General features: G+C 41.1%; 1 protein-coding gene across 1 annotated transcript; it reads right to left on the reverse strand.

Annotated features, from left to right (window-relative positions):
- Positions 1 to 812: 812 nt before the first annotated feature.
- On the reverse strand, positions 813 to 47,691 carry CLINT1 (clathrin interactor 1). The gene is made up of 12 exons (XM_036391614.2): positions 47,539 to 47,691; positions 22,090 to 22,194; positions 21,311 to 21,407; positions 19,762 to 19,870; positions 18,756 to 18,920; positions 16,076 to 16,250; positions 10,956 to 11,199; positions 10,382 to 10,463; positions 6,972 to 7,049; positions 4,068 to 4,363; positions 3,230 to 3,434; positions 813 to 2,503 (listed from the first exon to the last, which is right to left on the reverse strand). The coding sequence occupies exons 1-12, from the start codon at positions 47,577 to 47,579 to the stop codon at positions 2,163 to 2,165; spliced, it is 1,938 nt and encodes a 645-aa protein (XP_036247507.1). The 5' UTR covers positions 47,580 to 47,691; the 3' UTR covers positions 813 to 2,162.
- Positions 47,692 to 72,089: the final 24,398 nt, after the last annotated feature.

A 72,089-nucleotide genomic window follows, 5' to 3' on the forward strand; every position in this document is an offset into this window, starting at 1 on the left:
TTAGAAGCAAAACCAAGGGTTCATCTGAAGAGTTGTGAACAACCTGAACAGGAACATGGGTCCTTCAATTCAGAGCTATTTCACTGGCCAAACCCACCTCAGAAGGACAACATGAGGAACAGACTCATCCTATTCATGCCAAAACCTTCCAAGGAGGATTGAGAGGCACTGTACCCTCCAGCATGACAGGATAACAACACTGACTCCAGGTTTAGCTTTCCCCAGTCCCATCTCCCAGCCCTGGAAGGAGCTTCCCTCCCACCACAATTCTGCATACATTGAACCAGTCTGAGCCTTCCCATCTGTTCCAACGAGAGGGTTTGAAGATGATTATTCCAAATAAGTGTAAAGGTTTCAGAACAGGAACCAGAGCCATCTCTCCTACTCAGCCGTTGAAGGCTGCCTTGATTACTTTGATGTAACAACACTTGAAAGCTCCTATTCTTTGAAACTAATTTAAACACATTGAATTGTTGAAAGATTAAAAACCGCAGTCAGCTAATTACACTCACTCTCATCTCTTATTCAGCAAATGAATCACTTTTCATTACCACTTAGCTGAAGTACATGAATTTCTGCCTAATTAGAAATGTTGTAGATGGAGCATTAGCAAGGCTGGAGCGGGTCAGGATATCTTGCCTGCTTCATTTTTAATTCCTAACGGTAGAGCCAGATAGGAAAGGCTTCAGATAAGAAGTCATTAAACAATTTTAAATTATTTATAAAAATTACTTTGCCCAAATTATAATTATTTTTTTTTCCCAAATGCTCTCATAAACGTCAAATGGAATGAAAGGAAAAGCAGTCCAACATTGATTTTAATGAACATTTTAATGTTATGTATAACAGAACATTATGAATACAATGGAAACAAAGTTTTATCAATTTAATAATAAAAAAGAAATCCAACATAAGAAAAGGGAGGCAATAAATTTCATACCTATAGTATAGTGCTTATTCTTAACAATATTCCCAGCTTGTGAATATAACAATGTCTTTGTGTTCCATATTCTAAAATCTTGATTCATGTGAACTTAAATGCAGAATTACAGAAGGAAAAACAAAACCCCCCAAAACCTTAATTCACTCTTTTGCTTTCAGTAAATCAGTAAAATCTTTGACTGCTACAGGTCTCCTTTATTAATATATATATTTTTTTTACTCCTCTATTGGATTCCACAGCTGCTAATGCCATATTTACACAAAAGAATCACCAAGTGTTGTATAAAAGTCAGGATCCAATGCCATTGGATTAAGTTAGGTTCTAAATTTACATCACTGAAGTGTGATTCACCTGCTGCTGATGCCCTAAACCAGTGGCTCCTCAGGGACATTGGTGCTACAAAGGATGCCAAGTGCCACTGGAAAAGAACTCCAAGAGTGCATTTTCTGGAGTTTTCTGAAAGGAAACCTTCCAGCTGTCTTGGATAAAGCTTCTCCCAGACTTGCATGGGATATCGGTTGTAACATTAGAAGCAGGTTAAGACCCCAAAAATCTGTTGATCACCAAATTGCTGAGAGAGAATTTTTACAATAAAAATTTGGGTAATACAGCAGTGTGGCTGGAACATTAGCAAAAGTATATATACATTCCAGGTCCCTTTGAACTAGCCATAGTCACATATGTAAGCCATTTTTGGACAAAAATATATATTCTTATAAAAAACTGATCATAGTACTTGAGTGACTTCACAATTGTGGACTCAGTGGTAGTAAAAGGAATGATCCAATTATGACAAAGTGATCAGGGAGAGGGGGAAAAGAAAGTCAAAGCTCTTCAAGAAAAAGAAAAGTATAAAATTAGATTCAAACATTTTTACCCAGTCCCCAATCCAGTCTTCCATCAAGTCTCAAAGTTAAAATTGGTTCTTCTACGTAGGAAAGGTTTTTTGATGGTCTTAATACAAATTATTTTGCAAAATCATCCAACACATTCCTTAGAAGAATCTCTGACCTCTCCAGAATTTGAACACTAGTTATTTCAACACTTAGAAAATAGCTTTTGGTTCTTTATGTAGACACTTTAACTGATAAAGAAAAAAAAAAAATTGATCAGTGTTTCCCATCCCTTCCCCAGCTATATTTGTGCAGCTAAAAATCCTTCATTCGGTCTGCCCATTTATTTTATTTTAATCTCATTTTATTTATTTATTTTACAATCTTTATTTGCTAAAATTGGCAAAATTTGCAAAGGCATCTTGCTTGGGTTGTACAGTCCCAGGAGTCAGAGAGGCCATACCCATGTTGGGTACCCCCATTCCTATTGTGCCCATTCCTGTGGCTGGCACTCCCATGTTCATGCCCATCATTCCCTGGTTCATCAAGGGCGCAGGGGCCATGGAGGCCATGCCCATGGTGCCTGACATCACCCCAGGCACTGCCAGCCCCACGGGCCCTCCCAGCAGGGCACTGCTCTGCGCCCTCACAGGCATCATGCTGGGCTGGGGGCTGAGGTTCACAGCTGCAAAGTTCTGCGTTATCACATTCATCGGTTGTTGCATATCTGCAGCAAAGAGAAAGAGCACAAAAATCACTGAGTGGAACCTGCTCATAGCAAAGGAGCTCTTGTGATTTAAGGAACTCATGTGGTCACTTCTGTGAACATGGATACGATGGCCAGGCCTGCAGCTATTTCCTGATTTGGACACCAGGAGGAATTTCTTTAATGAATGGTGGTCAGGCACGGGAAGCGGCTGCCCAGGGATGTCTGGAGTCCCCATCCCTGGAGGTGTCCCAGGAAGGCCACTGGACGTGGCACTCAGGGCTCTGGGCTGGGTGACAAGGCGGGGATGGGTCACCAGGTTGGACTCAGCAAACCCTGAGGCCTTTTCTAACCTTAATGATTTTATGATTCTTCTCTAACCTTAATGATTTTATGATTCTGTTGCACTTGTTTCCCTATTTTCTGCATGAAGACTCAGAAAGCTTCTACAGAAGGTACGGAAGTCATTGTATACCGATAAATGTTCTAGAGACGTTCTCAAGATTAGGAAGCCCAAAGTCAAGATAAAGCCATGGTGCAAGCTCTACAGCAGAACCTGCACAGACACAGCCTCCTGACACACCAATCTCCATTTAAAGAACACTTGTGTCACAATGTCACTGTGGTTTATGAAACAAGTGTGACTAAAGGAAGGTAAACAGCAATGGACAGAAGACTTGGATCTCAGGGACAGCCTATGGAACACAGACAGGGCTCAGTGTGCACAACAGTGCGATGATCACTTACTCTGTTGCTGCATCATGGTATTAAGCGATGGCTGTTGGGGTTTGGAAGGCTGCATCCCAGGTACTAAATTGTCCAAACTGATATTTACACTGGGATCTGACCAAGTTGAGGGTAGAGTTTTGCTTGCATTTTTCTGGACCATCTCTGTCCTTGCATTATAAAGTGAGTTAGGCTTCGGCATCATCGGGTTCACGCTTTGCAGAGGCTAAAAAAGAAAAGTTTGTTGGGATTCACTTGAAACAATCTATTGGTAGGAAATAGGACTGAAAAACAAGTATTTAGTTTTCCACAGAAGAAGATAAAACCCACGAAGCCATGAACTTTATCTCTTCCAAAGCAGGGCTGCCAGGTGCTGATCCACAGTTAGATTAGAAGAGTATTTGTAAGCAGAGGTTAAGTCCCACATCAATGTGGAGTGACAGTGACCAGCAGCAGCCAAGTTTTGAACTCAAAGATGCTGATTCTTTCCTCCTAATACCAAGCTGATCCCTTACAGTTTCCAAACCACTCCCCACTGCAGCAGGCACTTCTGTATTTTGGAGAACAGACCAGTCCTCACCTCCACCTACTTGAGGCTGGAAACCTGTAACATTCTGTGGAGAATGGCCTTACACTACCAAACTCAACTGCTCCAAAAAAGCAGCTACACTTCCTAGAGGAATGAAGCCCATCTTCAAGAAGAGACTTTTCTCTTTAGGATGCAATTGAAACATTTTTGACAAAATGCTGATCCCATCTGAGTGACCAGGCCTAATGCAGTCCAGGGGAGGAATGCATTCACTTTTAAAGCTGTGATTAAGGAGAAGGTCATTAGCAAACTGTAGCAATAGCAGCATACCTGTGACCTGGACATGGGTAAACTGACACCCATGGAATTGGAACTCATCATGGAGAAATTCATGCTTTGTGAGGAAGTCATGGTTGTCTGAGAGGGTCCCATCAAATCAAACAGATCCATAGAATTGGAAGCAGCTGAAGGCTGGCCCGGAGCTGGCTGTGAGCCACTGAAGAGCTCTAGAGCTGGCTGCTGTGCTGTGCTGCTGAAGAACTCTCCAGATGAAGCACTGGCACAAGGAGAAGCTTGGTTGAAGGCACTCCAGTCACCAAAGTCTCCATTTCCACTTGTTGCTGTACCTGAAGAAAAGGCAACAGTGTGGGAGGAAGGAAGACAGAGAAGAAAGACAAGACTTAGAGAAAGGCACTGAGCAAATGCCATATTCCATGAACTGAAACAAATGAGAGCTGATCTGTGTCCGTCCAGATTAACATCTGCAGGTAGAACCTCCATCTGGACATCACTCCCTCTCATGAATATTCCAACAATTTTAACAAGGTATGAAAGGAAACATGAGACACTCGTACACAGAAAGTAGAAGATGTTAGGCAAGATGTCACCTCTGGATGCCAGGCAAGCAGGGGCAGGTTTGTTTCAGTTGAAGTACAACTGGAAGATAACTTGGGGTAGACTAGAGACTACGGTCAGAACAACACTGAGAACTTGGATAATATTGATCAACCTTTTATCTTGGCATTCTGGTATTTGCAAAGAGAGCAGTTGTAAGGAACAAGCTACTGGATAAAGCAAATTCCATCATAATAAAGACAACTACATCCAAATTTGGTTGTATATAACTGTATCTTTTTGTATAAAACTACACTGAGGGGAATAAAACTCAGAACTTTGAGAGCAGGTTGCCAGGAAAATCTTATTTGAGGTGATAAGGAATAAGCTTTTCCCATCCATGGAGTGCTCATATAAAACACATTAGGTTTTTAAAATTTGATTCCTGAACTAAATGCCTTGATTTGAAGCAGAAATTCAATCTTGGATCAATCATTTCTCTCAGCAGCAGCTTTGCTGCACTCTTGTAGTTCATCACTTAAACACTGTTCCATTTCAATAGTTCGAGTTTTTGGAGACAAGTGTTTAAATCAGAACACAGAACTCTGAGCTCTCTCTCTGTATTTCTCTGTGAAGGCAGAGCCAACAGCACGAGCTGTTTGTAGACACCTGCAAGGGCACCTCAGCATCATCACAGATGTTGTGACACAAACCAGTGAACTGAGAGCGTGTCAAACCTTGGAGTCAAACAGGAGGAGATGTTCCTCCCTCAAAACACGTGTTTCCCCATTAACAAGGAAACTGTTGATTCACAGCACTGACGGGGGCAGAAAAGCTTAAAACAGCATTTGGAGAAGATGCTGAATATAAAGCAACACCATTTAAACAGCTCACAGGCTACACAGTGAATCACACTCTGAGCTTGGGCCACTGGCCAGATCAGCTTTTTGATTCTCCCAAATCACTTTTGGTACTTCAGCTACATCACAAGCAACAGCACTGCCATAGGAAATGAGCTTTGAGTGCTGGTGAACATTTAAATAATCTCTTGGATTTCTTTAGCTGACTGAACAAAGACTCAAACACATAGAGCTGGGGCAGATGAATCCAGTGCCAGTTTCTATTTCCTGCCCTGTGCAATGGCTGCTTCTGTAATGTATTCCACCCACTCATGGGTAACTGCAGCAGTCTTTAACACTTCCTGTAAATATTTATCAACATACACCTTCAACCTTTAGTCATGTTTCTTTACCAACACATTACAATTTAAAGAAAAGCAGAAGAGTAAATTGTTCACAAAATCCAAGTATTGCCAACAACTTCAGTGCATGAAGTGGGCTAATATTCATTAGCTCAGGGCCTTACTAGAACATTTGCTTTGATCTTCCTCACAAAGAGGCACTATATTAGAATGTTTCAATTAGTATTACATATTAAAAATTAAAACCTACTTTAAATATTCCTGATAGATAAGTAAATGCTGAGTGTGCTCCTTCTGTGTTCAGACCTGTGCATTGAGCACCAATAATGGAAGAGGGGGTAAAAGGGAGGAGGTTTTGCCCCTTCAGTATGACTTCAAAGATGATTAATCAAGAAGGCAAAGATTTCTAGAGGGGCTTACACTGTTCAGGAATGATTAATAATTTCACAGGACTCCTTGTCCCTTGCATAATGGTGATTGGAATAGATTAATCATGTTAATGCAGATAAAGGATTATATCAATTTAGACTGTATTAACACAGGAGTTATTTGCATAGTGGGCAGCTTTGTGTTTGCAAAACATCTTGGGTTTGACTGTGAAAGCTCGTAAAAAACCAGAGCAGTTCTTTCCTACCAAGTACACTGAAGGTCTATTAACTAACCCAGGACCAGCAGAGCCTTCCCAACACAGCAAAATAAAGGAGGAGTTGGAAACATGCTGACTAAAAGCTCCCTCCAGGTCGATTTGCTGTTCTTTTCTCATTTTGTCCCTGATCCTGCACCCTGGCTGAGAACCCCTCATCACAAACATCACTACTGCTCAAATTAACTTCACAAAGGACAGCCAGCTCTGCCCACTCCAGGGTTTTCTGCGACCCTGTAGATCCCACAAAGATTCCACCAAAGGAAAATGGATCACTTTAGGAGGTTTCCAAGCATATTTTATTGATTTCCAGTCCAATTTTAAGGGAAACCTTTTCAGATGGTGGCCATGTCTCCTGATAAGCTTGTCTGCCTGCAGGTAAAATGTCTGCACATGCACTGAGCCAGGCTGCATCTTCCTTCCTCCCAGAGCACTTGTGGTCCAGCTACACACACACTTTACCCTGGAAAGGGAAGGGACTTTCAATAATGCCACATGGCATCTCTTGCCCTCCTTCCACCCTTCAGCAGCACTGCAATCCCTACATCAATCCTACCTTGTGATGATGGGAAACTCGCTGAAGCAGCAGGTGAACTAAAATCAGCAAATCCTCCAAATGGGTCACTTGATCCACCTAGGAACAGAGAGAAGCCAAAAGCTGTTACAGGACTGTGCAAAGATCCATTGCAACAATTGCATGTGGGATTTATGAAGAAAAGCTGTTCTGCACTTGACATGATGCATTTATTGATTCTGCTCCCCAAGTCAGCTCTGTTTTCCTGTTCATCCCCACACTGTGTTTATACAAGTCTGAGCAACAATAAACTGGATTATTTCCAACTGCCTTGCAGAGCTTGCAGTTTTGTTTTCCATGGGAAGAACTAAAACATTCAAGTTTTTGTCACCTCTAAAAATAAATTCAGAGATATTAAAAAGATTAACAAGTTTTTAACTGGGGAGTGATGCTACCAGCTTGGCACTTTGTAAAATTAAAAATCTGGAAGCATAATATAAAAAGGCCAACTATTTCTATTGTATAAAAGTTAATTTATTATGCTTCCTTATGAAAAATTACATGTCACCTTATATTTAGTTTTTGTGTTACTTAAAGCATGAATGATTCTGCAATGATCTTGAATTAGGATTTCAGGGACAGAGCTTCCACGTGTGTTCATTTTTTATAAGTTTGCTTCCTTTCTACAGCAAGAACATTAAGTTTTCCAACCAGACATTTGTATACAGCATATAAATTATTGACTTCTGAATATAGCATAGTAACAAATTTTCACTAAAAAGATTCGGCCAAGGTATAAAAGCAGAAGACTTAAGAACCATATTGAAAAGCTGATTCTTAAAATAAACTCAGAAAAGTTATAAAAATCACTAGTTATGGTTGGTACTGTTTTCAAGCAGGTATTCCACTGACCAGAGGAAGCCAAGAAGTCGACCTTATTTGTTTGTCCTTAAAGATTTCACCTCCAAGCAGTCTCACCCTCAGAAGAAGCTGCAGCAGTTCAATTATTTTGCTTTTAGTGTTCTGCGTACATTATATAGGTTACATCACAGCTGCTTAGCCTGCAGTGCTTAGGAGGCAGCCAGGTGGGACTGGAACATCTGTGCTGCACTCAAACACCACCAGGGACAGCTTCCAACATCTGGTGCCATTTCGGAATTGTCTTATCGCTGCAAGACATTCTGCCCCATCTGCTGCTCTCAACTGGGTTAATTAAACCAGAACCATCTCCTTTTTAATAAATGGCCAGCAGTAATAAAAGGAACCATTCACTTCCTAATACATGTGTACTTGTATTTCTTTTTAATGTTATTTTACTGTAGACATTGCCAGGAAGGCGACAGTTCTTCCAAGGGGAAATGTCTTCTTGCTGAGCCTGTAGTGCAGGATATAAAACATGAGCAGAGAATGCAAGGATGCTCTCTGAATTTTCAGATACAGCACTACAGAAACTCTTTCAACACCTTTTCAAGAGGGAAACAACTTCACACAAAGTTAAGGAATTTCTTCAAATTCCTTAGCACAAATTCTGAAGTGACCTAATAAACATCTCCTGTGTGTTTATACACGTTTTATTCTAACACCCAAGAATGAAAAAGGAACAGTGAAATATCAAACTAAAAACCTGATCTGATCCTATTTATCCTGTCTCCTGCAATGAACACTTTCAAGTGTTTTTTTCCCCACATATGTGCCTGCAGAGTTCAGAACAGGTTAATGGTTTGAGAGTTTATATGCTGAATGAGAAACACAGATGACACACTCCTGACCACTTGCTTGAAGGAAAAAATAAAAATCAATGCTCCCTGCTACACCCATTATCCTTGGGCTGCCTGACAGTGCCTAGGGATTAATTTAATTTTAAAAACAGAACTGAGTTCAAACCCAAAATAACCCCTTAACATCTTCGGTCAAATTTAACTTTTCTTCCCCATCTCTTGCCTGTTTGCAAGTGAAACTGAGTTTCAGAGAGAGGTGACAGAGATTAAGCTGGATGCAGCAATTCTCTAAAGAAAGGTTAAAGAACCTCAGCTCAGTAACACCAAAAAAATCCTCCCAGCAGGTCTAACCAGGGATTTTACATCTCTTTTATGGCAAACAAGCACCCCCTCACATACAAACTGTGTTGCTCCAATAAAGAGTAACACTGAGCCCAATCAACCCTTTCACATCTCTGCACCTGAAAATACACAGATAAGCAAACCCCAAGTTCCCTGAATTGACATCACTTCCCTGCCAGTTCCTTCACAGGACACATCAAAGGCTGCATTTGACCCTTTCCCTCTGCCTTGCCTGACACTGGGAATGTTCCCACAGGCTGTGCTGCAAGGAGCAGTGGTCAGAACAAGTGACCTGCATGTGAAGGACAGTGCTAATCCTCTCAACATGAGCAAGCCTCAAAGATTCCCATACGAGATCTGTCACTACAAATGAACCCTTTCCATCTGCCTGCTCAGGTCAGCAGAGGTTATTTAGCAGGACAGCTGGTAATGTGTCTCTTCTCAGCACCATTTCTAAATGCTGCTTTGGAAAAAGGAGAAAAAAGAGTAATAAAAAAACAAGAAAAAAGGCTGACTACAACAATGAGCCAAACTGATGAAAGTTTAAATACACTGTAATACAGAAGCTGCCATAGTTCTGTTTGAAATATGGGCAGGTTCATTTTGAAGCAGAAACATCTATTCTCAACGAGATCTTATTTTTATAAAAATAAAAACATACACACTGTATATAAAACAAAAAGGTTCCAAACCTTTCAGCCATAAGAATTAGGTAGAAAAAAATCAGTATTGACTTGGGATAGTGGTTCTGATCCAGGATCTTAACTTTCATGGAACTGTGGTAACTCTGCTGTAAAAAAATTCTTTGTACTCTTACCAATCCCATAGGAAAGCACTGAAATTTGACACACTCCTAAAAAGCATCTGCATTTTGGGAGCAGAAGGGTAAGGCCATTGAAGACTAACAGGTTTGTTACACATTTAGAGAGTGAAGGATGTGTTTTAAATGAGTAATTTCATTTTTAGATAGCCATTTCTTTTTGGTTCTAGGGTTTGGATCAACCAAGTGCCAAGAGAAAATAAGACAAAGAAACAAGTTTGCCATATACCTCAGATGAAAGCTTCCATGAAGATTATCCATCTCCACCTGCCCAGCCTTTGAACTGTGCTATGAGAAATGCTTGAATATGAATGGATTGCACTTGCTTTTAGAGTTAATTATAAATAACTGCATTACATACACAGTTTCTGACAGACTGATCTAGCAGTTAATCTTTGTGTTCTTAACATTTATTAGTCCCATGCAATAGCACACACAGTACCTTGCTACAAAGGGTTCTTTCTAGGCAGTTTTACATTTTTTCAAGTATTCATTTCTCTATTTATCCACTTTAGTTTTATTCCAGCAACAAACAAATTTCTCCTCAGAACTGGAACAGACCCCAAACCTACCTGTGGAAGCTGGCTGGCTGGCTCCATCAAACAACAGGTCCACCAGGTCGTTAGAGGACTTGCTGCCAGAGGGGACAGCAGCCTGGAAAAGAAATGACACCAGATCTCAACTCATGATGCTGTTAATCCATCAAATGACACTAAGAAGTTTTCTGGGGTTTCAAAGGATTTTGTTTGCTTTTGCTTTGAAGATTTGGCTTTAAAGCCAACAACCATGTGGCTAAAATGTGAAATCAAATACTGAAAAACTAAAGCTCATAGGTTTTTTATAACTGAAGAATTTGGTAAGTTTTCAGTAAATGTGCAGCTTCATAGAATCTTTAACACATCATGCCAAAATTCTCTTTGCTGTCCTGAAGAGAGCAAAACATGCTAATGACTATATTTAAAAAATTCTACGCCTTAAAGCAATCACAATTGATTACAGTTATACTGTTCCACAGTGATAAACTAAACATTTCTGATAAAACAGCTCCCTTGAAGGCTGCATCACAAAACCTACCCTAAATCAGAAATTGTCTTAGAGGCTAGAAGAAAACAGCTTCCCAAATGATGTGCTGTCCTGCTGTCTCACCTTTGTCGTAGGCTGTGCAGGATGAGCAGCAGAGTTCTGCTCTGGACTTGCTTTGTCTCCTGTGTAATGAGCTGCTGCTCCCAAGTCAATGGTTTTTGAAGGATTTGCTGAGCGTTTCTGTCTGATGGTGGTAATTTCTGTAGCTTGTGCAATATGAATGTGTTTTGTTGTCACAGTCTCCTCTTCATCTTTAAATTCAGCTTTGGGAGATTTGCCTCTTCTAGATTTTTCCTCATCACTGTCACTAGAAAAACAAAAGTGATAGCACAGCATTTGTGATGGACTTCTCAGCTCCTTGAGAAGACATTTGGCTTAAGCTACAAGAATTTTGGTTACTGCAGTTTCTTGTAGGAACAGTTCATGATAAAAATGCTGCTTTTTCCTACATTTGAGAGAGGAACTGTTCCACCCTTACATAACACATCACACCACACAGCATTGCACCTGTTGCACAGAAGCAGGGGAGAAAAGCAGGTCATTTTGTTAAGCATGAACTGCAAGTCCACGACAGAGGATAATAGGAAATCAGTGTTTAAACCCAGTACATGGAATCACCTTTTGACAGGAACTCTCCCACACATTATGTAACACTTCAGCAACAGAAAGTTAAGTTGGCAGGTGTGCTCAGTACTTACACCAAGAGACAGAAAGCAGTGAACCATATTCTGTACTGTCTTTTGGGTTTGCACAACTCCATTTGTATTTCAGCTCATTTCCTTTTCCAGGGAAACAGGCTTTCATATTCTTAGAGATGTTTGTGGGAACAGACTGCTTACAGAATTATGCAATGCAATGTTACCATTACCAGAGCACGCACGGTTGTTCTCAAAATGTAAAAGAATAAAAATATCACCCTTTTAGGCAAAAACTTTCTAGATGTTGTTGCACACTGTTTGAATAATTTGTTATATCTTCTACTTTTGTATTTTAAGTCTTTCACAAAGAAAGCAATTGGCCTCCACCACCAGTCATGTTGCCTGTTACCATCAGGATTTGTACATAACAGTGAGAATTGCTGTAGAGAAAGCTTAAATACATTGGAATGTATTTTGAAATTGTAATTCCCTTAGCAACAGAGTTGAAAGTGGAAGGGTTTTATATTTTAATAATGCATTAGAATACTAAAACTGAAAAATTTAAGAAAGGCTGTCCCTTTGTCAGAGGGAATGTGACAGTAACTGCAATATACTCTGGGGGGGAGCCTTTGTTCTCTGCTAACAATGGTGGCTTTTTGGGAACATGCTGCATGTACCATTTCCTCTGTGCATGTTACCTGCTCACCACTGGGGATGGCTCAGTTCAGTAACATCACTCAAAACAAATGCTCTCTCCCTTTTGCAATTCTTTTACTGTTAAAAAGATAAATTTTACAGCTGCTGACCATCCAGCAGCTCCTGGCATTGGTTTGAGCCAGCCTTTCACAGATAAGGGAGCTCAAACATCATTTAACTTGATTTTCCAAAGCACTTCAACCCTGCAGTGTGGGCCCAGCCCTGCTGCCCACCTGTGTGCACAGAGGGGACCCCAGCCACCTCCATTTGTGACATCATTTTAACAGGAGCCCCCAGAGCAAAGGGATCTGCACATGATCATGGTGCACACAGGGCATCCATCCCAAGAGCCCTGGAGGAGGGTGGAGGATGCTGCTGGAAACATCCAAGACCAGACAACACAACTAAGGCTCAGTCTCTCCATGGGCTGTATTTAATACCTGCAATACATTTCTTGTCCAGACTACAGAGTTCAACACTGTTCTGTGGGCTAAGGAAACAAGTGACAACAAGTCTGATTGACACAGAACTGCAACAGATCAATCTCACTAATGCAAGAATGAAGAAAGTCAGTCTTTGGTGATATACAGCAAAATAAATGACTAAAGGCTCTGAGGAAAGAAATTAAACATATATGCCAGAAAGGAGAATAAATATTACAAGATTCAATTTTCTATGACAACCTGTACTTCTTCCAAAGTCTCTCAGGAGATCCACTTTTTATTTTTCTTTAATGGTCACATTAACAAAAAAAAAATTACAGATTAATGTTTGCTCTAAGTATGTTTACTGTGCTCAGTAAAATCCCAGTGCTTCATCTGAGAATTGCACAGAGAACTTAAATATAAAATTACAGCAATGTACCAAATAATGAAAAAACTTCTGCAAAGAAAGTATAGAATTACAACATTGAGAAATCAAAGTATGGACACATTCTTTTCCTTTGCCTTAGGTTTTTGTAGTAAGGGCTTTTTCTTAACAACCTTTAAGAAAACAAAACCAGTTTACTGAGACTTTAGGTATATCCAAATTACACCCCAATATAAAAGTTATCCTTTAGATATAAGTTGCCCTTAAACATGGCCATTGCCTCCTTTCAGAAGAGTACTGGAATTTTTGCTTCCTTTCTATTCTGTTACCTACATCAACCTTCCTGAGTACTGGAGAAACAAGGATTAACAGTGTTTTAAGAATTCTAAGGAAAAAAAATGCAGTGTTTCAGAAGCACCTCTGTGTGTCTGCAGGTAATTCAGAAACAAGTTTTCAGTGTGCAGTGCTGGACTCAGCACAGCAGCTGGTTTATCCACCTAAGAACTAACAAGCATTAAGAAAGAAAACCAGAGGCTTTCCCACCCCATTGGGGTATTGCCTGAGGTTTTCACTACTTGCACAGGGATATTTTACTGGAAAAAAAGAATTCATTTCCTCTATAACACCGTCAGAATTTTTCATCTAAATTTAAAAAACAAAAAAAAAGGCAGCAGACTTGGCTTCTCCAAATCTCACTGTGTAAAGCAGTTGCACTGAAATCTACTGTACACTCATTATTTTGTATCATTTAGCTCTCTGGTAAAGTTATTTCCTTCAAGCATTTTCTTCCATCTATGCAAACCACTGGCTTTGCAAGTAAAGTCAGAAATCCACAAGTTTGGCCAAGTTCTTCTGGTGTGTAAAGACCATGGCTTCCAAGTTTTCTTGGCCACAGGTAAGATGTGTAAGACACATTTATTCTTTGTGCTTCAAGGCTTTTATTGGCTTTACAGTACTCAAGCAATAATGGTTTATAAAGTTATTAAGACTGCAACAATAGAACATAACAGCACGTTTGCCAGCTGAGTGAGTATCACCATTTAGTCACTTTTCCAAGTGAAATGGCAACTTAATTGTTATTGTATGGCAGCAGGCTACAAATTAGTCAGTACATTTTTGGCACTTTTTTCTACAAAAAATTGCTGAAGTGTGAAAACACAAATGCAGAGATTTCACGAGGCATTTAAAAAGAATGTTATTTTGAGCCTAACTTATATATGATAATTAAAATTTTATGCCACCTTCAGTTTTAATATTTAAATATAGTATTTGCTAATAGAGCATGCACTAAGCCATGTATTTACAGTATCTTAAGGATAAATACAGACATTCTATAACCATCTGTTCAATCTTCTTCTGATGGCTTCTGTAGAAACAAACCTCTTCACTCAAAGCCTTGGATAAAATCCTTTCCATGGTATTTGATCCCCATGCCAGGAGAAGAGAAGAAGAACTTCCAGGCTGGGATTTGAAGCAAGGTTAGAGGAGCTGAAATGCTGCAGCCTGAATTCCTTCTTACAGCAGAATAACCTGCAAGCACCAAACTGCCTTTGCTCATGGATGTCCCAAAAATTCCTCCTTTTAATTCAAGTCTCAAGTTTATCACTTTTATAAATTTTGAGACAAACAAAACCTGACATAGACCAAAAAAATAGGAGAAAACTCAAACAGAAGAGACAAGGGTTACAAGAGCAAAGCAAAAACGTAAAATGTAATAGTAGTCAGAGAAAAAGAGCAGTGTTACTTGGGGCAGAGATGTACAATGGAGAAGTTATCAAAATACACTGCTTTTGCTAAAGATTAGACTTCAGAAAGGACTGTCTAAACCACTGAAAAATACAAGACTTTATCCAGCACAAGTAAGAGACAGTTTTTATTCAGAAATAAAACAAAGGAAGTAAGACTAAAAAAAAAAAATGTTTACTGTACATCCCCTACATGAAACATGGCTGGTGAGGTCTGCAGACATCATGGGACAAGTTGCTTTTGAAAGGTAAGTACAGAAATGCACACAGAAATGTACCATTGGTACATGTGAAATTGTTTACTTTTCTTCTGATCCCTTCTCTTTGTAGTCCATTGATATTAGGTTCTAAGAGGGAACCCTGATGTGTGCAAAGAATACCAGTTTTATGATTTATTAATGCCCCAGCAAGAGGACCACAAGGGCTTTCCCCCAGAAATGCTGCCATTATTATTATTTTTTGTCTCCATGCAAAATTGCTTTAGTTTTGCATCACACAGATGTGTGCATATGGATTTTTATGTTCATATACATGTGTGACTATCTAAAGATACTCTTGTAAAAAATATTAACCAAATCTCAGTGCAAATTTGATTTTTCAGTTGTTTCCCAAAGGGGAATTATTTCAATATACTTGAGCACTTTCTCTACAGCAATTTCAAATTCTATTAAGTACAAACTTGATCTCCAGATAATTAAATTCAATGCACCTGTTGAAGTGTGACAGATGTTAAGTTCTTTCTGTAGCCAAAGCAGGGTAGACTTTCTCCCTTACTGAAGAAATTTAATGACCAGATGTAAAATACAAGTATTTTCCTGAAAAGCCTCAACTGAAATTGACTCTTTTTTTTTTTTTTAAGAAATCACCTGCAGGCTGTTCTTCCTGAGATCAGCTCAGGGAAGCAGCACTGTGTCAAAGCAATTTCAATTTTCTTCCTTGGCACTCCAGCATTCAGAGTGTGTGCAGCATTAAGTGGCAGCCTTCAGTACACTGGCACATGAGCACTGAATTGCTGAGACAAGGAAAAACTCAGGATATTTCAGCCAAATTCCCTGCTTTGCCAGCAGCTGGGGCAGTAATGGAAGGCAGCCAAGAGCAGTTAACTACTGCCAGAGCCACACTGCTCCCCAAGGCCAGGGGAGCTGCAGAAGCCCAGGAAGCAGGTACTGAACCCACATCTGCTTCCCCCTACAGACAAAAAGAATGGCAGAGGATGTGGCTTATATCCAGCAATGTCAAACTGCTTCCTAAGAGCAATCTCACAGATAAACTCAGGGTACAACAGCTCCAGTACCTGCACCTCTCTGGAGAGTCCTCTCTATCTTTCCTTCGGAACTTGCTGATGGTGTCATCGATGGTGCTGCCGATCTTGTCACTGAGCTCCCCTAACTTGTCACTGAAAGGAAAAGTTGACTTTTTATCCCATTCTTCATCCCATTTGGACTTGGGCTCAGGATCATATCTTTCACCTGGTAAGACAAAGATAAGAGCTATTAAAGGTACCAATAAAAAGCCTGTGGCTTTTCTGGAATCCCTCTCAATCCACCCCTGCCCCACACACCTGAGCTGCACAAGTTCACAGAGCAAAAAAAGCTCCCCCAGCTGAATCAACTCTATTACAGCAAGGCACAGCATGGAATGCCCATCATGAAGTGGCAGGAATGGAGGCTCAGAGACTTTTGCTTATGGCAATGACACAAGCTCAATGCCCAGCACATCAGGAGGCTGTTGGGCTCTGCTGGAGAAGCAGCAGAGGCAGGAGCAGCCCTGGCTGCAGGAGCAGCTGAGCAGGAAGGGCCCATGGCACCTCTGGAACAGCCCCTTAGTGCAGGATATTCCACTCCTGGCTGAGCTGAGTGATCACTGGGGGTTTTATACACTGACATTAATACACAAAAACACAGTAACAAAATACTGAAAGAATGGGTGTAAAACTTTTCATTTTCCACACTCAGCAATTAAAAAAAGTTTCACAATTTTTTAAGAGAGATGAAAAAAGAAAAGGCAGTAAACTCACCTTTTCAGGGGCCACTGGATACCCTGAACATCTTTCCTGAACACTATTATCAAGAAATCAAAACCTTTTTTTTCTAATTTAGTATTCCAGACCTCCATACTGGTATTTTAGATTACAAACAGCTGCCAGTTTTACTTGAAATTAGCACATTTGTTGTACAATCCCATCAAGGAATTCTAAACCACTGAAGAGTCTTGTTTGTACACACACAGCCAACTTGAGTTTAATTCAAATTAAAAAACCAACATTTTAACAAAGACTTGACTATCAGAAGCACTGCACACTTCAACTTGTATTGTGATCTTGTATCAGATCTTCTGCACAAAATATAGGTGCATAAAGGAAACCAAACCAGCTCAGTTTCTACACAACATTTGTAGGCAAACATTTATATTCTGGGCTATCATACACATGAAACAAGCCATTTCTTGTGCATCTTTTAAAAATGTGAAACAATAGTGATTTTTTTTTGTTTACTTAGGCTGAGTAAAATTGAGCGGCAGGAAAGGAAGGACAGTGAAATAATCCCTACTTCAAGTTACATACAAATGACATTGCAGCTCATGTGATGTTCAAGGTATATTCAATTAAAGCAATTTTAATAAAAAGAAAATGATTCCAGCACTACAAGGTGCAAAATTTGAATTATACCTATCTGATAACCTCATATCATATAGGGTGTATTTTCTTAGTAAAGACATAGGTGCAAGTCTCCAATGACATTTGTTTAGATCCATAAAACTTTTCCATTTGAGAACCTGCTACCAATCCATGAGATACTCAGTGAGATCTTTATCGTTGGAAAAGAAGACACTGCTCAGAAATGTACTGCTGTAAATTTTGCAGGAGAATAAAATGGCCTTATTTCAGTTTATGTCAGGCTCTCAAGCATTTTAATGCAGATTCCTTTAGAGGGGTTTTCCTGTGCAATACAAATTTTTAAATTAAAATAGACACCAACTAGAAGCTCAGTATTTTCAGGACAAAATAAACTAACAAAAAATCTTAATAAAAGCATTTTTGTTTAAATAACTTGAATCTTTTTTATTAGAAATCTCACCTGGGAAAGGGTTTGCTTAGTGCTGCTAGAAAGACTTTTACTTTAACAAATGAAGGAATAATTCAAAACCCTTTACCACAAAAATTAAATACAAGACAGAAACTAGTCCCTTAAATTTAAAAACCTGAATGATACCTAAAGATCACATGGAGAAATGATCCTACCCAGCCTAAAAGGATGGATCACGACTCTGCACAGAGAAGTCAAAAGATAAGCTCAGTGAAAGAACAAAGGGACATGTACAAAAAGTACAAATACAGTGACTCATACGTATTTCCTAAAAAGAGAATCACCACAATTCCAAGCAAGTAGCAAAGGCTAAAGGAATATAATAAAACAAGAATTATTCTGCCTTGGAAATTTTTTAACTACTTTGCATATAAGGAAAAGGGAGAATGGAGAAGCAACCTGTCAAAAACAGGAGGGATCAAATCTAAGTGGAAGGCTCACAGATAAGAGAAGTAAAAAAGCCAGAAAGCATCAGGCAAACAGGTGAAGTTTAAGCCCTGCACAGCTACTACTGAGCTCTTACAGCAAACCCTTCTCTCAAAGAAATCACCAAACCAGAGCCTTGTGCCCTTGGGACTTTGGTACTCATCCCTTAGTAAAAGCAGCCAAGGATTTACTCAGGCCAAAGAAAACACAGACTGGCAGCTGGATCATGGATGGCATGCTGGGATACATCAGATGGAAGCCCCAACAAAAGCTCAGACCCCTGCTACACACTATGAGAGGGACTGGGAGCAAGGAGTAACGTACTTGGTGCCTGTAAAGTCAGCTCTGACAGACCCCAGGAAACTCACACAAAATCCACAGCTGCATTTCAAGGCTCCAAACAGTGCTATTTGGGAAAGCAAAAGTGGATTGCAATCCTTGCCAAGGCAGCCCAGTACTCACTGTATCTGAACCCTCCGACACTGTCCGAGGACACCCCAATGTATTTGTCTTTGTTCTTCTTTGCTTTCTTCCTCTCCTCCCGGAGCCGATCATCGTCTTGAGCAAACTCAACCATTTCTTTCACCTTCTGGCGGATGTTTATCCCCTGGTCCTTGCCATTCTCATCTGTCAGGTAATGCAGGACAGAGATGATGGATGGTAGATGGGAGGGAAAAAGGAAAACAGTAAGTAAGAGGCAGCAATACTGAACACCAAATTGATAAAAAAATTTGAATTGTAAACACAACGGTTTATGAGTCAAAGATTTCGGGACTACTGCATGAGGTCCACTGCATCTCTTTAAAAGGGACTAATTAACATAAAATTTAGATAAATGAGTTTGCACTTAAACACAGAAGAGATAAACAAAGACTGAGACAGAACTTGTATTCTCCACTTGAACAATTTTAACCCCTCAAAACATCACCCTTTTTAGCACAGTTTTTGCAAGTTTCATTGCAAGAACTCAGTCTCATGGCAGAACTGATTTTGTGAAAAATTGCTTTCAGTTGGGAAGTACTATAAGCTAAATGTGCTCCTTTCCAGCCTTTTTCACATTCAAAACACACACTGGCCTTGCTGCGTTTGCACTGTAAATATTATTTGGTGGGAGGAAAAAACCCCAGCTTCAAACAGATGTGTGTGTTTTGGAGCTCTAACCTTTTCTTCCCATATGATTAAAGCTATTCCTTTACGGACACCACAGGGGACCAGTCTCTAGTGCATATTTTAATATAAACCCCAACACTCATGTTGTGTTGGTTCTGTTGTTATTAGCCAGTCTTTTCTGCAAGTTCTTGTCTTCACTAATTAATACTCTAGGGCCCCACGTCTTGGATTCTGCACTCTTCACACAACTGGCAACAGTCACATTTTAATTAGACTGGGGAAGCTTCTAAGCTGGTTCAGGTGACTGACAACTCCAACTACTGTTTTAATTTGCTTATAAGATTTTTCTATTGCTCACCTACAAAGTGGTAATTTTCCAGGGATCGCAAATCATAAATGTGTTCTCTGGCACTTGTAACAACGCGCTCTGATCCATTCCTTATGAGGTAAGCTAGGAGCAGCAAAGACTATAAAAATACAAAGCACCTTATGATTGCATGAACAAAAACTCTACCTTTCTTTTTTTTGTAAAAACCCCAAACCTACCCCCCTCCCCAAATTAGTAAATACTAACCTTCCCTTTTTAAATACATGCTTATTATACGAGTCCCATGGAAAAATTTTTTTCCTTACATGAGTCTTTTGCTCTTTAGACTATCAAAACTGTATTTTTAAAACTTCAGCTTGTTACTACAAAATCACAAGTAGTTACCTTTATCAGCCACTGCTTGTCTTAAGATAAAGCAGTAGCAATTAAGGAGAAAAAGTTAACCTGTGAAATGAGGCATTTTCTCTTGCATCTTTTGTTCACAATTTTCCAGTGGCTTTCACTGAAAGGTAACTCCTACAGGAATTTAAGAAGCCTTCTGCAGGATTCAATGGATATACAAAACTGCATTTCAGGACTACTTCAGAGAAGTGACAAAACAAATGAAGTTTAAATAATACTTTCACATTTCAGTTCTCTATGTTGAGGATTTATATGTAGAAAGAAGTAAGGCTCTTTCTCTCAAGTAGTGCCTTTATCAGCTAAAACTATAATTTTATTTCACCCAATCTAAACCTGATAAGCAATTTCAAGAAGTCTTTATAATATTAAGTAGTTATGTGTGATAGCATTAAATATTAATTTCTATTGTACTTCAGGGAAAACAATTACTATGACTACAAAACATCAAGCACCTGTGAAAAACACAAACCATGCTTTAGAATTAATTGTGTCTTGCTACAATCCTGGTATCAAGAAAAACAAAATATAACCTAGTCTAATACATCAATTCTAAAAAAGGAGGTTATATTTGCATAATTCAGTGAACATTGAACACCACTTTAAGTGCAGCACAACACAATCTCAAGCAAAAAGTTTCTGCATGAAAGACAAGAAAAATGCAAATGACTCTGGTCTTTTTCCCAAACACAATTAGGACATAAAACTGTCATGTAAGATATGCAAGAAAATTTGGCCCACTCAAAGGTAAACTACAACTTTTAAAGCATTACAAATTGACAGAAAATTAAGATTAGTTTGCATTTTATTTCAGGTATTCCTGAATTCTGTCAAAAAATGTTTTCCTGATAGCACAGTAACTTAACATCTTCTCATGGAGCTCACAGCAATTCCTTTGGGTAAACTGAAATTGTGAGCACTAGTTTAATACCTGAATAGCAGCAAAATGGAATTGCTCTGTTGTGTTCATTAAGTAACATGTTAACGTGCTTCTAAACCCAGAAATTCTGTGGGTTTTTTAATATACATCATTTGAAAAACACCTTTGACTTCACCAACAGAATTATAAAACATTCAGGGAAGAAATTCTATGTTGCTAGAGGAGAAAGTGCTGTAGGATTATCTAAGCAAGAACTCCACCAGGACACTGCATGAGCACCAAGCCCTGATCCTTACACACCTTATAAACTCTCCTCCAGTTCTTTTTGTTGTCTTTCAGCATCCGAGTCCACAGCATGTTCATGAGCTCTGGAAACTGCTCGTACATGAACGTAGCCCTAAGGAATGGAACAAAAGCAGCACAGAAATGTCGTTTGCCCGGGCTGGCCACAGGAGCCTGTTCACACTCGGGGCTGGCAGTAGATGGCAGGAGTGATCTAAGCCCAGCCACATCGGGTGACATTAAAGGGAAAAAGCTGTCCCTGTTTTAACTCCTAGATCAGTCATTTACATCCCAGGACTACAAAAGAAAAGAGTAATTCTAAATATCTGAGGTACTCATCCCTTCACTAATTTGTAATGAAAATAATGTTGAATATGAATACCCTAATAACCACTGCAACTGATCAAACACACAACTTCCAAACTGATTTTAACAGGGAAAAAAAAAGCTCAAGGAAGAATTCAACATGTTTTGCTGTTTTTGTAGAAGTTACAAGAAAGTGCTTTGAAAAGAAATACTCCAAAAAAAAAAATCAGTTATATTGAAAGAATTCTGAGGACACATAAATGAAAAAATCAATTTAAGAAAAGAATTTAAAAAATACCTGGGCTTGATTTTTTGTTTGACAGTTTTCAATACATTCTATGATTATGCATTAAAAAACTTAAGATTTTATTTACAGCAACTTTTGGGCATTATCAGTCTGAATACCACAGAGTTGATTTAGCATCAAATTTCACATTCTTATATAAAATGTACCTTTCTTTTCTTCATCACTGAGTCAAATTATCACTTACTTGGCAATCTCTCCCATGAGTTGCCCTGAAGGTCCCCATGGATCATCATTGGTTGCTTCTCGAACCTTAGACTCTATTTCTGAATAATTCATAACCACATTGGTGCTGCAAAGGAAAAAAAATTCACACACATGAAGATTAGCATCAAAACTGAGAAACACATGAAAACTTAATAATGACACTAGTGCAGATCTCACTTAATGAGATACCTCTACAGAGTGGGAAAGAAAACAGCTTTAGCGCACAAGTTACCCTGAGGACACTATACACCACATTTAAGTTATCTTTAAGAAGGTTTTACTATTCTATTAGTCTTCAAGAATACAGATGAGAAACTGGGGATTACATTACAGCTGGATTCAGTCCAGTAAAAATGGCTTTGGGTCAAATTAAAATGCAAACCAAACCACAAGAGTCAAAGCTGATGGCTTCTGCAGTTAGGTATGGTTTGCTTACAGGTTTGTAATGGTACAGAGTTATTTGCAAGAGGCTTTATAACTCAATCAGAGGCAATTTTTTTGGAATGATGTTACAAGAGAAAAATCAAGAACATCAGCACCAAACAGGTGTTAGTGAAAAAGTAACAAATAAAAAAATCACATGGAAGACTAAAGTAAGGGAGATGAGACTCACTGGAAAGTCTGTTTCCTAGCTTGAATTTAATTAATTAAGGGAAAACAGCCAAAGAAGCTGCAGAGCACTCAGTTACAATTACAGCAATGCAAATACTGCAAGGAGCTCAGGCTGCCTCTTCAAGAGGTCACAGAAAAACCTTACTTGGAAAAGATTTTTTTCTGTGATGTTAATATTAAAATAGTAAATATGTGATTTCTCCTTAATTAATCCTTAAAACAGGTAACATCTGAGCCCAGCAACCTCCTTTGTGCCCCTAAAAGCATTCAGATGTGTTTGGTAACACAATCATTTCCCTCATCTTTTAAGGTGAGTGAGCAGCCCTAAAACCTCATCCATATCCATAGTGAGAATGTTTGAAAACTGCTCTCAGCTTCTGGAGCACCAGGACTCACCCCAGCAATGAGATCAGCAGTGACAGGAGAGCTGCTGGTCTCTGCTCTCCCTTCATACCTGGACTGCACTGAAACAACACATTTACACCTAGCATGTCACAAGTTTAAAAGTTTACTTAAAAGTACATCATAACTGATTCAGAAGCTAACAAAAACCCCTGTGAGTTTCAGCATGAACCAACCCACAGTGACAAATTAAGTAAACTGTAGGAAAGATCTAATGAATTATAATGCAGTGTGGAGAAAGCATTTGCTGCTTAAGAACTTCTTCTGAACCTGAATGACCTAAAAGGAGAGGAAAAAAAAAAAAAAATCAGGATGCTCAATAGTCATCCCAACAGTTATCCTTCTATCCATGTAGGAGTTTGCACAGTGCAGCATTCAAGCAACTCCTGCTCAATTTTATTTGGCATAAGGATAGCAAAGATCTTGGAACTGGGAGATATAAACAGCAGAAACAAGAATGAAATCCCCTCAAGTCTGAAAGGGGACACAGAAGGTAATTGTTAAAACAGAATAAAATTTCTGGACTTAATCTTGGATTCTCAGCATGAGAATTCCTGCTGTCAGATCCTGATGTATGATTTTATTCAACTCTGTGTCTAAAGAGAGCATAAGCTACATGACTGAATAAATAATCAGCAAGCTCCCAGAACCTATCTATATTACAACAAGCATGTAAGAACACAGCAGCAGTTTGGAACAACAGCAATTAAGGTTTTACAAATTCATTTATGCTGAATACACCTCAAGCTTCTGTTTCTGGTATTTTCTTTACTGTACATACAAATGTAAACCAAGCCCATCTTTATTTCCCACATATATGGAAAAAACACAACTCCAAAGCTCCAGGATTTGCAGCTTCCAGCACACTGGGTCCCTTGTCCAAAGCAAGGGAAGGCAGGGAACTGAATGGAAAGGTTCTGCTTGTTTTTATAACCCCTCCTTCTGCATTTGTTTGAGAGACTTGATGGAGACTTGGGAGGGGGAAGCATAAAATGAAGCATTTCCTTAATTTCTTAGAGCAAAAAATTTAAGAATAGAAAATGCTTGAAGAGATGCAAACTTAGTGTACAAAAACAAATGGCAGCATTGGCTATGCAAGAGCTCAGGGCACGTGGCTAAAGCAGCAGCAGGGCTGGAAGGGGGAAATGGAAGGAAAACAAGGGAAATTAAGTAATGCCAAGAGAAAAAAGGTGCAGTTAAGCCTCTCTAAGTACAGAAACATGCTCGACTTCTAAACCCCTCTGCAGAAAAGTTATTGTTCTCAGCAACCAGGAGAAAGCTCTTTTCTAAATGCCAAGCTGAGATCTAATGGAATGAACCATTCCAAAGCAAAGCATCTTAGAGCCACATTTAATTCAGGAACAAATGTAAACTTCAAGGAGAAAAAAAACCCTCACTGTTGTATAGTTTGGCATCATTCCAGGTCACTTAAAAATAACCATTTCTAAAAAGGTGGAAATACAGTTTTATTCTTCCTTTCCCATGTTTTCTATGGCCCTCATTCCCTGCCCTACCCATGATTCCTGTGACCTTTGCAGCAAAAAAATAATTTATGTCCAGATGTGAAGGGAAAAAGTGACTAGCTTGATTGCCAAGACTTCCTGTGATTGATATAAATTTAATATCCGAGGACACTTTCCGACACCAGGGGGGGCTCTCTGATTAGTTTATCCTGGGCAGCTTCCAGAGAATCGTGCTGGATCGCATGGGGAGGCTGCTCTGCAAACAAACGGCCCTGAAACGGCCGGGGCTGACAGAAAGGAACTTCTCAGGCAGGGCTGAGAACCCCCTTATCTGCCAGACCGCATCTGATTCACCCCAAATCCTTCACTGAGACCCTGCACCACTGCAATCTCGTGACAAGAATATTTACAGAAACTTCTGACACGGACAAAGATACTAAGCAGGAAAGTGGTATTTTGAAAGTTACATCCAAAATAAGGGTACAGCAATAAAGGGGTTGACATGGACATCACAAACTGTTACATTCTTCTGTGTCTTACATTCAGATCTATTAAAATAGATTGATGACAACAGATTCTTTTTACTCTTTGTTGTATCACTCCCAAGTGATTTCAGTATAGCTTTATTTTTTAAAATATAAAATTGTTTCCAAAAGCCAAGAAAGGGCACTATCACATCTCTATGGAACAAGCAACACTGTGACAGTGAGCAAAATGCTTTTGATTTTCTTGCAACTTTAAATGTTTGCAAGAACATTTAAAGGAATTTACAGCAACACTGAACAGGTAGCTCAAGTCTGAGTCTAAATTCCTCTTAAGAGAATAAATGGACATTGCTAATAAAGTCAGTGGGTAATAGCTGTAAATACCTGACCATCTCCAACTGCAGCAGAAAAAAATCCATTTCCCCTTAAATATTTTACATGCATTTTATTAACTATCATATGACATATATTGAAAATTAATTGTTGTACCATGTACTCTGAAATCCTACTCTGTCCACAATTTTGTCTGCATTTTTCATATAATTCGATCAAGTGTAGATAGCTTCAAATTTTGTTCTAAATCACATTTTGAGATTCATACATTTGAGGTAAAGATATCATCTGGGTCCAGGTGGATTACTGTACAGTTTTTTCTAAAAAAACCAAAAAATAAGCAAGAGGGGGAGAGGAGAGTGATGTGAAAGGGAGAGCGATGTGAAAGGGAGAGCAATATTGAACATATCTCAATTGTGTAATCTGAGGTAAGAATGATGTTTAGCTGGTATTAGGGATAATAGGCAGCAAGAGGGGACAAGAAGTTCTGTAGCTCCTCATCTAAAACTCAGATCAGAGGATCTGTGAAGGTACAAAACGTCCATCAGTATCTGCCACTTCAACATTTACAGTTGCAATAGTCTGAGAGCATTTGAACTTCCAGGCATGAAGAGGATAAAAATCTTACGGGTCTGAGATTGTCCTCAGCACTTTTCTTTGAAACAGGGAAATGAAAGGCAGCTTGTGGATGGCCTGCATGAAAATAAAACCTTACAGACTGCAGGAACCCTGCACAGATGACACACAGAGCAGGCAGACTAAGAGCAGCCCTGTCTTCCTCCTCCTTATCAGAGGATACTGAATGTAACCCACAACGTGGAATGCCCACTACTAAGTGATAAATGTATCTGCAGAAAACTTCTATTTGTGTTTCATTTCAACAGACTCCAACAGATATATCTGCCTACTCTGCTCAGGCTTCTGATTTTACACACGAATCAAGCTGTAATGCTCAGGACAATATTGATGGGCATGAGGTATATTCTGCTCTCAGCAACACATTAGTGCTTCATCACCATTAGTTTTTCTTTTCCCCCTATAAAATAGCCACAAAATAATTACTGAAAAAGAGGTTTTTTTTCTATTCCAGACTAAGAAATTCTTTTTAAAATTACTTCTGTGCTGGCAAAGTAAAATCATTGTACTTCCACCCAAGATGCTAATAAAAAATTAAATAAACACTACATCCTGAATTGAAATGTTTGTTTCAGAGTGAAGATTTTTCATTGCTCAGGACTACAAGATTCTCTACAGATTCATATGCTCTAACTGAAGTCAATTATCTGTTAGGAGATTACAATCACTTATACACAACTATAACTGTACTGCTTCCAGTAATAGCTTCCAATTGGTAACACTACAATTAGTTTTGTTGTGCCTGAACTGATTATCCACATCAATCATTGCTGGTTCCAAACTGAAAAAGAATCCCACCCTAATTCTCTCTCCACCATACACCTTGAATTAGAAACTCTCTGGAAACATGGATGTGGAGATACAAAGCTCTGTATACAGTCAGCAGCATACATAGAAGAGTATTTTCTCAGCTATTGTCTACTCTAAAATTAACCCTCAAACAACATTTCATAGCAATGATTTAAATACACTGCCAGCAAACCTGCTAAAGGACAAGATGCAACTATTGCTGTTTATGTGACTGAACATTTTGGTGAGAACTCAGGATTCAGCATAAAGCACTAAAAGGAGTAAATACTCCACTGCCCATGGTCTTCCCTGAAGAACATCACACAGATATTTCCACTTCATGCTCCCTCCCAGCATCTCCTCTATCTTCCACATTTTTTCCATGGTCAGTGGTGTTCTGTCCCCTCACCACCCTGACAATACATTCAAGTGCATGAAATCACAATTCATGAAGGAAGTTTGCAGTTCATGGCCAGATTTTGGGAGCAATGCTCTTTGGAAGAACTATTCCTAAGAAAATCATTCATTAGGAAAGAAATAGTGTTATACATCAAATTTTCAGATCTTCAAATATCAAATAAACTCAGCACTTTGTATGAATGCTCAAATACCAGCAGTTTCTTAAACATGCAGAAACCTTTGAACAGCATATGCACAGCCAACCTGCACTTGGAAAAACAGGCACCATGAGAAAAGGAGGTATTTATAGACTAAAGGTAATGAAAGAATAATAAATATCTATCCATCCATTCAGAATGGAACTTGAAAACATATCAAGGAATCAGAAAGTCTAACAGATCTTTGCCAATGTTTCTGAACAAATGTAAGAAAAGCCTTGAATATGCCCTAGGGTGAGAGTCAGAGCACTCCATAAAGGCACGGGCAGGATTAGAGCTGCCATTGATATGGGTGGTGTCACCCAGGGCACAGGCACAACTCTGGGCATCACATCCACTAAAGATTTGTGAAATGCCAGGTCTAATCTTATGACAACTAAAATAAGCAGAAGCCACAGAGAGGGGACAACAGTTTCTTTATAGTGATGATAAAGGTATTGGGTTGGACAGGGTGAGCCTAATTAGAAACACTTCTCAAGCCTCTGGGAAGCTGCCCACTGTGCTGAGGGACTCGGCTGCAGGAACAAGAAACCTGGCTATGCACTTACATTTTTTTCAATGTATATTTCAAACCAATTACAATATCATGTATAACAAGAAACCTGGCTACACACTTGCATTTTTTTCAATGTATATTTCAAACCAATTACAATATCATGTATACATGGGACTCCTTTGTGCATAATATTCTGCCTTTAACTATTACTCCAAGGACACCTCTGGATTATGCACCTTCTGTTTTCCTTTTTTTTAATTTTACAACTGGGAACAGTAAAATACTAAAAGCTGAGATGAGAAACTTTGTACATTTTACCACCGTTAACAGTTTCCAATGAGACACCATTCTGCAAATATCTGCTTAAGGACTAAGCACAGAAGAAAAAAAATTCAAGCTTTACTCATGTGTATGTACCATACATCCAGTATGAACATTAATGCTATTAAAGCAAACAGCAACACTAAAGAACTTTTTTCTTATTAGAGCAGGCAGGGTGTGGATAAACAGAGGACAAGAGAAGCTCTGTTACTGTACAGCACTATAAGGTGTGGTGCCAAAGTCTTACAAGAAGCAAATATTTTAACCTTTTGTTATTTAATGTGCCAAAACAGACACAACATGATTTTATCTTTTGAATAACATGTTTCACATTATCCCTTCAATAGTGAGTCTCCATACTAATAGTTTAATCTCATTCTTTTAGTAATTTTGTTAGTAGTTTCCTTATTTTTAGAAAGTCTTCCCTGTGTTTCCTGTGACTTTCACAGTGAATAAAGGCAAAGCACACTTTAAATTTGGTCATGACAGAGCAGATGTTACTGACTCTGAATCAAATCTCATCACCTCAGTGGTGACACGGCAAAGGAGACCATCACAGTAACATTCCACATGGACAAACCCCAGTAAGGAAACTATTCCACAGCTCTGTGCTGGTGCTTTTTGGATCTAAAACTGAGTGGGGACTGCATTATTCAACCAGAAAGGTTCATAAAAGGCATAAAACAGTTGAGAAAACATTAAGTTACAGCACCAGGAAGTTTGCTTGAAGTGAATAGAGAAGAACACATGCACATGGTTCATTTATTCACCTTTCCTATCTCCACCTAAACATCCCACCACTTCTATGGAAAGGCACCCAGGTGACAACTGCAGGTAAAGCTCTGAACAAAGGCAGCAGTAACTCACACCTGGAGGCTGAGCCAGCTCCCTGCCCCTGCAGTTTGAGAACTACCTTTGTCTCCCAGCAGCTGATTTTCCCAGTAGCTCCCTCTCACTGAGGAGCCACAGTCACCCCACTGAGACAAGAAAGGGACCACGAGTGACTGCTCACATGACTCCCATGTTTTAGGAGTATTATCCAAATGCAACAGCAGCAATCTGTGCTCAGATTTCCCAAAAACCATTAGAGGGGCTGATAACTTAAGGCAAAATGACACTAACATAACAGAGCTGCTTCTAGACATTTGAGATTATAGCTGTATTTGTTTTTTAAAAATGTGAAGTGATTGAATGCAGTATATAATGAGCCAAGTGAACATTCACCATCTGGAGAAGAGACAAGGCAGGCCCTGGCAATATTTTCACAATACAGTTATCTAGAAGACCCCCACCCACAGACACACATGCAATTAAGATGAAGCCCTCAGAGAGGAGTGAACACAACCTCATCTCACCATTTAACTCCTGTGAGTCATGCATCTAAACTATTTTTAGTATCTAGATCAAAAGGTTTCTGTGAAGGAGGGGTAGAAATAGAGGGAAAGCTTTCTGAGAACGCAAAGCAGTTGCTTTAATGTTAAATGATCTTTTTTTTAAATTGCGTGCACAAGTTAGTTTCAACTACTGAGAACACACAGTAAATAAAAAAGCTACACAACTTGCCTGAGTAGAGGATACATCTCCCCCACTCCCAGGTGTAGGAATCTTGGCATCTATTAAACTGTTAATTAGTTTCCAGAAACACTTTTGCCAATTAAAAAAATCATTTAATACTTATCCATCTGGGCATGAAATACTTTCAAGAGAGCATTTGAATTGGTGAGCTAAAAAAGAACTGATCCTAACCCACACAGCACTGCCTCTCAAACCACCAGAGGCCAGGACACGGAGCAAACAGCACCCCATGACCAGGGGCAGCCCCCATGACCAGGGACAGCATCTATCAACTCCACTTGTTTCTGTGAGCATCCCTTCCTTCAGGCTCTGAGGGATTCCAGATGATCACTGGTCCAAACCTGTGTTCCAACAAACTGAAAGGACTTAATACAAAGTAAAACAGAAAAACGCATTTCGGGATCAGATTTAAAAATGTGTTTTAGGGTAAGATTTCACTATCCTATGACACTGTCACTTGTTATCTTAGAGAGCTCAGTGTGCAGACTGGTTCACAGACAGAGGACATCATTTATCCACCTGTTATCCCAAACAATACAATGGATATTCAGGAATCTATGCACCTCATGCTATTCACAATTATTCAGAGAAGGCATTCCAAATAAAGATGGGGCTGCTCCTCCCTTCAGTGAACTCATGTATTCCATCTCAGCCAGCCTCTCTCCTCTTGCTGGGTGAGGACAAACTAACTTAAAAACATGTAACAAACTTAATGCATTTTCATTTTGCTCCTGTCAGTAATGTCACTTTTGTTATAAAACATGCAGCTTAGATTTAGAGCCTTACAGATAAAACATATGGATACCAAATAGGAAGCCAGCAGTCCACATTCAACAAAGAAACAGATGGGGACCCATCTGCCAAAATGTCTGGTGAAATACCTCAGGTTACAGAGAGGTAACAGCACAGCATTAGTGCTGTTGACCGTTTGAAGTTCTTTATTTTTCAGCCACTCCTCAGAACCATTACAAATATGACTCCAGCCAGTTTAGTCCATGAATGCCAGGTATTATTCCAGACCTTCTATGCAAGGAGCAGTCATACTCCTTCTGGCCAATGATACAATCTTCATTATATACAGTAGGATCTGAAATACATTTTCAGCTTTTCAAGTTCAGTTTCATAATTTATGTGGCAGATGTGCAAGGCAAACTGCACAGAAAGAGATAAGCCAAGAAAAACATCCTGATGGCCACGAATGAATTACAACTTGTGGGAGGAAGGAACTATAAAGCTATTTCCTGTGCCTTACAACTTCTCATCACAAAAGACTACCAAGTAAACAAAGTAGCCCCAAATCCACCACACACACTGTCAAAAAGAACTTTAAAAATTAAATTGCAGCCTGTTAGAGAACTCAGACCTCTCACTTACAGAAACCAACACTGCACCTTACTGAAGTCTTTGCTTTCAATGTTTCCCCCTCTCAGAAGTTCCCAACTGCAGAATGCTATACCCTGAAAGGTTTTGTAATCTCTTGCTACAGCTGAATTATTTTTTGCAGATGTTGGGAACATGAAGCATGGGAACATGGCAGTTTTAAAGTGTAATTGTGCAAGGAACAAACACTTCCTCCCCCACTTGATTTAAGACTGATTTCACCTCTCCTACTGCAGATTCCCTGCAGTATGTCAGTGTTAATACTTTCATACTCTTACATAAAACAATCCCTTGTGGTTCACCAACAGATACATGGCTGCTTTATGTATCTTATTATGTGGTAGTAAATAACTTCTCAAACTCATCAAGAATTTGCCATGTTGATAATACTGATTGTGGGTTTGTACTACTATACAAAGTGTACTTTCATTTAAAGTTCAGACCCATTTCTTTACTTCCCCATTTTTAATGGGAAATTTTCATTCCAAACGTCCACCCTAACATTCTTCAGTTACCATGCCCTAAACTTCAGCTATTATAAACTATCTTCCCTTCAAATGCATATTTCTGCAGCTCCATTTTTGAAGGCTTAATAGTGTTGTCATTTTATTATATTTAATTCAAAATCATTCTTTAAAAGGTAACTTACAAAAATAAATGCTACGCTCCAACAAGTAGAATGAATCAAAATATTTCCTTTTAATTTACATAGTAAGAGCACCATAATAGCATTTCCACTGGTTTACAGTATTAGTTTTTAGGTCACATTTTTAGTTGAAACTGGAGGACAGTTACACACAAAGCATTCTTGTGACAAATCCGATTAAACTTAAGCATGAAAAGCAATTTCACAAACAAGTGGAAAGAAAGCTGCCATTGAGGCCACACTTGACACTTTGGTGGGACAGCGACACACTGAACAGTAACTCTGGTTTTCATCCAGACACAAAAACGATGCTGCTACTGCCCTGTGCAGGTTTTCAGCCTCCTTGCCTCTTGTGAGCTTCCATCTGGCACATCAGATTAGAGTCACTGCTTTGCAGCTCCTATTCCTGTGGATTTAATCTCTTCCAAAGTGCAACATGCTATGGTCACACAACAGCAGCTGTGTAGTCCAAAAAGAAGTGGACATATGAAATTTGTGTAACCTTTTGTAACTGCAGAACTAAAGAGACTTCCAGATGCGTGCTGTGACTCAATTTGCTATTGCTCAATCCTCACACTTATTTTGCCACTCTGCTCCTTACACTTCAGGTTTTTTCTTCTGTAACAAACAAGCTGCAACAATTTAAACTTTTTTTTTTAGACTTAAGTACCTCTCCTTATAGAATGCAGACTGCACTTCAAGAGTCAGGAAATGCCATCATAAATTTTCCACCACACGATTTACCTTTAATTTTTCCCTATTTGTGATCCAGGCAGGTAACATGACTCCTACTGGAAACAAAGGTTTAATCAAATAGGACAGAGTGTAAGTGAAATCTAATAGAAAAACAGCTTCTGTAGAAGGCTTTTTATATGAATAAAATACCAGCACAAAAATGTCAATCCCAATAAGCCCTGGTAGACCATTACAACATAAAACTAGAATTTAAATACATTATTTTGGGGGAAGAGAGACTGAGAAGCTTCTACACATAGTGTACACTCTCCAACCAACTGTGTTTCTTAGGGCTTTGTAGCATTCATGTAATTTTGAGTGTAACTTTCCCTGAAGATAAAAGGCTGGTTTCAGATATAAAGCAAGTTCATAAGGTGTGGCTCCCCAAAATTAGTATCAAGTGCTACTTCCTTCCTTGTAGGCACACAGAATTGAGAGACCACATTCAAGCCCACAGCTCAAATATTTTAAGAAATCTTCAACAGATAAAGAGACTCACAAGTGCTCCCAGTCTGAAAAAAGTTTAAACAACGCAGGCATTGAGTTTTCAGGGTTAGGGCACAACATTTTGATGCTGAGAGAAAAATATTTACAAGAAGGATAAGGTCCTCTCCTTCTTCAAAACAACAAACAAAAGGGGTAGAAGTTTTCAGAAGACAAGGAAGTTGTAGCTACGCTCAGCATGAGGCACCAGTGAGCTTTGAGGCTGTACAACTCCAGCTCACTTGCGTACCTCAGACTTCCTATCCTGACCACAAAAAATTTTGAGAGTGACCTTGAATGGAGGCAAAAGATAGGGAGGAGAAAGAAAGAAACCAAACCACCAACTTCACAGTAAAAATAATACACAGTATTATGTAGGTATGACACTCCACACCTTCCCAAGTGTTCTGCAGTGACTTCTTGAGGAAGTACCTCAAATTTTCAGAATTTCAGATGTGGCATTAGTGCTTTAAGATGACCCCAAAATTACCAGTGCTTTGATAAGCCCCACTCTCCCTCTACACCTCCTGCAGTTCTATGCTCTTTGTAACCATTCACTCACTACTCATTTAAAATGGGATCACCAACAACTTCATACCAGTTTTCTGATACCATGAAGAGCTTGTACAAGTTCTAAGCCCACAGTAATGCACCAAGTGGCCAAGAAAGCCTCCTGATGCCATACATGCTTGAAGTGTATTAGCTGAATAGTTACAGGTAAGAGATTTTACTTGGAAAAGCAGGAACATTGTACAGGAGTCAGTGCACCTGTGAACAGCACAGATCCATTCAGTGACACTAATCACAATGAATCCTAAATAATCCAAACTTTCCCTACTCAAAGAACTGCTTCAATTATTTGTCAGTTGACAGAGTCTTTGGTGAGGACAGAAGAATGAACAGGCAGTTATATGGAGTTTAATAGTGCCAAAAACCAACACCCCAACATTAATAGGCCATGCTTAATGATCCTTGTAGTTTCAGCTATCCATTCATTGCAAGCTGAGTACCATTAAAACATGGCCCTAATTCCAGATTCATTACAAATTAAGCATTGCTCTAAACGCATGCTTGCTGTTCCACCAGGGAGGGCTGAAAAAAGTTTAAACAATGCAGGCACTGAAGCTTTTAACACAAAAACTGATAATTCTCTGCTGTCATATCACACTTTGGCACTGTGACATCCCAGGCACCCCTGTACTTTGCAGTATCTGTTTCTTTCTGTGATCATTTCTGAGACATAAACCTGAGTACAGGTAACTCCTCTAAGCCAACAGTAAGCACCTGATACAAGCTCTTTGATCAGATTCAGGGGCACAGTACAGTAACATGAACAGGTCAGTCTGGAGTCCCACTCAGGGAGTGCTACCCTTGTTACCTCCAGAGCTCCAACTCCCACCAGCTCCTCTCCCTGGCCTTTCAGGCTGCAGGCAGCCAGCGTCACACAACAGCCACCCAACTGCACATAAATCACACACACTGAACATACCAAACCTTCTACAACACAAGCTGCTCTCTATCCCCAACACCCAGGCTGCTGTGAAGGGCTTGCAGCTTCCTCCTGCCTTTAACTACACAGCCATGACTCTGTACAGCTCCCCATTGCACCTGTGTGGTAGCGAAGTATTGCAACACATTACCCAGGAAAGCCTGGGACATGTGTCTCATCAACACAAGCATGGTCCAAGTAGCAGGTGAAGCAACTAAACCAGAAAGCCTTCAACTGCACTTTTAATGTGGCCTTGTGCCCTGGAAAATGTCCTAAGGCTGAGGCAGGAACTGAACTGCACTTCTGAGCAGGAGAAAGGAAGAGGAAACAACAGTTCATACCAAATAATCAAACCACAGGTTCATAAGCAGTTGTTTCCTTCATTTATGCAAATGTCCTGCAGTGGAATTGCTAAGCAGGAGGTATTCAGGAGGAGTGAGATCGCTGCCTTTATCCTGGCTATTATAAAGTGAAGTGCATTATCATTTACTATGCTTACTTCTAAGCTTACAGGCAATCAATACTACAGTTGCTATTGTTTGTAAAAAGACCCAAAATGTGCCACCTCAACATCAGATTTCAGACCTTTTATTTCTGGAAAATAATCAAAATAAAACCAGAAAATGAATACCAATGTCACTACAGAGAAGCTGATCAGCTTCTCTTCTCAAAATTGTTTCCTTTCAGTCTGCTTGTTTGCTATTTGAAGCTGAAAGCAAGAATTATTCCATTATTCCATGAAGAGCTACAATAGCTGTTACACTCAATAGCTCTAATGCACCTGCAGAATTTCCTTTCATACCCAATACTGAAATCCAATCCAGAAGACCATTACATGTCAGCCAACATAAGGAAGATGCTGTCTTTATGTAAGATTACATGGAATATGTCTGGATGCCAGAAACTTATTCCTTGACTCCACTGCACACAGACAGAGAAGAACACACAATCAAGGTCCTTCAAACATCTGTTTCAGTGTCTCCAAAACGATCCCCTCCCTCTTCCCAAGAAGGAAGCTATTCACAACACCAAACCTTCCCCTGCATCCCACCTTGCTAACAAGAAGAACAAGAAATTCAACATTTTATAATTAAATTGCAATTAAGACTTTGCAGTCTCACAGCAAATACTTTGGACACCATTAGCATAAGCAGGGCTGTGCAAGGGGAAATCTCAGCATCATAATCTGACAATTTCAAAAGATGCCCATTATATTGTGGAAAGACTAAAGGCAAGTATGCAGTGATAATTCTGCTGAATAAGCTGGGAGCATCCAAGATTTTACAGGTAGAGACAAAATACAGTCCTCTTCTGAACTTGCTCTGCCCTCAGAGTCCTGAACTGCCAGCTCCTAGAATTAGAACAACTGTTTAGTTTTCCAACAGTAAGTTAAAATAAAAAAACAAACAACCAAACAAAAAACCCCAAATACTTTCCTACTTCAGATCCTTCATCTGTTAATAAACTTGAATTACTACATTTCTTCTCTGCTACAAGTTTACCCAAAAATAAAAAGTAGTCACCATAATCCTAAATAGACTAAACTTGCTTAATACCACTTGTCTTTAGTGATTCTATTTTCCATGAGGGTAGGTTACAACCGTGCAGTCCTTCTGTTGCTGTATTACACAGCTGGACAAAGAAATGTTGGTTAATAGTTAATGACAGTGTCCTTCCAGAGCTATTCAGGGCTGAGTATCTAAAAATGGGCACGAGCAGTAAGAACACAGCATTCAGAATAAGTATTACAAAAGCAACGTCATATTAATGTTATTTCATTAAAATGTTTAGGTTGGTGTCTCACATTAACTAAAAAAGCTGGGCAAACAAAACCCCACAAGTTCACAAACGTGCACTTTGACTGAAAGCAAGTCTTCTTTTGTGAAATGAATCCGGTCAATTACAGACAAATTAACATTCACATTTCCAAGCCATGTTAATTTGTGGAGGATAATGATGTTTCCTCTCCTTTCACAGGTGTCCCTTTGTTCAACTGGTTCCTCCAGGAGATCAAGTAACTCATGTCCTAAAAAGGTAACAGGAGCTGCTCCATTTGCCTCAGAGACCCAGTTTCTGGTTCCTGACCACACAGAGATGGTAATTTCAAATGGCACTGTGTATTTGCAACAAACAAATTTCACAATGGCTCAACATGGGCACTATTTATTTATTTACCCATTAATGGTAAGATCACTGGATTTTTCTGAGCTAATGTCTGCAGCTACAGGAGTTACAGTTACTGTGTAATTAACAAAAAAACAACACTGGCAGGCTGAAGGCTGAGACTGCACTTGCCAATTAGGAGTTTATTAGCACTATGTTTTCAAGCTGTCTCAAGAAATGCAATCAACTGTTTGGTAGCAAGGAGAGCTAGAACACTGTGATAGAAGTTAACTCATATAGACAATAAATACCTCAGAACAGAGAGTTTCCTCCCACACTTCACATAACCATATAGAGAAATAGTTTAAATAATTCAGTAATTGTCAAAACAAGGAATAATTAAAAGTGACAGCAATCTTTAAGATATCAGCTCTATTAGTAAATGTAAGTTACCAAGACTAATTTATTTTTCAGAAGATGCATTCACCTACTGCAAGTCCAATAAAATTATCTAAGGTTATCAAAAGCCTTCTTCTCTTCACACCCCAAATAGTCTTAGAGACCCTTTCAACTGAGTAGTCTTGGAGAATGCAAAACAAAACACACCTCCAAAAATCACACAGGGAGCTCTGTTTACTAAGTATAAAGTAATGTCTTGAGAGGAAACACTGAGCACAGTCTGCAACCTACATTAGGATGACTCTCAACAGCTTGACAGGATGGGGAGAGTAACCACCAAGAAACACATTTGTTGTTCTGACTCAGAATGGAGGAGAGAAAAAAAAACCTCCCTAACTCCCAATAGATCTCATTATTATTACAACAGATTAAAAAAAAGCAGGCTAGTCTCATTAAATAAGTTGAATATACACTAATATTTTTAATTGTATCCCAAATGAACCAGTTAATATCTATTAAGCATGCAGTAAATATTGAACTGGTCAGGATAGGACACACCCTTTGGATGAGGAGAGGAAAAAGTTCAACAACTTTGAGGTGGTTTCCTTATAACCCATAAACAGACCCTGATAACATTGGTGTCATGGTAGTTTCATTCTTAGTGGCAAACCAAACACCTCTAGAAAGATTTAATCTATTTGAAGTAACAGTCTACACAGAATACCCACTTCTCCACTCTGATATAACCCAAATATATATCACCAGTATTCCTATTGCAATAAGCTGCAGAAATTGAATTGAAAGCTTCTCATATGAAGATCTGTTTGAGCCAGAATGATTCAAAGTAGCCCCACACAAGTCACAAAACTGTATTTCAGTTTATATCCTTTCTCAGAAGTCTGTGATCCAAGAGTGGAAGTAGAATATTGATGCTTACCCTCCCCATCAAAACAGTGATACAACAGAAAGGTTGGCTTGGAACCTTCAAGTTGTGATATATGATAGGAGAACAACCTTAAATAAATTCAAACTTACAGCTAACAAACCACCAACAGTACAGTTTTAAATAACAAAAATATGTAGAAATGTCTTATCAAGGAAAAAGGCTCCCACAGTTGACCTTCCTGTCCTTTCCCCATCACCACAAGTGTTTATGGTGCCATGAGCAGCTGTTTGCAAAACAGGCGCCCAAATCAGTTATGAACCCTAAAACCATTATGGGGGCTCTTTTAGCTGTTATCAGCCAGAGAGCACAAGCAAATACTGAACCACTCACCAGTAGCACAAGAAAGGCAAAGACAGGAATGGCCAGGTATAACAATAAGTTCTGTATTAGTAGAAAAATAATCTTAGAGCTCTTCAACCTGCTTGTGAAATCACCTGCTAAGGGTGCATTGCTCTCAACCTGTACTTTGCCCCCAGCCACTTATTCTTGCCCAAACACCATTCCTTCCTTTATGCCAGTACAAATATTTGTGTGACGATGGAGTTAACTATACCAGGGAACTAATCCAGTGGAGAACGAAACTGGCAAAAACAACTGGTTAGTCAGAGATTCTCTCATCAAGCAGAAAGTCTGCAAGTGCCAGCAAAGGGAGAGAAGTGTGCAGGCTGTGGCAGACAGGAGGCTGTGAAACCTCTTTCACCATCAGCCTACGCTTACACTGAGTGTGAAACTACAAACTCTGATTTCGTGGCTTGGGCTATGTCTTCTTATTGGTGAAAGTGCTGACTGGGTTTGAGATTTCAGGGCAACTGCAAGGGGAGATTTAACTCTGGGCCCAATGTCCTCCACTTACTCGAGAACTTTAAGGGTCCTTCTCTCCTTTCCCATCTCAACACTGCTTCCTCAAATGTGCAACACAATTGTATGGCAAATAAATTTAGGGAACTACTCTAACTCAAATCCAGATAATCTAAAAAGTCCTTTTGGGAGAGACAGAGCTTCCAGTTGGGTCTGTTCTTCTTTCCAATTCCTCACACAGGAACCCAAACACCATCATTACACAGCACACAATGCAAGAATAAGTAATGTATACCCTTTCTAACTGGTACTGAAAAAACAAGAGTACTCAGAGCACCACAGCCTACAGAGCTTTCTGAAAAGAAGTAAGGTACCAACTTATAACAATTTCTCATGACCTTGCCTAGGAATACCTTAAAAAAAAAATGAATTCACCCCAGTTAGAATCAGATCTTGTTTAGCAGAGAGGCAGAATAGGAGGACCATTTTGTTCTGGAGAGTTCTGCTCTTCTACACAACTGCTCTTTCTAAAGAGGCCACCAAGCATCATTCAAGTTTTAGCTGTGTAACAGCTCTTCATTCCAAATGGAACAGGTAAATAAGCTCCTGCTCCAAACCAAAACATGACAGCAGCTGTCAATCCTTGTGTCTAACTGGGTCCATTTTTGACTGGTGTCAATAAGATCCAGATCACTACAAGGAGCTGGAAAAAGACCAACTGCAAATCTGACTATTCACTTGGTTCATGTGCTACTAATTCTGCTTTTCATTCTCTTGCCCTTCACCAGTTCTGTCTTATAAATAAAAAAATTGAAATAAGCATTTAAACAAAGTCTGTGAAACAGCCAACTTTTAACAAAATGTTATGCCATTGTACAGCTTTGTATCAGTAAAAAAAACTATTAAAGGGAAGAGTTCTTCTCAAGAAGTTTCAATTTCCTGCCCTCTTCTCTAAATACCATCTCAGTTTAAGTTCAGAGCACACAGTGGTAATTTGGAAGCTGAAGTTCCTCATAAAGCACATGCCAGAAAAGTATTTGAAACATACTTGAAGCAACAGGTCAACAGGCCAGTCACACTTTGTATGTTGGATATGAGCTCAAATTGGAATTCTTGCATTATGACTTTGGACAAGCTGTACTCACACTTCAGAATAAATCAATGAAAGATATTCCAAAAGTACCAGAATGAAGCACACAACATTCAATCATTACATTTTTGTGTTCTTCATCCTGTGAAGCAATGCTTCACTCATTCTCCAATGGCTCATCTTTGTTTTTAGAAATAAACATCATTTTCATATAAATACAGAAATTCATTTAACACTTGAACTGAATGGAGACAAATATAAAAGAATCAGATCAGCAAAATTGTATTTTAGGACAACTGCAGCACTTACAGTTGCACACTGAAATAGCAAAGCCTGAGGAGAGAAAGCAGTAGTGTGTCCAATGCTTTGGAAGTAATTATACCTTGTATATGAAATAATTATGCAAATCAGCTAATATTCTGTAATACACTAACTGGCAACACAACCAAGAGAATTAGCATGGAACTGAGTTAAGCACCTTGATCCTTTTGACCAGAGCTGCACACAGTGATGTAGGTAAGGCTCTTATCCTTCACCAGTTTCATGCAGGAGCCCAGACCTGCTTGGCAAGGGCACACAAAACTCTGCTTTAGAGACATTTCAAGAACACACAAGTTGTCACACATACATCACTTAGATTCCTTGAAAATACATAAAGCCAACACCTGAGCTAACCTTACACAACATAATACAGACTATTGTCAGTTACCACAGGGTGTAAAATGGCAATAACACATTTGAAAGAGCAGTAACAAAAGCACCACTTGGAGTGTGCTGATGAAACTGTGCTTGGCCACAACCACCTTATGCCAACTCTTAATAAATCCATCAGCTTGTCATATGTGCCTGTTTGATGGATTACTCCACCAGCTGGATATTCAAACAAGAGAACACTGTACCTATGTATGTGAGATAACAGAGCATAATACTTTCAGAGATGCTTATCTCCCATACTCAATTACATGGCCCAAAGACTAGAACCCTTTTTCTTCCTAATTAATACCAGCAACTTTCTGCAAGCTTTTTAAGGGAAGGAGGAAAGCCTGAAGAGGTAACTTGCTGTTACAAGTACTTGGCAGACACAGCCATGCCTGGCTGCAGAGCCAAATGCCACGTTCAAATCCAGTCCTCCTCTGTATTGCCAAGACTTTCTCTCAGCTCTCTGGTAACCAGGCAGAGGACAAACCCTTCCAGGGCTGAAGATCATCATCATCATCATCATCTGGCTTGTAATAGTAATACAAAATGCTGTTCTTAAAGCAGTTATCAGCAGGGCACCTCTTTAGCAGCAATAGGAGAATAACTCATGCAGTGAGGGTTAACCAACTGTCCCTTACATAAAACTGTGGAAGTGTTCACTGCCCTGAAGATCTTGCTTATGCAAACCAAAATAAATCTTAAATATAGAGAAAACTAAATGATCCTGGGACCGAAGCAAAGGAGTTTACAAGAGATTCAGATAGCAATGGACAAATGTTAAGACAGTCATTTACCCTTCTGCTGGATATATTATTTTATGATGGACCGTTTACAATAATACCTGCTATTACTGAATGAGCAAACAGCATTTCATTAAAGAGCTCAGTAGTCTGGGTGGACAAATCCATGAACCACAAGAAAATCACCTGTAAATAAGAACAATTACAGGCACATTAAAAAGAGAAAGCAGTTAGGCTGGAGGATTGAAAGCCCCCAGCTAAGGCTACATGGGATCCTGCCTATTTCTGGCCAAACATGAGCATTCCAAAAGCAGAGAGCAATCAAAAGTCAATGTAAGGTCTGTAATTGTAGGGTAAATGACTGAGGTGCATTTATCAGATTAGTATCCTGCAGACATAGCATGAGGTAGCAGACAGCAACAGGAGACTGGAAGCCAACAAATGCAGATTTTTAACTGTTACCAGCACAATGAGAAGTGGTTTACTTGACAGAATTATCTTACTAGCTTCCCTCATCTGTGACCTGGGAGTGAAGTGCAGGGTCTCATTATGTGCTTTAGGTTACAACAGCAAGAAATTGCAACAACAATAGAAACAGTAATTCACGCTATTTTACCAATAATTTACCCTCCTCTTTACAGATTGTACAATTAGAAGCACTAAAGAAAACATGCTGTTTATCAACCAGAACTTCTCCCCTGCCTAGTTCTATTGGAGCTCATGACAACAGCTCCTTTAATCCTTCCTTTTCCCCAAACACTAAAAATCCTTTCTCTTTGCATAGATGTAGCATCAGAATAAATAACAGAGGACCCAAGTGGCTACATCTAAAATACACTTTGAAGTGTTACAATGCTTCCTTATTACAATCAATTCTAAACAAGACTATTTGCTCTCCATTTAAAAAGAAATTAAACTATTATATTCTGGGCAATTCATCAAGTTTGTGAAGCACATGGAAACAGCTCTGCAACACTTCACCTCCCACTCTGCAACACAAGGGAGTGCAAACACATTCCTGCTGGGCCACCAGAAAGGTGTGGCTAAGAGCACTAATAGCAAAGCAGGACTCAGGTGGACAAAACTGAGCTGGAAGGAGCACAGAACAAAACAGGAGTATGGCAATTGTCATATCCCTATTACTAGCAAGAAATTCACAGCCCCTCTCCTTTAACTTTTACGTAAGTGACAACTACCTCACCTGAATTAAAGAACATCTGGATAATACTGTCCTAACTACATTCAGATCTGTCACCTTCATCCCTCTTTTATGAGACTGTTTCTTATCCTTTGATGTGTGGAAAGGTGCTTAAAAGGAGCTCTCTCACATTAAGGTCATGCACGCAGAAAATCCCAAAAGCTAAGAATGGCAATGGAATTTTAAAGAATTTTAAAGAAAGTGGCTGTAAGGTCTCACCACACTGCTGCATAGGCAGCAATCTGATCTCAATGGGTTCAAAGGTTTTCCAGCCTGCCTGCTGCATGTCCTACATGTCTGTGACAGAAACCAGGCAGCAAAAATGTTAACATGACATATTAAGAGAGAAGTTATTGCCATGAGCAGTCCAGCTGGCCTTGCTACCTATATACATACAAAGACTGTGTTCTGCTTTGAGCTGAACCCCTCATGCAGGTTAACAACATAAGGGAACCTTTCAGTAAAATCAGAATCAGCAGTTTCTGCTTCAAGGAGAGGAAATTCGACAGAACTAAAAAGAGATGAAGGCCTGGCTTTTGAACTTGGCCACTAGGCCAAGCTGATATCTCCAAGTTCCTGACAAGTTAAAATGTGCTTTAGCAGGAATTCTTAATATTCCTTGGGTTTGGTTTTTTTGTTGGTTTTTTGTGTTTTTTTTTTTTTTTTTGTTTGTTTTAAGCCATGGGGTTTTCTTTGTAGCCCTCTCCTAGAAATCTCACAGGGAACACAAAGCACAACCTGTACTTGTCCAGTAAGACTTAAAAGTGAAGTTACCAAGTTGCATAACACTCTGTATTTCCACAGTCCACAGTCAGGACTCTTGAACTCACTCTCAATGACCACAACAGCTTTTGCCAGTTCTGTTATCATACAGTGAGGACAAACTTGGTTAAGGCCCTTGGTGATTGGATTATCAAAGTACTGATACACCTATACCAATAAAAATATGACTTTCCTGGTGTAAGCTGCTTCTACACAGTACCAGGCAGGCTGCAGATCCTTAGTCTCCTGCAGCTCACAAGCAGTAAATGCAACACTTGGCCTCAAGTTTCATCACAAGTGCAGGATTGTTTCAGAGCAGGCACGGGGTAACCTGAACTCTGCCACGGGTGCCACAATACCTGGGACTGCTCTCACCAGAGCCTCCAGAGACAAAGCTGCAGATGCCCTGAGGCTGCAGAGCAGGGGAGGGAGGGAGACCAGACTCCTTCCCACCGGCCAAATGTTCCTGCAGCTCACACTCCCACCGGCAGCTCCAGCGTGTGACATGTGTCTCTGTGCTCTGTCACAGCCACTGGCCACCTCCTGCCTGCAATGCCGAGGAACACAGCCACACTGCAGCCCTCAGCTGAGCCTGTGACAAAAGAGAATCGAACAAGAAATCTCTGCCATTGCCTCAGGAGTGACTCAGAACTGCCACCTGACTCACCAACCTTGCACCAAGCACCACCCTGGCCCTGAGCCATCAGAAACCTCTGCCATTTAAACAGTGTTCACTGTCCTGGAGCCAACGAGCTGAGCACAGAGGGCTGCATTTATTTTCCAACTGTTTCGTTTACTTTACAAATTCAGTTTTGAATTACTGGGGAAAAAGGAGCCATACAAGTGACCACAAAAGTGAAAAGCTGCCTTCTTAAGTTAATTTATTCACATAATAATAGGAAATAGAATTTACTCCAGAAGAAATAAGAGTACAGAGACCTGCACCTTCTAAACTATAAACTAACCAGAAATTCAGTATAATTTCACACACTTTAAGAACTCTTGAATACACTGCAGTACCCATTAAGAAATTGCAGGGTGGAAGAATTTTGGCAGTTATTTTGAAATTGCAAGAATAAACCTCATGACAAGCAGATTTTACTAGGTACATACAGGTTTTATTATAATTGATTTAAACTGCAACCTTATTTACAATGCCCAGCCAGAAAAAGGTATTACTGTTCAAACCTAATCAAGGTACTTAAATATTTAAAGGAGGGAGCTGCATTGGCATTGAAAAGCAGTGAAGTTAACAAAGGGCAGAAGAAGACACAGAACAAAAGGATTCCACCACATCCTAGAACAGTAAATCCAATACTCTACCACAGAGTCTTCCTCCTAAACTTCAAATACAATAGGACTACCACTCAATATCTAAATAAGTGTCTCATGCACAACAGGATGCAGATCCATACTTTGGAGCTACTAGAAAATGCTACCATAAAAATAAGAGGTGATTGTGAAGAGAATTACAAAGCAGAATTTACCTGATGAACTTCACTGCCCAATTCCAACCACATCAAAGAATAAATAGAGACCAAATACATCAAAAATACTAAATATAAATTTGAATTTCTCAGATGTATTTTGCAGTTGCTAACCTATTTTTTGGTCCTAAGACTGATGAATGTTAACAGGTTACCATTTTAACCTGGGTTTTAGCATTTAAAGTAACCCACAGCTGTTTATCATCACTTACAGAACCTTCACAGACCAAAGTACCTGAGAATTGTGTAAGAAAAGTCCTTCATGTTGAAATAGCTGACCTAACTGAGCTCTCAGTCACTGAAGCACAAATAAGGATAAAAAAATAAACCTCAGATGAGTAAACTGAAACTCTAAGATAAGTATCAGCTGAATATGGAACCAAGAGGCAGAACTCAAAACCACTATCAAAGCTATCAAGGAAAATTTCAAGCTATTTGAACATTTTCAAAATCCCCATATAATCTCATTCCCTTTTTAATGGAAGAAGGGCAGTTTCTTGCTGAAGTTCAGTATGCTGCTGCCACAGCATCAGCTGTTATTTATGAGGCAGATTATATCATTTAGCTTCCTCTGCAGAGAATTTTCTAAGTCATGGCCTTAAGACAGAAGACATTATGACAAATCTGCACCACACACAATGGGACTATTGATCCTGATGTCTCTAAATACTATTTACTCTGCAGGCTCCACCTTCCCCCTGGTCCTCCTCCCCCTTTTTTTTTTAATAAACAATCTGCTTTATTTGGATAATGTTATTTCCAGAAAACTGAGGTTTATTCAAAAAATGTTTTTTATTATTGGAAATGTTGCACCTGTTCTGAAAATAGAATGTCTTTTGTAATTCAGATTTTGATGTAGTGTTGGACTTACTTATATCCTTAGAAGTAAACATTTTAAAACCAGTGACAATATTATAATGCTATAGTGATAATTAGTCCTACAGACAAAAAAAGTACACAAGTAAAACTTAGGAAAAACTTTATTTCCCTGCAAGGTCCTGGAACTCAAGTCAGGGTTGTACTCCTAAATACCTCATCTGTCACATTATTAAAACTACTTTACCCAGGGCTTACTTTGTATACAAGAAGCTGTAAAAAGTAAATAACTTCCTCAGGACAAGACTTAATCACAGTGGTTTTTGAATGTCATCCAAATCTTGGCCTAGAAAAGTCCCAGTCTAGTACAAAGCACCTTGAACAAAACAGTTGATTATCATGAATAAGCTGACACTTCAGTTTGCCTTTATCTTTAAGCCTATACATCACACAGGCCCTCTTAAAAGCTGTTTGGAGAAACAAAAATTTTTTAAAAAGTTTAAAACAGAGGCTCAGTTTTGAAAGACTTTTGACTTGTAAAGGCAGGTACAACTGTTTGTCATTAATATCATCTGGTATGTACCAATCTACAGACTTTCAGACAGTTATTCCTCCTAGCATTCCACAGTTCATAGAACACAGAACGGTTTGGATTGGAAAGTAACTTTAGGGAGCATCTAAGACAACCCCCTGCCATGAGCAGGGACATCTTCAACCCACAGAGTTACTGGGCTTGGAAGGGAGCTCTGGAGACCATCCAGTCCCACCCCCTGCTAAAGCAGGTACACCTGGAGAAGGTTGCACAGGATCACATCCAGCCAGGTTTGGAAGATCTCCAGAGGAGACTCCACAACCTCTCTGGACAGGCTGTTCCAGTGCTCTGTCATCCTGAAAGTAAAGAAGCTTTTCCTCATATTCACACAGAACTTCTGTGTTTCAATTTGTGCCCACTGCCCCTTGTCCCATCACTGGCACCACTGAAAAGAGTGATGGAGAAGTGCTCCAGGCTTTCCCCTATGGGCTTTTTGTTTGAGGAGGCAAAACAATCTTTGCTAAGTTCTCCACCATACCAAATTTTTCTCATGCCAAAAATGAAGGAGGGGCTGACACACGCAGTAATAACATCACACTCTCCATCTGCAACACAATGATCACGCTAAGCAAGTCCATAGACAAGTATTCAGCGGGAGGAGGCTCTATTCAACGAAACAAACTTGTAAATATCTGAGCTATTTAAATGTGTAAGGGGTGTGAACGGGCATCTCAGCCCAATACCACTCTGAACAGCCCGGGGCTGTGAGTCAATGGCAATGGCAGGCCAATCTGTCTTTAGGAAGGAGAGAAACACTTTAAAGAGCATGTGGCGACTTGGGAGCTCTCTCAAAACCTGCAGGTGATTCTTTCCCCCTCTCCTGCTTTGAGAGACTGCTCTGTTCCCCCTCAGGGGCCTAAGGGCCACGCTGGGAGCCAATACAGCAGAGCCAGACTCCAAGGGCTCGCACACCGAATCGGGCACACACAGACGGGGACCCTGGCACAGGAGTGGGCACACGAAGCTGAAGCGCTGATCGCCAGCTACTGGAAGGGCCAAGATGCTCCCGAAAAGGGGCGGGAAAGTAGCCAGCCATAATGGAAAGGCCACAGACTACCTGTACAGCAACCCCTGGCTGCCTGCAGCCCCAGAGGGACCACAAGGCCACGCCGGGAGGACGCTCAGGGGCGACCCCGGGCAGTCAGCGGGGAACAGGGAGGGGAGCAGGGAGAGACAACGGCGCCGGGGTCAGCCGGGCACAGAGGGGGTGTGAGGCCGCCACCTCAGCAGGGGAGGGGCCGCGGCCATGTTGGGGGGGGGCGGGGGGAACGCGGGCCCGGCTGAGGGGCCACGGCCGAGCCGCCCCCGGCCCCCCGCGCGCGCCCCGCCGTACTCACGCCTTGTCCACCAGCTCCCGCACTTTCCACATGTTCAACATGGAGCCGACCTCCCGGAGACCCGCCCGGTCTCGCTCCCTCCGCCGCCGGCCCCAGGAGGCCCCGCTCGCCGCGCTCCGGCCGCCGCCGCCTCCGCCAAGCAGGGGACGCGGCGCCGCTCCCGGAAATGAAGGGTCGGGCAGGCCTGCGGGGTGCTGGGAATTGAAGTCTCGGGGAAGGAGGGGCCGGGCGCGGAGCCTGCTGGGCGCCGCGAGGGCTGCCGGGAGTGGTAGTTCGGGGCTGTCCGCGCGGTGCCTGCCGGGAGCGGGCGTGAGGGGCGTGAGGGGGGCCGGGCCCGGATGAAACTGACGGGGATAAAACGATGGGGCTGGGACAAAACTGCCCGGACTGGCATGAGGCTTCACCGGCCGTGTCCTGAGGGCTGAATTGCCGCTCTCACATGGCGGGGACACCGAGCGGTTGCCCCGTCTGGGGGGCACGGACAGCCCGGCTTAAAGCCGGTCTCAAAGTTCCCTCACGCCCATCCGCAGCCCGGCGAGGTACAGGAGGGAAAAAGACTGTGAAATAGTTGGCTAAAAGTCAAAACACTGGTGTAAAACCCATTTTGGACCAGAATGTGGTTTTATACTCGGCTTTCAGCGCGAGGAACTAGTTTCAGAGCGGCATTCTGCCCTTGTGGCTGTCCGTCTGCTGATCGTGGTGTGCGGCCCGGAGCAAATTGCTGCTGGAATTTCCGGATCCCCCAGAGCCAGAGTTTGGAAAGAAACTTCTGGAAAAGCAGAGGGGAGGGTGCAGCATGAGGGCTGCCCCACCGAGGCACTGCACAGGCAAGAACCTTGTCTGCACTTCTGGAGAAAGACCAAGCTGATTGACAAAACCCAGGGAACAGTCACCCACATAAAAACTGCCTCGGGAGAATATTGGCTATTTTAACACAGTTGCCAACAGGCAAGACCATCTTCAAATATTGTCCATGCAGGCACTGAGCAGGAATCAGTTACAATGAAAACAGTGAAGTCATCAAAGTGAGTTTGCAATCAGGATTGTCAGTTTCATTACATACATTTATTTTCTTACAAATTGTGTTTAATATGGGTTTTAAATGGCCCAGTTTCATTCTTGATGTATGTTTTTTGTTTGTGTGTTTGTATCATATATTTTGCCAAAAGACAATATACATCTGCAAACTTTTATTAAAATACAAATGCAAAATAATTTCATTTTAGTTATTATGTCAGAGCTGGCAAAACAAAGCACAAGAAAGACCAGTTGCAGTGGCACTTGCTGCTCTAATAAGTCACTTCTTTTAAAAGTTAGTGTTTCTCAAAACTTGTCAGGAAAGCTAAACAGCTCAACTCTTGCCCATTTTCTGACATCCCACTGTATCTTTTCACACAGACACTTTCATGGCTTCCATCTCCTGAACATGTCCGTGAAATCTATTTGAATAATAAGAACTTCCTGGACAGATCATCAAATCCAGCATCCTCTTCCTAACAGCAGTATTAGAGGTTCATTAAGGTGAAGGATGTGGATGGATCAGTCCTCAGGTACATCTTTCAAATGTTCATTTTCCTGTAGCTTAGGGACTCAGTTCTGAAGTATTCATGCTAAAACTTTCCCTTTAGGAGCACCAGATGGACTTTTATTTTATGGACTTAACTGATTGCTTTTTGAGCCTTTTTAGATGAACCTACACTACACCTCGTGGCAATGAATTCAGTGTTCTAACTGTCACATGACAAAATGGTTCCTTTTGTGTGTTTTAAATTGTCTGCTTCATGGCATTGCCAGTTCAAGTAGTGTGACAATTACTACATAACAATTCCCTAGCACTCTTTTCCTTGTCAGTTGCAAATTTAGAAATCTGTTGATTTCTTACTGCGCTGTCTATTACTGCCTAAGACTTGCAATGTACTTAATTTCTGCAGAAGGCTATGAACAGCCTAGAGATGTTTTATTGTGAGGGGATAGAATGTAAGAAAATAAAGAGTGCAGAAGGTAGTCTCACACCTGAGGAGGTGCAGCTGTACTAATCACCAAGATTAGGAACAGGCCTGCTCTTAATAGGTCACAGCTGTGTCCAGTAAGGATGAGTGCTACAAAAGAGTGGGTTAGGTGATTTAGGGGAGAGTTGGAGTTTGTTGACTGAGTTGTGAAGAAGAAGGAGTCAGTGCTGTGAGGAGCTCCCATGAGAAATCACTGAGAATGTATGGGAGCTTTGCAATAAGATGATAACAGTTTATGGCTTTTTTTTTTTTTCTCTTCATAAGAGTTCCCTTCATAAGAGTTCTTAACAGTATTTTCATCTTTGAATGCTACTGAACCCTGAGGTGATATTTTAACCTGCAGCACAATACCTGTGGTGGCTGTGGCTGGTGTGTAACTGAACTCAGCACCACTTTTGCTGCCCCACAAATGAGAGGCACGTGGCCATTGAGCACTGGGAGGAGGGAGTTGCTAAATTTCATCCTGTAACACCTGGCAAAGCAAGCTGGGTGAGGACTCTTGCTGTTTAATATCAGCCTTTTGGTTTTTTCTGTAAGTACACTGACATTTGTCTTCAGGAGCAGATGATATTTATAACCTCTGTTTAACAAAGAAATAACAGGGAGTACAATAATTGGAGCTTGCAGAATCACACCTTTCCTGATTGGCTGGAAATGTTGTTATTTTTAAGTGTGGCTTCAGTCCATATTGGATCAAGATCAGATTTCTAAATGCAGTTCCAATGAACTGCAAATTCCCCAGATTCTGCTGTGGTGCAATGAAATTGATGTTCTTGTTAGAGCTGGTTTCCTTGAGCAGCTGCAGAGTTCTGAGTGCTGGGGCAGAGCTGCCAGCTCATGGGGGGCTGCCAGGGGCAGATTCCAGGGTCCAGACTCAGCCACACCTCAAAGTGCACCTATCCCCAAAATCAAATGCACCCACTCCTCACTGTTTTCCTATCAGGGATAACATTTGAATTGAAACAGTTCAGGGTCAAAAACCATCAGGATTTGGCTGATTTGTTTGTTTTATACAAATTGTTGTTTCCACATGAAAAAAAGAAATTTACAGCCCACTGTAATCTCACACTTCAGAAAAAAAAGAGAATGGTAAAGAGTATTTTAGGTGCAGGCGTTGGAGAATAACAAGATGCAGAAGAAAGAAAGGCTGAAGCAGGGATTTAAAAGATGAAGGTGAGTTTCTTCTGAGCATTGCTTGCTATGTCTGGATGCAGTAATGGGGCAAGGAGAGATGACTGGCATTTATTGTCAATTTTAAGGTATAGTAAAAAGCAGGTCTTTATGTGACATTGAATGCAACATGAGTGACAGTAATTTTGCCATCCCCATTCTGTCAGCTGCTGATAAAGTGCATGAGCATATGTATAATTTCTGAATGATGTGAAGACACTTTCTGGTTCATAAGTAATTCCTTAAAAAAAAAAAGATCTGATCGGTGAAGGGAGAGGGTAATGCAGTTTCAAAGCAATGCAATATTCAGCATAACAGGTAGTACTTGTAACATATATCATGTAGAGGAACTGTACTTTATTATAATTTGAGCCATCAATTACAGGAGAAGCAGTTAGAGAAATTGAACTAATTTGAGCACTGCAATAGAGTTTGCACCTGGCTATTCCAGAAGTTAATATGGGCCATTTGGTGCACAAAAAGTCTTGCGCATTCCAAATGCCTGGAGAGCAATATTGTTGTTAATATCAACCATATTAATGCACAGTAGAGACATATCCAAGTCAGTGATTAATTTACAATTAAAATTCAAGGGGGGGAAAGAGGAATGTCAAGGAAAATCACATTGTGGCAGCGTAGGGAGGCTATGGCACAGACTGAGAAACTTTTCATTTAAAGCAGTATTTCTTTCCATGATTTCATAAAACTCTACTTTTTACCCACTTACACAGCTGAAATCTGAATTCCATAAAGTTTGTTTGTTCTAAGAATTAGTCAGTAGGGCAGAAGCAAGACTGGGATAATGTTTCCCGTTTGTAGGCTGGTTACCATCCAGGCTTTTCTGAAAAATTGCAGCTTCTCTGAGTCCAAATGTGTCTTTCTGTAACACATCCCAGCCACACAAACATCATATTCCAACCAGAGAGTCCCTATGTGGGCTGTTTCAGAACCTGCATTCCTGCTCTACCACAGAATGATTTTGCCTCTGGTAAAATCCTCCAGTCCCTTCCTTGGGTGCAGAACTGCTTGTGAAGCTTCCACTACTTGAGCCCACACCACACTCATTTCAGGAGAAATTCTTGAGGGGCAGGCAGTAACAGGGAATATTGGCAGGGAATGGTGGAAAGTGTGGGGAGAGTGAAAAAAATACTGTGAGTGATGTTCCAATGTTATCCCTCCTCACACTGCCCTGCTGAGAAGATCCACCCATTTACAAACAGCCTTTGCATGGCCTGGACCTGTCTCACTGTGAAGGAATGTAGGTAGCAAACTTCAAAGTTTTTTAAGTGAAGATGATTCTATTTTAAGCTTTAGAACCAAGACTACAACTGCCTGTGTTGTGCTTGTGGAAGACTGGGAGTGCCAGGCAGAGGTGATGATTTATCTCAGGAGCTGGGAGGACAACCCTGCCCTTCAGACAGCTTCTTCTGCCAGCAGAGCATGGGCAGAAGTCCCTGCAGGGAGGCTGTGCTGAATGTTAACATCAGGCTGCATCCTACCCAGTGCTGCTTTTTTTTCTAGCCTGAAGAAATGAAGGTTGATTCTATAGTGTGGGTTTTCACTCTCTCCTCAGTCTTTTGAAATGCTTGAACCAGTTCACTTAGATGAGGCAGAGGTGGTTTGCTCTCAGAGTTACAAATTTATGCAGAATTCTTACAAGTTGTCTCAAAATAAATGACTGAACAGGAGAGACTTGATTGTTACTGCTCCTGAAAAGATGTGCTCAGCCAATAATGAAAAGCATTTAAGGTCAGAGTTCTCAGGGTTCTCCATTGTCCAGTAAGCAGTAAATTCTGGCTTTTCCTGTGCCTGGGGCATTCACAACATTGCTTTTTTGTTGTGGATTCCCTGATGTCTGGAAAGGGGTGAATTCCCACTGCCAAAATATTACCATTTAATTATCAAACCAATCAACTGTGAGACAAATGTCCCCAGGGAAGCAATCTTCATTAGTTCCAATTTTTACAGAGCTACTTTGGGTTTTTTTGGTTTCTCATTTTCTCCCACATTAGCAACTGGCTGTGTATGCATGTCTCCAAATTAGGATGGAAATGTGGAGTTTGGGGATTGCCAGTTAATGGATAATATTCGATGTTCTGAGCTTTCCTTCAGGCTGATGATGTGATCTGATCTGACATTGTCCTTGGGGAGGCTTTGGAGATACAGGCTTTAAAATGTTACCACTGTTAGAAGTTTAAAATACAGGGAAACCCCGTGTGAATTATGTCCTGATGTCACCACAGCTGTCTCTGTCACACCCTTAGACACCTCCTTTAAGTGGATATGGTACTTTCCATGGAAAGTTTAGGAGCTTGTATTTGAGAACTGATCCTCAGTAGAATTCTCTCATACAAGCCACACATGATCTTTATTCTTCTCCCAGAAATTCATGTCCAGGTTCCTCAGTCTTTTGTTCTAGCTTTGGTACATTCTAAGACTCTAGAGCCTGGATTGTTGCTGATTGCTGTTGTGCAGCTGTTCCAGTAAGTTCGTTTCTCTACTGACAACAATTCACCTCTCTGGCACTGAAACTGTACAGGAGGAGGAGAAAAGGACAGGTCACTGTCTGCTTTTTGTAACAGTCAGCTGCTGACAGATTTCTCTTGGTTAGCAGGCTGGGTTTCAAGTTCCAAAATGCCTGTGACAGTGGCCAGAGTTAGAAAACTGGTAGCAGAACAGGGCTGAACCAGAAGCACATGCCAGACTAGTGAGGTCAGAATTCTTGGGGATGGTTGCAGCCTGTAAGTGTTCCCATTTATTACATTGTCAGTTTGATTGTAGTCCAAGTCACTCAGCTTTGTGCCAGATCCCGAGCCAGAAAGGTCTTGTTTGCCTGATTTCCTAAGGATACAAATCCTATGAGATCTCCCTGTCTCTGTATTTGTGTCTTTCAGCCCCCTTGCAATTACTGTTGGGCCAATTTCAATCAGATGAGATACAGGGGTGGCTGGCTAAAGGATTTGAAGTTGTGTTTTGTGAAAATGCACAGCTGTGTGGAGAGAGATACCTCAGTAAAGCTCTGTGAGGATGTAGTAGGAGTGGAAAGGTTGTAGTAGGAGTTCAGTTGGATACTGAGGATCCCCTTGGAGAGCATTCTTACCCATGTTCCTCAGGGAGTTGTCTTACACACAGGAGAATCCAACCACAAGACACAAAAAGGAAGACAGGTCTCCTTTACTGCTCTCTGAAGACCTCATTTCACTTTGCCAAACTGATTAACTGGTGCCATAAATGTCTTACATAACCCATCAGATAAAGCCCTACTATGGCTTCCTGCCAGCTGTGAACACGAGAGAACAGAATTGTAGTCTTCCTTCTTGGTGCATCTAATAACCTCAAAACAGCCAAAAGATATGGCAATTCAAAGTCATCTTCCAGCTGTGGTCAAGGGCAGCTGCTCTTTGGTGAGGCAGAGAAACATGGTCAAAGAAATCACTGCAACTTTTTCTCTTAAAGGTCATGGTGTGTATTTTCATGGATGCAAGCTAACAAAAAACCCAGGGAGAACTGAAAGCAGTGCTTGAGCAGACAAAAATTAGTCTCATTTTCATTTTGGCTGGAAATTAAAACTGGCATGGTAACACTACACAGGACGGTCTTCAAAATCCTCTTTTCAGAATATTTAGCTGGACTTGGATTAAAACACAGTAGATGGAGACATTTTCACAGACTGGCAGACTGGGACTCTCCAGGCTGGAATTATCCAGCCAGTTTTAGTCAGAGGAACTGGCTTTCTATCTCAAAGTGGGAGACAATGCCTTAAAGTGCTGCTTTTTTTGTTTTTTTTCCACCCACCACAGTTTTTCATTAGGTCGTGTTTCAAAGAAAAGAATGGAAAAAACTGCTGCTGATTTTTCTACCTTCAAATAATAATCAAGAAAGTGCTGTTTAATGAGTTTCTTTTCTCTGTATTAGTTCACACAATAATTTATATGCATCAACAGGAAAACAGTGCAAATGAAAGTCCTGTCATGAAGAGTTCCCACCTGAGTAACTTCTGTTAGGGGGAAGAAATGGTGTTTTAGCAATTTTGACTTCCATGTTTCCCTCATTCCTTCTTCCCTATTTCCATTGCTTGCATGGAATGTGATTGTTTTGGTTCAGACTTTTTTACAAAAATAAGTCTTTAAAAGCTGTTGTTGGCTATTAGTATTTTACAAAAGCAAAGTGCAAATACCATCACCAGCATCGAAGCTACTGAGGTTTTAATGAAATAAAAGGAAAGTTGAAAGAGCAAACTCAGTTTCAAAGGTGAAATTGATAGGGTTTATTGTTAAGTTGGGAGGAATGTCAGATGGAAGAATGTCATAAATAAATAGCATGTAGTTCTTGTCTTAAAGAACCAGATCTGTTCCACTGGCATTCAAGTGGACATTTTTTGCAGCACTGAGTAACCTCACCCATAATTATTTACTACAGCTTCTTTCTTAGGATTATTTAGCCACCATCAGGTGAAAGACAGTGAATTGAACGTATGAATCACCTCCAGTTCCAAAGCTCTTCTGTGAGGTTCTTGGCAATTCATTCAGCTTCATTCAGTATTGAATTTACTGTGTCTGGACCTTCAATTCTTAGATCTCATCAAAGCAAGAGAGAGCCACCATCTATTCTTTCTCTGATGTTGAGGATCACTTTGGGAACAAAGTGATGCTCATTTCCAGCTGCCTGTCTCCTCCTCCTGGAATAATTGCTAGACAGATCTAAAATTGTGCCTTGCATGCAGTACCAGCCAGTTAAACAAACATGTTGCACAAGACCAGAATGCAGTGGCTGGGTTAATTTTGTGCTTCTTTCTTGATTTCCAATATTTTCAATTCTTCTGGTTCCCATTGGTGTGACCTTTATTTACTGTCTCCCACTGTGTCATGAACTAAATGTTTACCTTTGGATGGAGGCTGAGGGCTGAGTTGAGAGAGGAGATGTTGGCAGCCCTTAAGCTTTGAGGTGCTTGTTCATTAGAGTTCATTAGCTTGGGGACTCCTTGCTGTTTTGGAAGAGAGGAACAGGAAAAAAGAGACCATAAATGCTGCTGAACTGAATAAAAGGTTCTGTTATTGGGAAAAGGAAAAAAAAACCCAACCAACCTACCACAGAAACAAAGAGGTAAGAGCTCTAGAGAGGCAGGAGTTGTCAAAAAGCCTTCCCCATCAAACAGACTTCAGAGAACCACAGCAGACGGATTTTCAGTAGCAGTCAAATGTAGGAGTGTAGGAAGTTGACATGCTGTCCCTTGGAGAGCCGAGGTATTGACAAAAGACATGCAAACTTGAAAAATGTACATTTGTGGAAAAATCCATCCTGACAAGTGACTGCACTTAAGTCGCCAAATGGACTTCACCCCTGGGATGAAACTCAATTATTGTTGCACATCCAATGAATCCATCCATGGAGAAAGCACATGGCCAATAAAAGGGAACCGTTCAGTAATCAGATCTTTCAAAAACTATTTAGCTCTTTGCCACTGAGTCCCTGCTCTAAGTGACGTGTGCTTCCCTGCAAACCTGCTTGGCTCCTCCGCTGGCTGGTGAGGAGTGCTGAGCCGCTGGGAGCTCTTCTGCAGCACAAACACATCCTGCACGAGCCACTCAAAATCATTCCTGTAACCCTTCTGAGTTGTCTGACATCAAAGCTTTTTAAATTGCAGCTTGTATTTAGTGCTCATGAAGGATGCTTTTGGTTTGGAGATATTTTTACAATCCTGTGAGTAAAAGCTATTTATTGCCTGAAGGATTGTGTTAAATGGTTTAACCCAGTCAAGGCTCCATTAAGTAAGGAGCTTGCAAGCTGCAGTCATTAAGACAGTCTTCCATTTTGAGTGAGGAAGTGTCTTGTGTGCATCTGCTGCTCAGAGTTCATCTTTCCATACCAATATTTAATAGGTACCATCTCTCTTCTTTTGAGATTACATTATACTTTGCACTATCTGTGTACTTTTTATCTGCCATCTTCTTGATTCCAGCAGTCCACAGTTATTATCATGAGTAAATCCCTCTTAGCAAGAAGTCTATTTTGGGTAATTTTTATTTTCTGATTCACAAATGAAAGCCAGCCCCACTACTGGCCTCGAAGCCATTTGTTTTAGGATGCACCTGCACACAAATTGTTTCATAACAAAAACATCTTTGTGAAACTGAAACACTGCAACTGTTGTTTGGGGGAAAACAGGCAACAGTGGCTGACAACAGACGCTTTTAAGAACGTTTATATTATGTGCAAGTGTTTCATAAATTTACTTAGTTGCCATGGCCAGATTTGAAACCTTTGCCTCTTTTACCAGCCATCTAGTTCACTGCTGTGTCTGTCTGTTCTCATAGATCTGTCATGCTGATTTTTAGATATTGTTCTCTAGAATAAATTGAATATCCAGTTTTTCATGACAATTCAGAATGCAGTTTCCCTCAGATACGTGAAATTCCAGTACCAACACTGTGTGCCCACATATATGTGACATGAACACAGACATCTGCCCTTCCACCCATCAATAAGAGGAAAAATATCCTGGTGACAAAGCTACACAATTTTTTGTCTTCATTTATTTTTTACTCCCATTGTTTCAACCGTTTCATTATCTGTCTGTCTTTCTCTGGCAGTTTGGTCTTGGAACATTCTCTGGGCTGCCAAGCAACAAGCTTCTCCTTATTCAGATTTTCAGGGAAAAATGTAGCACATCTGTTTACACTGTCACCCTGACATAAGTTTGAGCCCACTCGCCAGAGTTATCAGGCATTATTATGTCAAGCACCAATGTTGAAGGAGCATCAGCCATCAAGTCTTGCATCATCCCAGCCTCAGAGAAAACTGTTTAGCACAATTTTATTCATATACTGTGAGTGGATATGAACACGGTACTGGATTTAACTCTTGTTTCAGCCAAAGACTGTTTAACTTTTCTAGCAATGACATTAGCAGTTTTATCTCAACAAGCAAAAAATCCACATTTGTCGAAGAATCTCCTTGGGGAATTGAAAAAAAAACTGCCTTCAAGCCCAGTAACACATTTTCATAAAAACACCCCATGTTTGCTTCATACTTATGACAAATTTTCATCACACTCAAAGTCTATCCAGAAGTGTTTTCTCTATCTAACATTCTCTTCAGCATTTGTCTTCGCTGATACAGTGACTCAGCACAACATGAGCATGGTATGCAACTCTACCATTCGGCAAATATTTCTCATTGTTTGCAGAATCCCTAGAATTCAGCAGAGGAATAGACTGGTATTTGAGCCAAGAAACATCTGAATGTCATGTAAAGTTCAGTTAATTATTTTCTAAATAGTCACCAGCACTGCTCTAGCTTAGAGTAGAGTTCAACTGGTATTGTTGTGATCACACTGGAGCCGTTCAGAGGGGGGGAATGCTTGCTTTCATTTTGGTCTGCCTGGTTCCACATTGTGACAGAGCCATTTCACTAAAGGATGCATTCACAAAAACTTAGGAAAACCATGGCTGTGGTCTTTTAAAAATTGCACCATTGTGCCTCCAGGGAATCAGCTTAGTCTGCTTTAGCACTCTGCACATATTCCACGTGCCCCTCAGCCAGGAGCACACAACCCTGCTGTGGCACAGCAAAATTCAAGTGAATGTGCATTCAAGTCATTGTAATCTGTATCTGTGTTTATGGCACCATAAAATAAAGAGAGGAAGCATTTTTGGTCGTTTAGGTTCAGCTCTACAGGGCTTGAACTTTCTGGCTCTGCTCTGGGCTCCCTGACCTGTTCTGGCAGTGCTGAAGGGATTGGGAGCTGATGATAAAAGGGTTGCTCTAGCAGCAATGACTCAACACTAGTGAGCAACCTCTGAACACATCTCAGCAGGAGTCCTCTAACGTCACAGGTTCCAAAGGTAGCAAAAAATCACCTGATTTGCAGTTCATACTCCAAATCTTGACTTCTACAAAATAAGTTAGGAGATCTGACTTTGTTCTATTCTAAAACCCTGGAAAACAACATGAGGAGCATGGGAACACAACCTTGCTCAGGTTTACAAAGGTATTTAAACATACAGAGATGCAGACAGACACCTAATAGGATTTATAAAAGTGCCTAAGGGAGTTTGGGACCTAATTCCCATTGGCTGTCAATGGGAATTAGATGTGTAATCTACTTAGGCAATTTGAAAATCCCACTGGCTGCATCTTTTCATGGCTAAGTACCATTACAAGCCTTAGCCCTAATGAATAGAATTATTATTATACTTGGTTTCATTTCCTTAAACTATGATCTTGGTATAAAGGTTCAGTGAAAAACTGCTCGAATCCAAGTGTAGATGTGTGCTGTGGATATGAAACGTCAGGAAGGAATAACTGAGCTGGTGAAACCATCTTCATATCACCACTGCATCTGCAACAAGCCTAGAGAGCTCCCAAGGGGTCATGTATTGGTCAGCTTGGCTTTAATGTGTGTCATGTAAAAAATGCAAGTGACTGGTGAAGGAAAATTCTGCTCACTCACAGCAAAGTAATAAAGAAAATAAAACCAGAAGTGCCCAGAGGCTGTGACTAGCCAGTTGAAAGGGTTTCATTTTTCCTGCAAGGAATGGCATTGGAATCTTCTCACCACTCCATGTGGTCCCATCTGGTGCTGGAGAGAATTTACAGCTTTGGGCAGTACAAGGACTCTTTGGTTACTCTCTTTTGCTCAGACAACCCAGACACAGGCTGCAGTGCAGAGTTTAACCAAACAACACTCTATTCCTTTCCCCTTTTCTTGTCAGACTTGAACTCAAACAATAACCAGAACTCCCCTATCCATACAGCTTTACAAAATCTGTGAAAAACTTGATTTCCCTGGATTTCTACATGGTGTACTTTTCACTGAACCCAACTTGAACGTCTTGTAATTGTTTATCCACTTAACTTCACATGCTTAGAGTTGTGTTGTGCAAATCAGCCAGCATACAAAAGAGTCAGAATGACTCTTGGGATAGGAAAATGTTGGGATTTCTACACTGTCTGACGCTGAAAAAAGTTACTAATTATTTACAGGGCTTCAATAAATGTGTATGAACTAAACGAGGTGATACAGTGACCAAAGAGGTGATACAAGCCCTTTGATCTTGGTGAATTTGGAAATAATGTTTGTGTTCAATAAGAATAATTTGATACTGCAAACTTTAACAATCAAAACTCTTTTAAAAATATTACATGTATTGCTGGTTGAGACCTTGCTGGAAGTCAGATGACAGCGAACTGGGGAGGAGTGTTGATGTGCTGGAGGGCAGGAAGGCTCTGCAGAGACATCTGCACAGGCTGCATTGATGGGTCAAGGGTGTACCTGGGTAGGGGTTGGCCTCTTCTTCTAGAAATCTAGTGACAGGAAAAGGGGAAATCACTGCAAGCTGTGCCAAGGGAGGTTCAGAATTTCTTCATGGGGAGGTTGTCAAGCATTGAAACAGACTGTCCAGAAAAGTAGTGGAGCCACCATCCCTTGAAGTGTTGAAGGAATGCCTGGATTCGGGGCCCTGGTCTGGTTGACAAGATGGGGATTGGTCACTGGTTGGACTCAATGATCTTGGAGGTCTTTTCCAACCTTAAGGATTCTGTGATTCTTAGCAGAATGTCTTGATTCTTGATTTCTTGATTTTCTCCTAGCAAGAGTTCTTACTGTTCTGGAACATCTGCACATGCACACAGCTGAGCAGTCAATTTGCTCAGGATGGTCTCACTTGAGGTTCAGTTTGGTTTTTTGAATCAGACAGAAAGAGTCACACACTGAATGTGTCTGTAATGCCCACTGACAGAGCTCAGGACGAGGGAAGAATGTCTTGTGAAAATGGGTCAGTGCTCAGGTACAGTCAGCACTGGCATCTGGGAGTGAACTGGCACCAGGAACCTGCACAAGCCTTGGCTGTAGCTAGCTGAATTCAGTTTTACTGCAGACAGCAACAGCCTGCTGAAATCTTGCCACAGCTAGAATTCCTTCCCAGCACACCCATTGCTGAGCAACAATGTGTGTCCTTTTCCAGAGAATGGGATCAGCCCAGACTGGCTCTTGAGAAACACACCAGCTGCACTTGAGAGAGCGCTGGGATGAATGTTCAAGGAGCTGTGCAGCCCAGCAGAACACTGGGATTCCATGGCTCAGGGCACTTAGACAGTGTAATCCCCATGTGAAAGAGACACCCTCTGCCCAAGGCACTGGCATTGAGGTGCAAGGGGGATACACCATTACAGGGAGGAGAGGGGACTTCAGTGTTGAGAAGCCAATTGATCAGGAATGAGGACAGTCAGCTTAATTTTTTTTTTCCTTTTTCTATTTTTTTTTTTTTTTCTGGTAAGTCGATTTGATGCTAATGAACTGGAGGCACATTAGGACTAACTGCTTCCTGGCACAGACTACACAGACATTGTGCAAGACTCCTTTCAGCTCAGCTTTGCTGACATGTTTGGTTCTGACCTCAAATATCTCAAGTTTTTCCAGTTCTCACCCTCTGCAAGTGAAAAGGCCTCTGTTAGTGAACTTGTGCCAAAATACCTGGGGAGCTGGGACAGACTGGAAAGACTGGGTTGTTCTGCCTGTGATCTCAGGCAGGGGGTTGAGCTGCTCTGCAGTTCTGGGAGGCCAAGCTGCACAAAAGGGAAGAGGCATCAGGTGGGATGTGGAGAGTTGGTTCCAGTGGGATGAGGGAGCACACTGACAGCCAGCAGGCAAATGGCTCAGTTCCTTATTTCCAGTGGAAAATATTTCAATTACAGTTTTTTCTTTCATTAACATTTTTCTTAGATCCTTTTTCATTTTCTGTATAAAAGGAAATCATCCTTGGCATAATAATGGGTGAATATTGTCATGAAAAAGCCAGTTCTCACTAAATGCCCCCTGCGCCTCCAGTAGACATTTTCCAACAAAAGGCTCTGAAATTTCAGCTGTCCCTGTATGTGCTCCAGATGAGTTTTACTTGGTTCATGTTCATTCCAGTCTCTGCATGTTCTGTTTTCAGTGTTAGTCTGATTCAGCATCCCTTGACAAGAACAGACATCATCCTGTGGCTCCATCAAGACTGAGGTGTAGGCACATCACAGAGGAGATACAGGTTCTAGTTCCACCTCATCTCTTCCCCTCCTGATAATGATCACAGCAATGATTTTCACTCTACCTGACTTTTGCCTGTCTTGACTGGCAAGCTAGAGAATACATTCTCCAGCCTCACAAGAGGTTTATAAACCTCCCTCTGAATATATCTCTTAAATGCTATCCTTGGGATATTTCCTAAATTATTTTATTATTTTAAAATCTACTTCCTCCTTTAATCGGTGAGAGAAAATTAGCTAACAGCTGGGGAAACCTGTGTGTACAGTTTTATTTCCCTGTGTTTTCTTAGTTCTGAATTTTTCTTCATCTTTTTTTTTGGAAAATATCCTTGAAAAAGTGCATATTTGCTGACCCAGTCCCAGGGAAGGATCTGTGTCTTTGTGGGAATGTGGGCATGCATGTGAAGAGAGTAGGATGTCCATGAAGCATCTCTCTTCTTGGCTCTGCAGTTTGAACCAACAACTGAAACATTTGTTATTATATTTGGGGACAAATCTGGAGTTCCATTGACACAATAATTATTTTATAAACTTGCTTACCTTGTCCACAGGTCTTAAATCCACTGCTGGAGAGTTGAGGGGGAGGTCGATAACACTGAGAGTTCTGCTTTGTCTTTGATCTCTGCGTGGCCTTCTGTAATTATCAATTTTACTCACTATTTTTTGATCATATTTGCTGTCTTAAAGCACTGCAATGATTTTAATGCTTTTTACTCAGATTGATCTGAGAGAAAATTTAGTTCTGTTTGGAGAAGGGAGCACCGAGAAGCTTTACAAGGTCTGATGTTCAGTGGTTTTTAACTGCTGGAGCTCTTCCCAGCAGCTGAAGGGCTGTGTAACATAGAGGGGACTTCACTCAAGTCAAGCTCAAGGGGCCTGGGATTCATCTGGAAGTCTATTTTTGACGAGCTGGATTTAGCTGGTCAAAATTTACACAGCTGTGAACAAATGCTGCTGTGCTGGTAGAAGATGTTGCTGTTCCCAGGAGATCATCATCATCTGCCTTGACAGGGGTTACTGCCCCAGCCCTTCTGCCAGTGAAATACCCCATGGGTGATCCTGAATTCAGGCAGTACCGGATGGGGTGACGGATGGATGGATGGATGGATGGATGGATGGATGGATGGATGGATGGATGGATGGATGGACGGACTAATCCAAATGATTCTGCAGGAAGCAAACTACAGCACACCCACATGAGTCTGGTCTATCAGCATGTTTAAAGAGGGAAAGATGCTGTAGTCTGGCAGGCAGGTCATTGTCGCATAGCTGGACTCACAGTGACACAACTACAGAGAGAAGAGGAAATCTCTCCCTGGCTTAAGTCATAACAAACCTTCCTCACTCCTCTGGCTGTGTCACAGAACAGAACTGGTGGAAGTGTCTCTCAGTCTGTGCACACAAAATGTTTAGTGCTCATTCCACCCAGCAGAGTACAATGGAAGCACAAACCTGAGCGATAGAAAAAAAATTGTATTTTTTGAGAAAAGTGGCAGAGTCTGACCAAAGGTCAGAGGGTGACATGGAAATCAGCCATAATGAGAACTGATTATTTTTAGTAGGCAGCTCTATTTTGAACTGTTGCTCTATCTGGCTTGTTGTAGCCTTGGAGTCATTCCTCCTAAACACACAGTGAAGGTTGCTTTTAAAGAATGAGGGTTGAAAGGGATTAATCAGTTCTCCCAACAAATATAACATGGTACAGAAGAGAGGAAGGATTTGTCAGGCTTTAAAGTACCCCAAAATTGGCAGCAGTAACAAAAAACTTTAAACTGATGGGCAAATATGGAAAGCAAACATATTTGCTCTGCTGAGCAGGGACAAATAGTATCTAGATAATCTAAGAGAAAGATTTCACTTTTGCCTAATCCTCATGGCATTTCCAGCCCAAAGATTTCTGGGAATCTGGTGGAGCCCAAACCTCATGACATTTCTAGCCAGCTTTGCTGACCAAGGACTTTGGGATCAGCACTGAACTTTGGACGATTAGTCAAAATGAAATGCTTTGGGCTTAGCTATTAACAGTGTCTGTCTGGAGCTCTGTGCTGTGAGTGGAGCACCAATCATCTCCATGAAATCCCAGGAAGTCTGACTAATGCCCTTGTCTGTAGCAGACTCAACCTAGACCATCAGACCTGGGACTGAGATGTTTATTTTGTGCTTTACCCATTTTTAGGGTCCATGGGGTTAGTTTACCAATCTAAATGGTACCCTGAAACAGTGCTGCTACAGAAATACCTGCTGTCATCTGCTCTTCACCCTGGGGTTTACCAACTCCTGCCTCCTCTTTTCTTACTCCACACCTTCAACATTGCTCCTTCCTCCCTTCTTCCCTCATTCCCAGCCCTGTGGCTGGGGCTTCATTTTATCTTCTTCCAGATTTGAAATTGCAGCTCCTGCCTCCAGTTCCAGGACCACCACTGAGGCTGGGCATGGTAGGGCTATTGCTGTTCAAAGCTGCTCCACTGTTCCTGTGTTAGGCTTTCCAGCACCATGGGCTCTCTCACACAGCACAGAGCTCCTGCTCCGACCTGCAGGAGCTGCCTCATGCCTGGCAGGACTTTGGCTCTGTGGTGGGCAAAAGCAGCTGCAGCACTGGAGCCTAACTGTCCTTGGAAGTGCTGTAGCCAAGAGCTGCATTTTAGGGAATGCCTATGGCTCAGGTAATGTGCTGTAACCTTCCTCTGGACATCCTGGAGTGCACTGTGCTTGTCTGGGCACCTGCCACAGATCCACAGAAGGGATCTTGGTGGGAGTTGCCAGAGTGAGTTGGATTCAGGCTCTCAGCCTTCAGCAGGCTCCAGAGTACTTGGCACGGGGGCAAGGCTCTTACAACAGCTGTGCCCCTTTGCTAATGGCTTGACAAATATGAGCATTTTTGCATTTGTCACAAAATCCCCAGGCCTGTCGCTTTCAAGTTTCTCAAGGCTTTAATTCCATGCCAGTATATTGGTCTGGGGGGAGAGAGGGAGAAGCAATGCTCCACAGATGTCCAAGGCTAGAATATCCTGGGAAGCATTAATCCTCTGAAGACAAATATTCCATGAAGAGAGAGATTTTGAATATGTGCTGTGTTTCTACAAACACTTTAAGCTGGCATAAGCCAGCTCTGCAGCAACTTCTTTCAGAGAGCAGTCCACTATTCCCATTCCTCTGCCTTCTCCTTCCTGGCCCAGCACTGCTCCTTTCCCCATGCTGGCACCATCACACACATGATTGTGAAGTGAACCAGGCCAGGGAACCCTGCCAGCTAAAAACTAAACAATTTTCTCTTCCCCAGGTTAGTTTTGACCTGGATGAGTTCCCTGATGTGGTTCATTGCAGGGCCACAAGAACACTTGTGCTGGCACAAGGTAGGGAGCAGCAGAGGAAGTGAGGAGGAATGTGGGCTGCGGGTGTGGGAAGGAAGGGCCATTTCCTTCAGCAGCAGTGCTGGTTTATGCTGGCTTGGAGACTTGATGTATCTGTGGTGTTAATTGCTGAAAATTATGTGCTCCAAACTGTGTGTCACAGCTGAGAGATTTTCAGGGAAAAAAAAAAACACTCTCTTTTAAAATGGGACCTGATTTCTTAGGTTCTTCTTAGTTAAAGTTTGGTGGGTCAGAGTCAAACCGAGATCATAATGTTATTATGCCAAATAATTGTCAGTCTGCCTTGGCATGATAGAAAGGGAGATGGGGGCATGGGGCAGGGAAAAACTGCTTCTAAAATTATACAGCAGATTAGGAGCAGAGGCACAATGATCTGGCATGTCTCCTTGCAGCCTGGTTCCCACCAGTGGCTTCCCTGTCTCTCTATATGGCAAGGAGGAAACCAAGGCTGCCACATGGTACTCAGTTCCCATGTGCACTGATGGTGCACATTTATTATGTGTTTATTTAAATCCTAAGGAGAATAAATCATCTGAGTGGCAGCTTGGTGAATGATTTGTCAGAAATTGTCTCATTTATCCTAATAAAATGTGAACTAATTCATTTATCCTAGTGAAACTTTCTCTGGATTTGCGGTGGTGTAGCTGAAAGCAGGATTGGCCCCATGACTCTGTAGCAGCATTAGTGAGTATTCTGCTTCCAAATATCACTTGTGTTCTACTGAGTTCATCTGAGGCATCCATTAAATTTTGGGGCACAAATCTGCCTTTCATTTATAGCTGTAACCAACAAGAAGATACCAAAATGTGATCCATTAATGGAATAATGGACATCAGCAGAAGTTCTCTGTATTTGCTCCCCTGCAGTTCCACTGGGTGAGGGACTCATTTCAGCCCCACTGAGCAGTGCTGAGGTCATTGTGGCTGCTCTGGCTTTACAAGGAGTTTTCTAACAGGGAGATGTGAGATATGCTCCTCATGGATGTAATTCACACTGAATCAGCCCATCAGTTGAATTTTGAAGGTGAGGTTCTTGTGCATAGGAAATTCTCCTTTTTAAGAAAAAGCCCCTTAATTTTAGTTATTTTCTTCCCCTTTTCTTTGGCTCCTTAGAATGTTATTGTGTTTTCAGCAGAGAGGATAATTTAAAGTGAATCTTGACCATATTCCAATACCTTTTCCCACCTGAGGAGAGATGTACACGAATTGATTTGCATATTTATTGAATATATGCTCCTAGGATGGCCATACTGTGATGTCGTGTCTCATTTACAGCTTGTTCCTGCTGACTCTCCAGCTTGTTAAAGGAGAGACACTGTAAAAAGAAAACAAGTGTTATATGGGGACTACAAACATAAAAGTGACTGAAGTATGGAGGGAAAGGGATAGATTGGCAGCCTGAAAATATAATAAACCATTAAAGCTTTATAGGGAGGCCTGCTGAGCTTGTTGTTTAATTACTTCTAGTGATGAAGAATGTCAATAATTATAATTTTCAAGCCTCTATGACATTTGCATTTGTAAAAGCTTCAGAGGTAGGCTTTAGTAAAACCTGCTGAGGCTACTCTTAAGGAGCTCAGAGGAGGCTTACGATGCTACTTTTTACAAAAAGAATGGATTCTATCCATCTATGCTCAGCCCATTGGATGCCCACAACCTATAACCAACACATCCAGGCCAAGCCAGTCAAAGCAATGGCATGGTCTGGTCACACATTTATGACAGCGCCTGGCATGAGTGGTAGAAATAGCAATTCAAAGAGTGGGTTATTTGGAGTGCCTTTGGCATCTCTCATTGCATAGGTATATCAATAATGAGAGTTGAAGTGGCTCCAGATGTTGGCAGTGGTAGAATTTCTGTGATAAGACAAGGTTAAAGGTTTAGTAAACTCTCAGTTTCTAGAGGTTTTCTGTGATAAGTTTGAGTAATTTCGCAACCCAACATTTTGATAGCCCTTTTAACTCAATGGAGATGATAAAAAATTAAGATTATAAAAATAAGAGAGAAATTAGGGTTATTCTAAAATGCCATATGGTAACTTATCTGAAGGATCTCATAATTCCAGATTAATTTCATATGGACTGTAATAATATTGTCCTTACACTAGTCTTTGGCACTCAGATGGATTAAATTTTAGCATAAGTTATTAGAAAGTATAAATAAGATCTCAGACTGATTAAAATCCTTCAGAGAAATGTAAAATAATAATCGTGAGGAAAAAAATCACATCTTCATTGCAATATCAAATAAGATTTATTTGCAACAACAGTGATACACTGTTTTGTTTTAGTGTTAGAGAAAATATGTATATTTAAAGAAAAGATGATAGCCAGGTGTTTTTTATACATAGCTATTATTCCTTATTTATGCTGGTACAGGTGAGAGTATAACCTGATCCTGAATTCTGAAAGGTTATCTGCCTATTATATCACCACACAAAAGTATTCTTGTGAAAAAATCTAGCATTTGAAAACTTTCACTTCAAGGAGTTGTAGAAGATTCTTTTTTGTTTCTTTTACACCTCTGCAAATATTCTTCAATTTTTTTACCAGAATGCTTATGAGGACATTATTCTTATTTTGGTTCCCCAACACCCAGAGAATAAGTATTGTTGTGGAGACAGGAAGAGATACTTTTTGTTTTACCAAAAAATGCTTAAAATATTTTTAAAGGGCATGAGATGTTTTGTGTTAAATATTGCCAATGCTGAAAGATGCTGAAGGTTTCATTTGAACAGCTTGGTGCAAGGTTCCCTCTTTCAACAAGTCTGTCTCAAACTCTGTTGTGTAATAAAACTAGATGCCAACTGTTTTGAAAAATAAACTGCCTAAGTTGGATTCCTGTTAAGCAATCAGCTTTAATCCTCTGGAGAAAGGGTGAGCAGCTTTGTTCCTCTTTGTTGAAGGCTGGGTTAACCTCCTTCATTTCTTGGGCTGTAATAACTTGGTTTTATAAAGAAAGCCTTCCATGTGCTTAAAGCTCTGCTTGGACACAGGGCACTTCCCAGCTCCCAGGGCAGCTGGTGTGTGTGCTTGGATACCTCTTCAGCCACCCAACTCTGGCCTTTATGAGATTCTCAATACCACAGAAGAGCAGCTGCATCTGGAGAGCAGTTCCACAGTTACCCTGAGCTGACCTAAATCAGCACAATGCCCAGACCGCTGGTCTTGCCCTCCTGTCTCTGTTTGAAAACAGGTCTTTTGGAAAAGTAAGGATCACTTGTAGCATGGTTTCACAACAGCCTAAGCTAGTCTGTGCTGGGACTGGCACAGCTTCTTGGCTGTGCATTCCCTCCACGCTCACGTTGGATCAGAGTTCATGAGTTAATGACTTTTTTCTTTTTGTAATGTTAATTTTTCTGCCACCTTCACGACCTGCACTGGGTCATGCAGGAGGGAGTCCAAAGAGTGCCTTTTCCTGTGCCAAGAACAAAATGAAATGTGCACAGGAGTTCAATATCTATTATGATAGACCTTGACAAAGAAGCTGTTAGACTGTCAGCAAGAGAAGCACATCTGATGAAGTCACTTGGGCTAGGACATTCCTGTTTTGGTTTTCCAGTATATTTGCAAACACACTCGTATTTGGTTTTTTGTTGTTTAAACACCTCTCTTTCTTGTCTGGGACAGGTCTGCTCCCTGCTCTGGCAGCTGACAATGCATTTCCTTCTGCTGAGAGTCCTCACAGACTCCCCAGGGTTGCCAGTACACAGAGAAGAGGGTTGCTAGAGGCACTTTCACACCTACTAATGGAAGAGTCATCAAAACTGTTCTCTGAGGGAAATGATTTCTCCTTGAAAGTGAAAAGAGTTAAATCATGGTGGGTGCTTCCTGACATGAAATTCACCCCATGAGAGGAGACTGCTGAAGGGGAGGGAGTTGTCCCTTTTTAGGACTATACCCACCTTCTGAACACTATCTCTGCTTGCTTCTTGTCTTACAAGAATATGCAAAAGATGACAAGTATCTTTTGCAAGGCCTGCAGCTATTTACTACAGGATTCGTAGAGAAAAACAATACAGCCTCCCTATTTGCCCTCCAAACCCAGGACCGTGAGATTACTGCTGCAGCAAAAGAATTAAGGCTCTTGCTGGAAGAGAAAAACTTGCTTGTTTGCATGGGAGTTACAGGCAGGACTTGGGTGATGGGCTAATACCCATCAACACATTTTTGATGTCACTGTGCTGTTCCCCTCTACTTGAGCTGACAGCTGATGGCAGGACTTGGCTGCATCTCCCCTGCATTGAGAGGAGTTTGGATGTCAGATGCAGGGAGATGGAGCAAGCTTGAGCAGCCAGCCGTGAGCAGAGTGAAGCAGTGAGGAATGACTCTGTGCTCGGGGGCGTGAGGTGCCATTGCGAGCCTGACCTTTTGAATACAAAGCATTTGTCAGAAATCCAGAGAAAAACGAGCCGAACCAGTCAGGGTGGCTCTGCCTTTCTTTTAAGGGAAGCTCATGTATTTAAGCAGACACACCTACCCCCAGGCACGACCCAGACATTGTGTGCAGGGATCTCTGATGATACTGGGGGCCCTTTTAAACTCCAGTTAGCAGGAGAAATAAACTTCACACCCTTGTGTGGGCTCTTGGCTCACTCCAGATGGGAGTCCAGAGACTCCCATTCTAGCCAGGGCGAGTTGTATAAGGGTAACAAGATGTTAAAGGCACCATGTCATGGATGCAGGTAGCTCTACTAAAAGTTCTATGAATCCTAAATGTCTTGTCCTGCACCTTGGAGTTTCAGTGCTCAGTGTCTGCCATGCAGCCAGCCTCTCAGAGTCTCCCAGCACCTCTGTGAAGAGATCCAACATCAGAGTCCCAACATCAGGGACTCTGTGAGTCTCTGAGCCACCACTCTCCAATGCAGATCTCCCAAAATCTCATGCCCAGAGCTCTGGACTCCCATGACTGAACCCCCCATGATGTTCTCCCTGTGCAGCAGAGCCTCGCAGCCTTGTATGTTCTCAGCCTCACACCTTGGTGGTCATGGTAGGAGGTTGAGGGTGTGAGTGGCAGCTCAGGGTCAGGAGAGAGCAGTGAAGTTGATGCACCCTGGAATCCCTGTCAGAGGCACTTTTATGCACCATAGATGAGAGTTCTGTCCATCCAGATCTGGAGAGCTGATACACACCATGCATCTTCCCCTGTGTGAGAGGTCACAGACTGCTCTGTGTCGCAGAATAAGTAGGATGGACCCTCCTTACACTCCACCATTCCAAGTATGCTTTTCCCAGGAGAATTTCTTCCCTCCTTTATTAGATCTGCTTTAAGCTGCTGCAGAGCTGCACCCCCAGTAACCTCCCAGCGACTCTTGGAAACGTCCACAGGTTGCACACCATGGAATAACACATCAGCACATTCCAGAGTCACTTTTAACTCTGCTCTCCTCCCTAAGCCATTCACACACGCAAATCTCCTCTGTGGATTAAGGAAGGCAGAAGACCCCCTCCTGTTCCCTGCTCCTTTCTGCAGCAGCAGACAGAACAATTGACCGTCCGAGCGAACCTCGAGTCCCGCAGCGCTGCCTGAGCCGTGCGGGGCAAAGATCCAGCGGGGTGAGGAACCGGCGGAACGGGGAGCCGAGCCCTGGTGTGGCTCCGTGCTCGGCCCTGACATCTAGTGGAACAATTCCTCTAAAGCACCTCAAGCCGAGCGGGAAAGAGCAGGGTTCGCTTTCCTGCGGGGCTCGATGGAGCAACCACTCGTCTGTATGATCGTTTCTTTTATTGCACGTAACACTGCCAAAGGATTTGTTGCTGGAGAAAGGAGGAGGTCGCTGCATGAGCAAGGAGAACGCCCTTTGGGTAGTAATTTTTACCTTTTCCTCCAAATCTGAACTTCTTTTTGCTGTCAGGTGGAAGGTCTTTTCACTGCAGCAGTGACAAACATCAGTTTCACAGTTACTTCTTGATTGACACCATTAAATGAAAACCAACTGTGACACAATCCCAAGAGATCGTAGGGTAAAACTATCAGAGAGCTCATAATAAACCCTGTGAAAGATGCAAAATTGCTATGGGCTAAATTTTCCACCTGGCTTCTCAGAACACAGCTGTGCCACTTGTAAGTACCACTGTTTGCACACACGACCCTTGCTCTGTTTTCACAGGTGAGAAAGGAGCTCTCAGTGCATGGAAACATTTTGTCTATATAAACCAAATTTTTCAACTGCTCAGCTGGAAGTGATGCACATAATTGTCTTTCATGAGGAAATGCATAAAAACCTCACTGCAGCCAAGAGGCCAAATGTTTTTTGCTCTTGGAAAGTTGTGGAATGTTTGTGATGCACTTTGTGTAGGAGCTGGAAGCAATACAGTGACAGTGATGACAAAGATGGCCAGCTGCTGCTGAAGTACAACAGGAATCTTTATTTATAAGATATAGAGACTCTGCTTTTGTGGTGCTTGATCACCAGCACAGACAATTTGAGTTTCCCATGGCCAGACCGCCCTGCAAGGGGCTGGGTCTAAGGTTCATGCCTTCCCACGTGCCAGTCAGATCTTTACAAAGGCCAAACCTTTTGGCATTCTTCAAACAGGGGCATAGAGAAAGGGGCAGAAATGCCTTAAATGGCCCCAGGACTTTCCACCCCAAGGTTGGAGTACTCCTCAGAGATGTGCTTCAGGGTGCCTGGCCAAATGACTGACTAAGCCTGGGGAAAGTTACTGCCCATCAGCTGACTCTGCTTGTGGGGCACACCTTACTTCATCTCTAATGCCAACAGAGTTGCTTACTGGGCTGTGCTGGTTAAACTGATTAAACTGCTTTTGGTTGCATGTCTGGCCCTTAAAAGTCTGATCTGAGACAGGTGAAGTAGAATCAGAGCCAAAGCTTTTGTACTCTTTCCATCTGCTACTTGATTCTTCATCAAATTCAGGGCAGAGGCAGTGTCAGAGAGCTCCTACAGAACAGAGACATCTCTGCTGTTAATGTGCTGGGCAGTGCCTCTGTCTCAGGGCCAGGGCTTCTCCTGG

The sequence above is a fragment of the Molothrus ater genome, chromosome 15, assembly GCF_012460135.2.
Source record: "Molothrus ater isolate BHLD 08-10-18 breed brown headed cowbird chromosome 15, BPBGC_Mater_1.1, whole genome shotgun sequence".
Classification (NCBI taxonomy): domain Eukaryota; kingdom Metazoa; phylum Chordata; class Aves; order Passeriformes; family Icteridae; genus Molothrus; species Molothrus ater.

Excerpts from the sequence above, each read along its gene's own strand:
- CLINT1 (XM_036391614.2), bottom strand. The coding sequence starts at position 47,579 with ATGTTGAACATGTGGAAAGTGCGGGAGCTGGTGGACAAGGC. Across the intron at positions 11,200-16,075 it reads GACTCTCCAGAGAGGTGCAG|TGACAGTGATGAGGAAAAAT; the intron begins GTACTGGAGCTG and ends TTGTTTTTCTAG. Across the intron at positions 7,050-10,381 it reads CAGCCAGCCAGCTTCCACAG|GTGGATCAAGTGACCCATTT; the intron begins GTAGGTTTGGGG and ends CTCTGTTCCTAG.